Source organism: Ursus arctos, chromosome X (assembly GCF_023065955.2).
Source record: "Ursus arctos isolate Adak ecotype North America chromosome X, UrsArc2.0, whole genome shotgun sequence".
Taxonomy (NCBI): domain Eukaryota; kingdom Metazoa; phylum Chordata; class Mammalia; order Carnivora; family Ursidae; genus Ursus; species Ursus arctos.
The window spans coordinates 43,139,950-43,212,038 of record NC_079873.1 but is presented as its reverse complement, the minus strand read 5'-3'; the positions used below and the strand labels follow the sequence as shown (position 1 = coordinate 43,212,038).

General features: G+C 42.7%; 1 protein-coding gene, 1 non-coding gene and 2 pseudogenes across 3 annotated transcripts; 3 read left to right on the top strand and 1 right to left on the bottom strand.

The window, feature by feature from the left end:
- Positions 1-2,389: 2,389 nt before the first annotated feature.
- On the top strand, positions 2,390-3,777 carry LOC113248822 (elongation factor 1-alpha 1-like; annotated as a pseudogene).
- Positions 3,778-25,250: 21,473 nt separating this feature from the next.
- LOC113248820 (melanoma-associated antigen D4) lies at positions 25,251-32,880 on the top strand. Of its 2 annotated transcripts, none has more exons than XM_026490437.4 (13): positions 25,251-25,393; positions 26,378-26,588; positions 26,865-27,698; positions 28,096-28,299; positions 28,404-28,467; positions 28,714-28,793; positions 29,183-29,274; positions 29,910-29,989; positions 30,074-30,116; positions 30,546-30,608; positions 31,574-31,688; positions 32,027-32,457; positions 32,649-32,880. In XM_026490437.4, the coding sequence occupies exons 2-13, from the start codon at positions 26,379-26,381 to the stop codon at positions 32,656-32,658; spliced, it is 2,226 nt and encodes a 741-aa protein (XP_026346222.1). In that variant the 5' UTR covers positions 25,251-25,393; position 26,378; the 3' UTR covers positions 32,659-32,880. The 2 variants fall into 2 exon arrangements, with proteins under 2 accessions (XP_026346222.1, XP_026346223.1); XM_026490438.3 differs by having other exon boundaries at positions 25,253-25,393; positions 26,348-26,588.
- On the top strand, positions 31,196-31,325 carry LOC113248829 (small nucleolar RNA SNORA11). The gene has a single exon (XR_003313628.1). It is a non-coding gene; the product is annotated as a small nucleolar RNA SNORA11 (small nucleolar RNA).
- An 18-nt stretch (positions 32,881-32,898) lies between the features above and the next one.
- LOC113248828 (60S ribosomal protein L26-like) lies at positions 32,899-41,712 on the bottom strand (annotated as a pseudogene).
- Between the last annotated feature and the right edge of the window lie 30,377 nt (positions 41,713-72,089).

The following is a 72,089-nucleotide window of genomic DNA, read 5'->3' as shown; positions in this document are numbered from 1 at the left end:
AGAAAAATTCCTTGAGAGAAACAACTTACCAAATCTGACAGAAGAAATAGAAAAATATGATTGATCTTAAAATTATTGTTAAAAATGTAGGGTATTAAAAACCATTCCACAAAGAAAAATTCGAGCATAGATAGCTCAATCAATGAATCCTTCCAAACACTTGGAAAAGAAATGGCACCAATTTTATGGCTGCATAATACTCCACTGTGTGTGTGTGTGTTTGTGTATGTTGCTTCCACATGTTGACTATTGTAAATAATGTTACAGCAAACCATGTTGACTCTCATAAATAATGTTGCAATAAACATAGGGGTGCATATATATTGCAAATTAGTGGGTTTTTTTCTTTGGGTAATATCCAGTAGTGGATCATACGGTATTTCTGCTTTAAATTTTTTGAGGGAACTTGAGACTGTTATCCACAGTGGCTGTGACAATTTACACTCCCACCAACAGCCCATGAGCATTCCGTTTCCTCCACATCCTCACCAACACTTGTTATTTCTTGCAGTTTGGATTTTAGCCATTCTGACAGGTGTGAGGTGGTATCTTGTGGTTTTGATTTGCATTTCCTGATGATTAGTGATGTTGAGCATCACTGTGTTCTACAGTACCTTAACACTATGTTAAAACTAATGTAGCACTGAGTGTTAACTATACTCAAAAAGAGAGAGAGAGAGAGAGAGAGAGAGAAGTGGCACCAATTATAAATAAAGTCTTTGATAGAGTAGAAAAGTACCCTCTCAAACTACTTTAACTCTCTAGCAAATATCTTGACCCAAGTTGGGACACAGACCTTACAAAAAGGAGAATTACAAAATATCAACAAATAGAATCCCGCAATATATTTAAAAGATAGTCCCCGGTGATTAAGACACAATTAAGCAAGGGAAGGGTGACTTAATACTGGAAAATCTATCAGTGTAATTCCACACATTAATAAAAGAGAGTTAAGTTATATTGACGATCTCAAAGGATAAAGAACAAAATAATTTTACAAAACTAATTATTTATTGAAAAATTCTTAGAAAATTAGTGAACAGAGAAACAGTCCTGAACCTGATAAATACTATCCATAAAACATGTAGTAAATGTCAACACTGGTGAATTATTTAATGCATTCTACCTGGAATTGACAAAGGGACAATTAGACAAGAAAAATGATACGGATTGGAAAAGATGAAATAGAAATGTTATTATTCACACATAAGTGTTACTAAACACACAGAAAATCCAAAAGAATTTACAAATTAGTAGAATTAATAAGTGAATCTAGCAAGGTTGCAGGATGCAAGAGTGATATATAACAACAAATTATTTTTCTGCAAACAAAAACAAACAAACAAAAGGAAAGGACACAGTAAAGGCAACATCACTTACAATAACATGCAAAGTAAAATATCTAGGAATCAATTCAAGGAAAGAAATGCAAGACACAAAACATTATTTAGAGAAATTAAAGGAAATCTAAATAAATACCATGCTCCCGGATTGGAAATCTCAATGATGTAAGATGTAAATACTGCCCAAATTGCTCCATAGCGACAATGTAATACAAATTTTAAAACACAGCAGGTTTTTCAGGGAAAGACTGAGAGCTTTCCCCCTACGGTCAGGAACAAGACAAGGATGTCCATCTCACCATTGTTACTTATAGTACTGGAAGTCCTAGCAATCAGAGCACAAAAAGAAATAAAAGACATCCAAATCAACAAAAAGAAATAAAAGGCATCCAAATCAGCAAGGAAGAAGTCAAACTTTCACTATTTGCAGACAACATGATACCCTATGTAGAAAACCCAAAAGACTCCACCAAAAAATTACTAGAACTGATATACAAATTCACAATGTCAAGGATATTAAATCAATGTACAGAAATCTGTTGTGTTTCTATACACCAATAATGAAACAGCAGAAAGATAAATCAAGGAATTGATCCCATGTACAATTGCGGCAAAAAAAAAAAAAAACATAAGATGCCTAGGCATAAACCTAAGCAAAGAGGTAAAAGATCTGTACTCTGAAAACTGTGGGACTCTTATGAAAGAAATTGAAAGGACACAAAGAAATGGAAAAATGTTCCATGCTCACGGATTGGAAGAACAAACGTTGTTAAAATGTCTATGCTACCTAAGGCAATCTACACATTCAAAGCAACCCCTATCAAAATACCACCAGCATTTTTCACAGAGCTCGAACAAACAATCCTAAAATTTGTATGGAACCACAAAAGACCCCGAAGAGGCAAAGCAATCTTGAAAAAGAGAAGCAAAGCGGCAGGCATCAAAATGCCTGACTTCAAGCTATATTAAAAAGCTGTAGCTTTTTTGCAACGTGTTTGCCGCCAGAACACAGATGTTGTGAAAATCACCACTAAACCTAAACCAAAATGGGAAAGGAAAAGACTCACATCAACATCGTCATTGTGGGACATGTAGATTTGGGCAAGTCTACCACTACTGGTCATCTGACCTACAAATGTGGTGAGATTGACCAAAGAACTATTGAAAAATTGGAGAAGGAGGCTGCTGAGATGGGAAAGGGCCCCTTCAAGTATGCCTGGGTCTTGGGTAAACCGAAAGCTGAATGTGAATGTGGTATCACCATCGATATCTCCCTGTGGAAATTCGTGACCATCATTGATGACCCAGGGCACAGAGACGTTATCAAAAATGTGATCACAGGCACATCTCGGGCTGACTGTGCTGTCCTGATTGCTGCTGCTGGTGTTGGTGAATTTGAAGCAGGTATCTCCAAGAATGGGCAGACCCATGAGCATGCCTTTCTGGCTTACACACTGGGTGTAAAACAACTAATTGTTCGTGTTAACAAAATGGATTCCGCTGAGCCACCCTACAGTGGAAGAGATACAAGGAAATTGTTAAGGAAGTCGGCACCTACATTAAGAAAATTGGCTACAACCCCGACACAGTAGCATTTGTGCCACTTGCTGGTTGGAATGGTGACAAGTGCTAACATGCCTCGGTTCGAGGATGGAAATTCACCCATAAAGATGGGAACGCCAGTGGAACCACACTGCTTGAAGCTCTGGATTGCATTCTGCCACCAACTCGTCCTACTGACAAGCCCTTGCGTCTGCCCCTCCAGGATGTCTACAAGATTGGTGGTATTGGTGCTGTCTCTGTGGGCTGAGTGGAGACTGGTGTTCTTAAACCTGGCATGGTGGTCACCTTTGCTCCAGTCAATGTTACAACCAAGGTAAAGTCTGCTGAAATGCACCATGAAGCTTTGAGTGAGGCTCTTGCTGGGGACAATGTGGGCTTCAGTGTCAGGAACATATCTGTCAAAGATGTTCGTCATGGCAATGTGGCTGGTGACAGCAAAAATGACCCACTGATGGAAGCAGCTGGCTTCAGGGCTCGGGTGATTATCCCGAACCATCCAGGCCAAATCAGTGCTGGATATGCACCTGTGCTGGATTGTCACACAGCTCACATTGCTTGCAAGTTTGCTGAGCTGAGGGAGAAGATAGATCGTCGTTCTGGAAAAAAGCTGGGAGATGGTCCCAGGTTCTTGAAATCTGGTGATCTTGTCATCGTTGATATGGTTCCTGGCAAGCCTATGTGTGTTGAGAGCTTCTCTGACTATCCTCCTCTGGGCCGTTCTGCTGTTCGTGACATGAGACAGACGGTTGCTGTGGGTGTCATCAAAGCAGTGGACGAGAAGGCAGCTGGAGCTGGCAAGGTCATCAAGTCTGCCCAGAAAGCTCAGAAGGCTAAATGAATATCGTCCCCAATACCTGCCACCCCAGTCTTAATCAGCGGTGGAAGAACAGTCTCAGAACTGTTTGTGTCAATTGGCCGTTTAACTTTAATAGTAAGAGGCTGGCTAATGATAACAATGCATCGTAAAACCTTCAGGAGGAAAGGAAAATGTTTTGTGCACCATTTGTTTTTTCGTGTGTGTGCAGTTTTAAGTTATTAGTTTTTAAAATCAGTACTTTTTAATGGAAACAACTTGACCAAAAATCTGTCACAGAATTTTGAGCCCCATTAAAACATAAGCTTAACGAGGAAAAAAAAGGCTGTAGTCATCAAGACAGTATGGTACTGACACAAAAATAGGCACACAGATCAGTGGAATGGAATAGAACACCCAGAAATGGACCCACAACTGTATGGTCAACTAATATCTGACAAAGCAGGAAAGCATATCCAAGGAAAACAAAGACAGTCTCGTCCACAAATGGTGTTGGGAAAACTGGGCAGCAACATGCAGAAGAATGAAACGGATCCCTTTCTTTACTCCATATGCAAAAATAACTTCAAAATGGAGTAAAGACCTAAATATGAGACAGGAAACTATCAAAATCCTAGAGGAGAACATAGGCAGTAACCTCTTAAGCATCAGCCGTAGCAGCTTCTTATTAGATATGTCTACTGAGGCAAGGAAAACAAAAGGTAAAACAAGCCATTGGAACTACATCAAAATAAAAACTTTTGCACACCGAAGGAAACAATCAACAAAGCTAAAAGGCAACCTGGGGTGCCTGGGTGGCTCAGCCGGTTAAGCATCTGACTCTTGATTTCAGCTCAGATCATGATCTCAGGGTCTTGAGATTGAGCCCCACATCAGGCTCCACACTCAGTGAGGAGTCTGCTCAAGATTTTCTCTCTCCTTCTGCCCCTCACCCCGCTCTCTCTCTCTCTCTCTCTGTGAAATAATCTTAAAAAAAAAACCCTGAAAGACAACCTATTGAATGGAGAAGATATTTCCAAATGATATATCTGATAAAGGGTTAATATAAAAAATCTATAAAGAACTTATCAAACTCCAACCCCCCAAAATAAATAATGTGGTTAAGAGATGTGCAGAAGATATGAACAGACATTTCTCCAAAGAAGACATCCAGATGGCCAACAGACACATGAAAAGATGCTCAACATCACCGATCACCAGGGAAATGTCAATCAAAACTACAATGAGATATCACCTCACACCTCACATCTGTCAGAATCACTGAAATCAACAACACAAAAAACAACAGGTGTTGGTGAGGATGTGGAGAAAGTGGAACCCTCTTGCACTGTTGGTGGGAATGCAAACTTGTGCGGCCACTGTGGAAGACAGTGGAGGTTCTTCAGAAAGTTAAAAAATAGAACTACCCTGTGATCCAGCAATCACACTACTGGGTGTTTACTCAAATAATACAAAAACACTAATTCAAAGGGATATATGCACCCCTATGTTTATAGCAGCATTATTTACAATAGCCAAATTGTGGAAGCAGCACAAGTATCTATCGATAGATTAATGGATAAAGAAGATGTGGTATATATACACAATGGAATATTATTCAGCCATAAAAAAGAAAGAAATCTTGCCATTTGCAATGGCATGGATGGAGCTGGAGAGTATAATGCTAAGTGAAATAAGTCATTCAGAGATAGACAAATACCATATGATTTCACTCATATGTGGAATTTAAGAAACGACAACAACAAAAGAGTAAAGGAAAGAGAGAGGGAGAGAGAGAAGCCAAGAAACAGATTCTTTTTTTTTTTAAGATTTTATTTATTTATTCGACAGGATAGAGACAGCCAGCGAGAGAGGGAACACAAGCAGGGGGAGTGGGAGAGGAAGAAGCAGGCTCATAGCAGAGGAGCCTGATGTGGGGCTCGATCCCATAACGCCGGGATCACTCCCTGAGCCGAAGGCAGACGCTTAACCGCTGTGCCACCCAGGTGCCCCAAGAAACAGATTCTTAACTACAGAGAACAAACTGATGGTTACCAGAAAGGAGGTGGTGGGGTGGGATGGGTGAAATAGGTGATGGAGATTAAGGAGTGCACTTGCTGTGATGAGCACTGGGTAATGTATGGAATTGTTGAATCACTATGTTGTACACCTGAAACTAATATAACACTATATATTAACTATACTGGAATTAAAATTTAATTTAATTTAATTACATTTAAGAAAACACAGCAAGATTTTTGGAAATTGACAAGTTCATTCTAAAATGTATATGGAAATGTAAATGGAGAGAAAGAGACAATTATTCTTGAAGAAGAAAAGCAGACCTGAAGAACTCTATTCTAAGAAGAGTTAGTAGAAAGTTATAATGAAGACATTGTATTATTGGTGCAAGGATAAACAGACAGATGGAATAGACTAAGGAGTCCAGAAACACGCATGCACATACGTGGTGACTGATGATGCAAATGCCTTTGCAGTTAGGTGGGGAAAAGATGGTCTTTTTAATAACTCGTGCAGTATCAACTGTATATCTCTACAGGGGAAAAAAAAAAGAATATTCTCCCATCTTCACAAAATGTGAAACAATCCATTGGAGATGTGTTTCACATCTAAAAAAGAAATGTAAAATAATAAAACTTTTAGAATAAAATACAGGCAGGCAGCTGGTGTGGCTTGCTGAAGCCAGCATGGGCAATAAGGACCTTGTTCTCTAAATATTGAGGTTCTGGGTTCTGATTGTTGATCACAGCTTTTCATGGCTGAGGTTCTGGCAGCTTCTCAGGAAGTTAAACACAGAACTACCATGTGACCTATCAATTCCACTTGTAGGTATATATCCAGAAAATTTGAGAGCAAGGACTCAAACAGAAATTTGTATACCCATGTTCATAGCAGCATTATTGACAGTAGCCAGCAGGTGTAAACAGCCATGTGTCCATCAACTGATGAATGGGTAAACAAAATGTGGTATACGCATGCAATGGAATATTATTCAGATACTAAAAAATGAAATTTTGACATATGCCTCAACATGGACGGACCTTGAAAACATTATGCGAACTAAAATAAGCCAGACACAGTAAAACAAATACTCTATTTGTGTTTCTACCATATAATGAATTCCACTTACATGAGTTACCTAGAATAGGCAAATTCGTACAGGCAAAAAGTAGAATAGAGATTGCTAGGGGCCGGTGGGAGGAAGAAATGGGGAGTTATTCTTTAATAGGTACAGAGTTTATGTTGGGGATGATGACAAACTTTTTAGGTACAGTTAGTGGTGATGGTGATAGGTACATTGTGAATGTATTTAATACCATGAATTCTGCACTTATGAATGGTTAAAATGATAACTATTATGTTGTATACATTTTACCACACAACATTTTTTTAATGTCATGATCATTTTGGAGATTTCTTTGTTACTATTTAATAAAGCTGAGTGTAGGCAATGTCCTATGACCTAGCTGTTCAGCTCCTAGGTAACTACACAAATTCACATATATAAGTACAATTTTCACTAAAGTATGTACAATATTGTTCATATAACAAAATACATACTATCCCGGACAAAAAACTACTCAAATGTTTATAACAAGTAAAATTAATGAATGAATTATACACATTCACGTGCTAGAATACAACGTAACAATTAAATGATTGGAATAACTACCAGACCCAAGAACATGGATAAAACACAGGAAAATTATGTTGAGTGAAAAGAAACTAAATACAAAAGACTCTATACCATATGATTCCGTTTACACAAATTTAAAGTCAGAGATGAGGATTGTGGTTACTTTGCGGATGAGGGATGGAGGTAACTGGCAAGGGGCCCAAGAGGGCCTTGTAGGGAGCTACATGATATTCTACATTTCAAATTGAGTGGGGATTTAGTAGGCGTGGTGTGTTCACTTTGTGAAATTTCATGGAGCAACACAATTATGGTTTGTATAATTTTTGTAATTTATACTTTAATAAATAAGTATATTTGAAAAAAAAGGGAGATGGGGGGGTTTGTTGTGGTAGAAAGTGCAAGGGAACTATCCTCTTTGTATGTTGTCTTTCAAGGCAGGGATTTTCCTGAGCCCAACAAAATTTAAATGAGCCATGAAAATAATAAAGGTCTCAAATACATAATGTTACTGAGAATCTGTTTTATTAACTTTGGAGGAATCTTCCAGAAACATATATCTCAAAACCAAGATTCATGTCTTTCTTGTTCCCTTTCTCTTTATTTTAGCATACCGATAAAACAGAATTTAGTATATTTTTGTCTTGAATGGCATGTGTGGTATAAGCCAATTTTTGTGACATTCATTTCTTTCAAGTTATCCCTCTTTCTTGCTTTCCACCTACCAACCTAACCTTTTATTTCATAGGTGAATGATAAGGTATCTGAAGTGATTTTGAGCCAGTGTTAGAACTAGATAATTTTGGATGTTAAAATTGGTATAATTTATTGTTTTGCATTTATTTTTCCTCATAGTCCTTGATTTCTTTTATTGACAATCAACTTATTATAATAAAAACATGAAATCACAGTCCTATATTTTTAAATTTATATATACCTCACCCTCTTACATTGTGTAAATGTAGCCACATGTTGTTAATTAAACCATGTGTTCGATTTATACCCACCACTGAAAACTTTAAAATCCTCAGCATCTGTATGCTAGATTTTGTTGCTTTTTTTCCAGTTAGTTAACATACATTGTAATATTAGTTTCAAGGGTAATTTTCTGTGTGTGAATTCACATTTGTTTTTCTCAATAGACCCACATATTTTTGGTTTCCAGAATTCTTCTTCCTTGACCTTGGAGTAATCTTCCAGAAACTAATATCTCTTCGGGTAAAGAAATCATTAACCAATGATTCACCTCTTTCTTGTTACCTGCCCTTTATTTTATCACAGTCTAATAAAATAAAACCTAATACTTTTTATTTGAATAGCAGGTGTGTTAGAAGCTGATCGTTATAAAAATCATTTCTGTAAATTTATCTACCTTTCTTGCTATCCACCTGCTAACCTATATCAGTTAATCTCACAAGTGAAAACATAGATGTTTGTATGCAATGATTTTGAACCAGTAATTCTGAACATTGCAATTTGATATAATTTATTGTATCCACCTTCATATTTTCTTGTAGTGCTTGATTTTTTAAAATAATCGACATGTTATAATAAATGTGTAAAATAAATATCCTGTTTTTTAATTTACATACCTCACCGTGTTATATTGTATAAATAGAGTTGTATGCTGTCAACCAAAGCAAGTGACTGATTTCCACCATGATTAAAAGTTTTAAAATCATCAGCAATTACATGGTAGATTTTTTTTAATGATTTTATCTATTTTAGTTGACAGAGATAGAGACAGCCAGCGAGAGAGGGAACACAAGCAAGGGGAGTGGGAGAGGAAGAACCAGGCTCCTGGTGGATCAGGGAGCCCGACGTGGGGCTCGATCCCAGGACCCTGGGATCACGCCCTGGGTTGAAGGCAGACGCTTAACGACTGAGCCACCCAGGCGCCCCTACATGCTAGATTTTATTATTTCTTCATTTTCTAATGAAAATTCACTTTTGTGAATTCATATTTGTTTTCTTCAACAGGCCCACATTTTAACAGTTTCCAGAACTGATAACGTTTGAGGTTGTAACAGCAAAACCAGCTTTTACACGTGACCTCCTTGTTCTACGACCAAATCAGTTTCTATCCATGGTTCTAGCTCACAGGGAATGGGGTCAGGCTTCTCTTTCCACTCCTCAGTCCAGGGAAAGGCCCTGATCTCAAGCCCTTTCCTCTCTCCTCCCTCAGAGGGAAGACTCATGTGATGGGCCAGATTCTGGAGCACTGAGCGCAGTACCACTGCACACTGCAAGGTGACACCCACGCAGGTAGGACACACCTGTGTTCTCTCTTACAATACTAAGTGGTAAGCTGAGCCAGTGCCTGCCTGTGAAGGCTGGATGCTGCCACATCACTCTCTCTTCCTTTCTTCTCACTGGAGATTTGGGGCTGAGTCCTCATCCTTGCACATTAGGGGTCAATGGTGGTAAGATGCAGAAGGAGTCAAAGGAATTCTGCTTCATTCTTGAGCCCACGCCTGTGCTTCAACCCAACTGGACCGGAAGGCTCTAAATGGAGGGGTACGGGGAACTGTATTTCAGTAAACAAAATTCCAAGCCCTTGTGTCTGTGCCTCATTTAGAGAAAGCCCCGGGAGAGGGCAGAGTGGCAGTGTCAGGTAGGAGGAAGATGTTGTTTTGTCCTCTGGACAAATACTACTCCCATACTGTCAGATTCTTACTGATAACTCCACACTTTCACCTGCCTCTCATCCTACTGCAGATGGGAAACACACATACCCAAATGTCATAACCCACAATGGAATGTCATGTGTACCCTTTCGAATAGACATGGCCTCAGCTGTTGCTGTAATCTCATCCAGAGACCAGCACTTGGTGTTTGCAGGCATGGTTGGCAGACTCAACCCATGAGAAGATAAGGTTAAGGCCCCCTGAATTTTCAGTAGTTCCCCCACACCTGCTTTTCCACCAGGGGCTCGTGCACTAATGTCTGGTACCATGAAATCAGTGTTCTTAATCTTAAACTGGTCCCACGTAAGCAGGTTGTCCTCATTTAGGCCTCATTTTATCTCTCAGCACTTTGTCCCTGACATTCAGACTGTCCAAACTGGCAACACATCCCATGGTTGAATTACTGGCTTCTGATATTTTTCAGATAAATTGGCCACTTCAGGTCATATTTAGTAACTACTCCCACATATGTAAATAATTATCCATTTTTTTGCACACAATGTTATTTTATGTACCTCACATTTTACAGTTATCTGCAACTGGACAACACATATCCCTACTGCCTTTCTGAGAAATGCCCTTTGACTACCATTAAGTTGTATATTTTTAATACTTTGCACATTTCTTAATGTACCTAGCCAATAATGGCCCTCCTCACTGCCTCCCCCCCAAAAGAAGGATCTGATGATAAAAGGGATCCAAGAATAACTTTTTCTTGATGACCACTCTCTGAATAAGCCTCACGAGTATGTTAGTTAATCTGCTTCTCGGTTAGGCCTGTGTTAGCTGCCCCAGGGCTGCCGTTTACCATTGGAAAGCCAATGCTTCACTCTCATAAGCTCTCATCATGTTTGCTTTCCTTGTCCTCCCCCAATAAAATCCACTGTGAGGACACACACACACACACACACACACACACACACACACACCCCGCATGCACCATTACTCAAAAGTACCCAAAATGGGATCATTGTAAATTTTTACCTCCCCCATGTCTCAGGAGATGGGAGGGGAAGATCTAATGGCAAAACTAAGATCAGGATGTTAGGGTAGTTTCATATTGGCGTGTAAATGCTACAATGTGGCCGTTTGTTTTCATTGAGTCTCCTTAGTCTAACACCAGCTGCAAAAACGTGCTTGGGATCAAGTGATCATGTTTACAAACCTTTTCACGGCTTTGGGATGTTAAATTCTCTATTCCAGTTTAGAAGTTCGACATAATGAATTCCCGATACCAGCAGCAGGGTAACTTCCATCTGGAATTCCTTGTGTTGTCCCCGAGAGGATTCAATTCCTTCCCAGTGCCCCACGACGGGGAATTCTCCATGACATATTTCATGAAAGACTTGATAAAATATTTCCTTTTTTTTCTTTCTACAGATATAATGCATACATCAGTCGATTACCTTCACAGAATGTGCTTCCCACGTAGCCACCTGAATGCAGCTGGCTTCAGAATGAGGAGTGTGTTCTTGTTCGTGTTTCTTCCCTGTAGCCTTATCACTGGTGAGATGCCAGCTACCAGCTTTTCACCAAAAGCAATGAGTGAGGCAGGACCTTTGTTGTCTTGGTTTTCACAAACAGCTCTAATTTTTTCATGGCCAATGTTGAGAGATGATAGTGATAGAAAGAAAAAGGGCAACTTCTGGAATTCATTATTTTGATCACCACCCAGTAAGGTGTGTCACTGGGGAGAGGTGCGCCTTAACTTTCTTCCTGTCCCTGGCTTTCTGCTTGTCATCCTGCAGTCCTACTTCCTGTCCCTCTCCCCCTACCTCTCCCTTGTCTCCCGTGAGTCCTCCCTCTCTCTTTGCCGCTACTTCTCTCTCCCTCCTTCCTAAGTCTTTTCAGTCCTCCAACTGGTTTTTCTGCTTACACTCTCCTTCTCCCTTCCATCCTTTCCCCCATAGTCCATATCTGGGTACCTTTCATCCCTTTGCTCTCCCTCCCATATCCCTGTCTGTTTCCCCACTGTCAGGGCCACATGGAGCCACACCTGCAGGAAGACCGTGAAAATATACATTCATATACCAATCCCTCTACCGATTCTTCCATCCTTTCCATTCAGTTTTCCAATTCATTCATTTATTCATTTATTTCTCCCACAGACATAGTCGAGAGTCTGTTATGTAACAGGCATTGGAATAGGCCCTCAGGACATACAGTGGAGAACAAAACACACAATGGCAACTTTCGCCATGGGACTTGGGCCAGAATGGGGAGACAGATGTTTCAGAAAGGATCTCTCTAACAAATATATACTTTTATGACAAATACTGAAATGGAGGAAGTTTTCAGGGTAGTAAGAGAAAGGAAAAGAGGATGAGTAATTTAAATTGGGGATAAAGCGGTTGGTGGCCAGAAAAGGCCTTCATGAAAAAGTGATATATAAGTTGAGACCTCAAAAATAAGCATGAGGTAGACAGATGAACAGGAGAGGAAAATGGGTTACCGCTTCAAGGGTCCCCAGGAGCAGCACTCTAAAGTTCCTAGGGCAGTCACAAGAATGATTCTCACAGGCCTAAGAGAAGGTCAGAATAGTTCAAGCAAAGGGACAGTGGGGATACTTTAGGGTCAGAGTTTGACAAAATCTTATTTCCAGCTCATATCACTATTCTCGTGATTCTTTCAGGCCAGGCCCCTCACTTGTCATTCATTTATTTGATACTCTTTGTTTGCATCTTCCACTCCCACTCTATGCCTCTGACAGAGACAAGCAATTCTAATGTGTTTAAATGTATTGTTTTCTTTATGCAACTGAAAAATGCATGCAGTGAGACATGCATTCTTGGTGTACATGGTATTTGATATTTATATTTTATAAATTTGTAAAATTTGTGATATATATCCTCATCCTCTTTTTTTTTCCACAGCTGTATTGAGTTAAAACAGACACACTGCAGACCCAACAGTAAAGTGCACACTCTGCGCACGCCTGGGTGGCTCAGTCAGTTGAGCGCCCGACTCTCGGTTTTGGCGCAGGTGGCGATCTCATGGATCAGGGTATTGAGCCCCGCGTTGGGCTCCGCACTCAGCAGGGGGTCTGCTTGAAGATTCTCTCTCTGTACCCCTTCCCTTTCTCTGGGGTACACATTCCCTCCCTCCCTCTCTCTGTAAAATAAATATAAAAAGTAAAGTGCACCATCTGATGAATTTTGATATATGTACTTGTGAACCAATCATCATAGTCAAGATAATGAATATATATCTATGTATCTATGTATCTATATCTATATCTCTCAACAACAAAAACTATCCTTGTGTGCCTTTGAAATCCATCCTGCTCTCCTCATGCCCTCATCACCAGGCAACCATTGAACTGATCTCTTTCACTATAGATTAGTGTTCCTTTTCTAGTATTAATAAGTGTAATTATACCACCTGTGTTCTTTTTGGGGGATGGGGGTTGTTCTGGCTTCTTTCAAGTACTATATTTTCAGATTTATTCATGTTGCTGTATGCATCAATAGTTCATTCCTTTTTAACAGTTTATGACATTGTATGGATATACCACAATTAGATCATGCCCCTGTTAATGGACACTTGGTTTGTCTCCACGGTTTTGTCTATTACAAATAAAATTGCAAGGAACATTCATAAATACACTTTTTGTAGAAATACGTTTTCCTTTTTTCTGTGTACACCTTGGAGTGGAATGGCTGGGTTGTATGAGACATGTATATTTAACCAGATAACTATTTTCCAAAGCGTTTGCATCATTTTACATTTCCACCATCAGTGTATGAGTATTCTTGTTGCTCCATATCATTGCTACCATTTGTTATGGTCAGCCATTTTATTTTAGTCATGTTAGGGGGTCCACACAGGTTTTAATTGTGGTTTCAGTCTGCATTTCCCTAATAATAAATGATGGTGAGCATATTTTCATGCGTCTCCTTGCCATCTGTATTACTTCTTTATTGAGGTTGTCTGTTGAAATATTTTGTCCATGTTTTTAGTTTTTTTAGTTGGGTATTTATTTTCCTATGATTGAACTGTAAGAGTTCTTTGTGTACTTGAAAATTGTCCTGTGTTGGATATATTTTTTCTCTATGCCCTTCATCCCAGCCTGCGACTTTCCCTTTCATTTTCAAAACAGTGACACTTGACGACCAATTTTTTTTTTTAAATTTTGGTGAGGTCAAATTTACTAATTTTTTTTCTTGTATAGTTTGTGTTTTAGCCATCCTATTTTGAAAAACTTTACCCAAATCAAGCACACTAGGATGGTCATAATTTCCTATGTTTCCTAGTAGAAATTTTAGAATTTCAACTCACATTTAGGTTTTCCATCCATTTCAAGTTTGTTTTTGCCTATGGTGTCAAGTAAGAGTAGAGGTCCTTTTCTTTCTTTCTTTCTCTTTCTTTCTTTCTTTCTTTCTTTCTTTCTTTCTTTCTTTTTCTCTCTCTCTCTCATTCCTTCTTTCTTTCTTTCTTTTCCTCCTTTTTTTTTTCGCATATGCCTATTTCATATTCCCCCCACTGAATATCCTTGGCACCTTTTTGAAAAAGCATTTGACTATATACTTATGTGTATTTGTATCTGGAATCACTATCATGCTCCATTGTTCTATCGTTGATCTTTATGTCAACAGCAAACTCTCTTGATTATATTGTAGCTTTGTAATAACTGTTGAGTTCTTTTTTAAGTTTTTATTTAAATTCCAGTTAGGCAAATACAGGGCAGTATTTGTTGCAGGTGTAAAATATAAGGATTCAACACTTCCATACAACTCCCAGTGCTCATCACAGCAAGCGCACTCCCTAATGCAGATCACTTAAAAAAAATTGAAATCTGATAGCATAAAATTTTTTTATTATGTTATGTTAATCACCATACAGTACTTTATAGTTTTTGATGTAGTGTTCCATGATTCATTGTTTGTGTTTAACACCCACAGCTCGTTGCAATACGTGCCCTCTTTAACACCCATCACTGGGCTCACCCATACCCCCACCCTCTTCCACTCTGAAGCTCTCAGTTTGTTTCCCCGAGTCCATTGTCTCTCATGGTTCATCTGCCCCTCTGATTCCCCCCCCTTCATTTTTCCCTTCCTTCTCCTAACATCCTCCATATTATTCCTTATGTTCCACATATGAGTGAAACCACATGATAATTGTCTTTCTCTGCTTGACTTATTTCACTTAGCATAATCCCCTCCAGTTCCATCCGTGTCGATGCAAATGGTGGGTATTCATCCATTCTGATGGCTGAGTAATATTCCATTCTATATGTGGACCACATCTTCTTTATCCATTCATCTGTCGAAGGGCATCTCGGCTCCTTCAACAGTTTGGCTACTGTGCACATTGCTGCTATGAAAATTGGGGTGCAAGTGCCCCTTCTTTTCACTACCTCTGTATCTTTGGGGTAAATACCCACTAGTGCAATTGCTGGATCATAGGGTAGCTCTATTTGTAACTTCTTGAGGAACCTCCACACTGTTTTCCAAAGTGGCTGTACCAACTTGCATTCCCACCAACAGTGTAAAAGGGTTCCCCTTTCTCCACATCCTCTCCAACATTTGTTGTTTCCTGCCTTGTTAATTTTTGCAATTCTAAGAGGCCTAAGGTGGTATCTCAATGTGATTTTGATTTGAATTTCCCTGATGGCTAATGATGTTGTACATTTTTTCATGTGTCTGTTAGCCATTCATATGTCTTCTTTGGAGAAGTGTCTGTTAATGTGTTCTGCTCATTTTTTGACCAGATTATTTGTTTTTTGGGGTGTTGAGTTTGAGAAGTTCTTTATAGACCTTGGATACCAGCCCTTTATCTGTAATGTCATTTGCAAATATCTTCTCCCATTCCGTGGGTTGCCTCTTTGTTTTGTTGACTGTTTTCCTTGCTGTGCAGAAGAAGCTTTTTATCTAGATGAAGTCCCAAAAGTTCATTTTTGCCTTTGTTTCCCTTGCCTTTTGGATGTGTGTTGAAAGAAGTTGCTGTGGCCAATGTTGAAAAGGCTATTGCTTATGTTCTTCTCTAGGATTTTGATGGATTCCTGTCTCACACCGAGGTCTTTCATCCATTTAGACTTTATCTTTGTCTATGGTGTAAGAGAATGGCCCAGTTTCATTCTTCTGTACATAGCTGTTCAATTTTCCCAGCACCGTTGATTGAAGAGACTGTCTTTTTACCACTGGATATTTTTTCCTGCTTTGTCGAAGCTTAGTTGACCATAGGGTTGAGGGTCCATATCTGGGCTCTCTATTCTGTTCCATTGATCTATATGTCTGTTTTTGTGCCAGTACCACGCTGTCTTGGTGACAACACCTTTGTAATATAGTTTGAAATCAGGCAACGTGATGCCTCCACCTTTGTTGTTGTTGCTGTTTTTCAACATTTCCTTGGTGATTTGGGGTCTTTTCTGGTTCCATACAAATTTTAGGATTATTTGTTACAGCTCTTTTTTTTTAAAGATTTTATTTATTTATTTGACAGAGAGAGAGAGAGACAGCCAACGAGAGAGGGAACACAAGCAGGGGGAGTGAGAGAGGAAGAGGCAGGCTCCCAGCGGAGCAGGGAGCCCAATGCGGGGCTTGATCCCAGAACCCTGGGATCACGCCCTGAGCCGAAGGCAGATGCTCAATGACTGAGGCACAAGGCGCCCCTGTTCCAGCTCTTTGAAAAATGGCATTGGTATTTTGACCGGGATGTCATTGAATGTATAGACTGCTCTGGGCAGCACAGACATTTTAACAACATTTATTCCTCCAATCTATGGGCATGGAATGTTTTTCCATCTTTTCATGTCTTCTTCAGTTTCTTTCATCAGTGTTCTGAAGTTTCTAGAGTATAGATCCTTTACCTCTTTGGTTAGAATTTTTGGGTCAGAATGTTTGGGTCAACCAGGAAATTAAAGAAGAAATTAAGCAATTCATGGAAACCATTGAGAATGAAAACACAGCAGTTCAAAACCTATGGGATACTGCAAACGCGGTCCTAAGGGCAAAATACATAGCCATCCAAGCCTCACTCAAAAGAATAGAAAAATCCCAAATACACATGTAAACTTTACACCCTAAGGAACTGAAGAAAGAACAACAAATGAAACCTAAACCAAGCAGGAGGAGAGAAATAATAAAGATTAGAGCAGAGATCAATGAATTAGAAACCAGAAATACAGTAGAGCAGATCAACGAAACTAGAAGCTGGTTCTTTGAAAGAATTAATAAGATCGATAAACCACTGGCTGGACTTATGCAAAAGAAAAGAGAAAGGACCCAAATTAATAAAATTATGAATGAAAGGGGAGAGATCACGACTAACACCAAGGAAATAGAAACAATTATTAGAAATTTTTACCAGCAACTATATGCCAATGAATTAAGCAACCTGGAAGAAATGGATGCCTTCCTGGAAACGTATAAACTACCAAGACTGAAACAGGATGAAATTGGCAATCTGGATAGAGCAATAACCAGTAACGAAATTGAAGCAGTGATCAAAAACCTCCCAAGAAAGGAGAGTCCAGGGCCTGATGGATTCCCAGGGGAATTCCACCAAACATTCAAAGAGGAACTAATACCTATTCTCCCGAAGCTGTTTCAAAAAATAGAAACAGAAGGAAAACTTCCAAGCTCGTTCTATGAGGCCAGCATTACCTTGATCCCCAAACCAGGCAAAGACCCCATCAAAAAGGAGAATTACAGACCAATATCCCTGATGAATGTGGATGCCAAAATCCTCAACAAGATCCTAGCCACTAGGATCCAACAGTACATTGAAGGGATTATCCATCACGACCAGGTGGGATTTATTCCTGGGATGCAAGGGCAGTTCAATAATCGCAATTCAATCAGTGTGATAGAACATGTTAATAAAAGAAGAGACAAGAACCATATGATCCTCTCAATTGATGCAAAAAAGGCACTTGACAAAATACAGCATCCTTTCCTGATTAAAACTCTTCAGAGTGTAGGGAAAGAGGGAGCATTCCTCAATTTCATAAAAACCATCTATGAAAAGCCCACAGCGAATATCATTCTCAATGGGGAAAGCTGAGAGCTTTTCCTTCAAGGTCAGGAACACGACAGGGATGCCCCCTCTAGCCACTGCTGTTCAACATAGTGCTAAGAAGTCCTAGCCTCAGCAATCAGACAACAAAAAGAAGTAAATGGTATTCAAATTGGCAAAGAAGTTAAACTCTCTCTCTCTCTTCACAGATGACATGATTCTTTACGTGGAGAACCCAAAAGACCCCACCCCCAAATTACTAGAACTCATACAACAATTCAGTAATGTGGCAGGATACAAAACCAATGCACAGAAATCAGTTGCCTTTCTATACACGAACAACGGAGCTACAGAAAGAGAAATTGGGGAATCGATTCCATTTATAATAGCACCAAAAACCATATGATAGTACACATCTTTCAAATTACTTTTTCTTTTCCAAAAATTGTTTTAGCTATTCTAGATGTTCTTCATTTCCTTATAAATTTTAGAATCCGTTTTTCAATTCCAACCAAAACCCTGATGGGATTCTTATCGAGATTGTGCTGAGTCTATTGATGAATTTGCCGAGAATTAACTCTGTAACAATATCTGGTCTTTGATGTCATGAACATAGTATATCTCTGCATTTACTTGGGTCTTCTTTAACGGTTTTCAGCACTATTTTAATGTTTTCAGGTAATATGTTGCACATGTTTTGCCAGATTTACACCTAAACCATTCATAGTTTTAGGCTATTGTAAATGGTATTTTTGCTGTTGCAAGTGGTATTTTAAGTTTTGTTTTCTTGATTACTTATTTTTGTTGTACAAAATTCCATTGACTACAATAAAGTTATTGATAATATGCACTTACAAACTTTTAATGAAGGATCCTTGATGACAATGCTCTCATTCCTGAAATTGGTAGCTCGTGTCTTCTCTCTTTTGCTCCCCTAATCATTCTAGATAAAGGCTTGTCAGTTGTATTGATACTTTTTTTTTTTTTTAAGATTCATGGAACACTATGTCAAAAACTAATGAAGTACTGTATGGTGACTAACATAACATAATAAAAAGATAAAGACTTTATTTATTTACTTGAGAGAGAGAGAGAGAAGGAGCAGGGGGAGCAGAGGGAGTGGGAGAAACAGACTCCCTGCTGAGCAGGGAGCCCAACGCCAATCTGGGGCTCTATCCCGGGACTCCCAGGATCATGACCTGAGCCAAAGGCAGATGCTTAATTGACTGAGCTACCCAGGCACCCCAGTTGTATTGATATTCTTAAAGGTCAGACTTAAAAACTTTTATTTTTCTCTATTGTCTAGGTCAGTGACTTCTGTACTTTCCCTTATTTCCTTGCTTCTGCTATTTTGGTCTTCATTGTTTCTGCATTTTTGTTTCTAAGTACTGAAGTTAAGGCCATTGGCTTGAATTCCTGTTTTTAAATATAAAAACAGGATCTATAAATTTGTTTCCAAGGACTGCTTTAGATACAGCCTACTAATTTTAATACGCTGTACTTTAATTTTCATTCAGTTCAAATTACTTCCTAAATTTCTTTCAATTTCCTCTTTCACCCATCTGTTATTGAAGAATGTATTACATACTTTCCAAGTATTTTTGAAATATTACAGACACATTTGTGTTATCTACTTCTAATTTAATCTCACTGTCCTCTAGGGAAATCCTTTGGGTGATGCTAATCCTATCAAACTTAGTAAGACTTTTTTGTGGCCCGGAATATATTGTCTATCTTGGTCAATTTTATCATGTACATACGAAAATAGCATGTGTTCTTTGTCGTTGGGGAGAGTGTTTTAAGATGTTAATGAGGGGGCGCCTGGGTGGCTCAGTCGTTAAGCGTCTGCCTTCAGCTCAGGGTGTGATCCTGGAGTTCTGGGATCGAGCCCCATGTCAGGCTCTTCCGCTGGGAGCCTGCTTCTTTCTCTCCCACTCCTCCTGCTTGTGTTCCCTCTCTCACTGGCTGTCTCTCTCTCTGTCAAATGAATAAATAAAATCTTTAAAAAAATTTTTGAAAAAAGATGTTAATGAGATTAATTTGGGTGATAGTGTTTTTCCAGTCTATACACTTACTGAATTTTTTTTTTTTTGCCCGTTTGTTCAATGATGAGGAGGAAAGACTTAAAATCTCTGACCCTAATTGTGAATTTTTCTCCCTTTTGCATATTTCCAAATTCTGTTTATAGGTGTATAAACATTTAGAATTTTTACATCCACTTGATGAATTGGCCGTTTAGGCGATTATCAATATAAAGGATCCTCTTATATACGATCCTCTCTATCCCTGGTAATATATTTTGTTCTGAAATCTGCTTTGTCTGATATTAATATGTCCACTACTGCTTTGTTTTAATTACTGTTAGCATGATATATCTTTTCCCATCCTTTTACTTTTAACCTCTATGTACCTTTATATTTAAAGTGGAATTCATGTACACAGCATATAGCTGGATCTTATTTTTTAAATCCATGTCATATGTCATCAGGGAAATGCAAACTAAAACAGTGAGATGCCCCTACACATCTATGAAAATGGCCCAAATCCAGAACAGTGGCAATACCAAATGCTGGGGGTGATGTGGAGCAACAGGAACTCTCCTTCATTGCTGGTGGGAATGCAAAATAGTACAACCACTTTGGAAGACAGTTTGACAGTTTCTTACAACACTAAATCTACTCTGACCATACAATCCAGCTATATGGATCATTCCTTGGTATTTACCCAAATGAGCTGAAAATGTATGTCCACACAAAAATCTCATGTTGTGTTTATAGCAGCTTCATTCATAATTACAAAAACTGAGAAACAACCAAGATGTCCTTCAGTAAGTGAATGAATAAATAAACTGTGGCACATCCAGACAATGGAATAGTATTCAGCATGAAAAAGAAATGAGCTATATTTGTCCAAACCTATAGAATGCACAAAACCAGCAATAAACACTGATGTAAATTGTGGGCTTTGGGTGATAATGATGTGTCGATATAGATTTCATTGATTGTAAGAAGTATACCAGTCTGGTGCAGGATGTTGGTAGTGGGGCAGGCTGTGTCTGTTTTGGGCAAGAGGTTTATGGGATGGCTCTGTACTTTCTGCTCAATTGTGCTATTAACCTTAAAGTGCTCTAAAAAAAATAAAGTTTATTTAAGAAAAAGGACTCCAAATTGTCAATCTCTACATTTTAATTGGTGAATTAGACTAATTTTATTTAATACCGTTATCGATAAGGTTGGATTTAGAGTTATCATGCTACCTGTTTTCTACTTGCTCATCTGTTGTCTTATTTTTTCCCCCTTTTTGGGCCTTATTTTAAATTAAGCGAGGGTGCGCCTGGGTGAGTCAGTCGGTTAAGCGCCTGACTCTTGATTTCTGCTCAGGTCATGATCTCGGGGTCATGAGATCCAGCCCTGTGTGGGGCTCCATGCTGGGTGTGGAGTCTGCTTAAGAGTCTCTCTCTCCCTCCCTCTCTCTCTCTCTCTCTGCACCTCCCCCTTCCCACACATGCTCTCTCTCTCTCTCAAAATGAATGAATGAATGAATAACAAAGCGAGCATTTCGTGATACCATTTATCTCCCGTGTAGCTTTATAGCCATAATCTTTTGGATAGGTACATTTGGGTTTATATTTGACGCTTCTTTAACTTGCAACAGTCTACCGTCAAGTAATATTGTACTACTTCACATGTAGAATAAGAATCTTACAACAGTATACTTATATTCCCCCCAGTCCCTACGCTATTATTGTCCAAGAAATTAATAATTCTACATCATTTATGCTCCACAATGCATTGTTATGAATTTCTGTTTACACTCTTAATTAATTCATAAGGAATTTTTTATAAATAAGAAATATTCTATTACTATCATCATATTTAGCAACTCCAGTATTGATTATTCATTTCTATAGAACATATTTACATTTACTGCCATTTTTCTTGTACCTGAAAGGCATCCTTTAATATTTCTTGTAGTGCATACCTAATGATGATGAATTATTTCAACTCTGGTAAGTACAAAAAAACTTTTAATTCAACTTGACTTTTTAAAAAAGATTTTATTTGTTTGTTTGAGAGAGAGTGAGGGCACAAGAGCATGAGCAGGGGGAGGGGCAGAGGGAGAAGCAGACCCCCCGCTGAGCAGGGAGCCCAATGTGGGGCTTGATCCCAGGACCCTGGGATCATGACCTGAGCTGAAGGCAGAAGCTTAACCGACTGAGCCACCCAGGCACCCCTCCCCAACTTCACTTTTAAAAGATATCTATTGAGTACAAAATTCTGAGTTGATAGTTATTCATTATTTCACTATTATAAAGATGGTATGCCACTTTCTTATAACTTGCATTGTTTCTGATGAGAAGTTTTCTGTAATTCTTACCTCTGGTCCTGAATGATTCTATGTTTTTTCTGGTTTCCCACTTCCTTAGGGGTGAGGGGGAGCAGATTGGAAGAATGTCATGAATACACACCATGCAATATCTGCGCGTAGTCACTTCAGTAGAACTTCGATGCATGCATAGCAAAGTCGACACATCTTAAAACCATATGGCTCAGTGAAAAAAAAATCAGATTTAAGAAAAATTTTATACCATCATGCCTCTAGCCATGATGGATTTACAGGAACCCGATTTGCTCTCCCACCTAAATATCTGTAAACCAAAACAATTATAAAGCCTTACCTCATGGCACCACAGGCAACACAGGACAGTGGTCCCTGAGAGAAGGGAAACTAACATGGGGAGCCCTCAGATCGCCCAACTCCGCCACCTTCTTGCCTGGATAGAGTTTACAGGCTACAGCACGGGGAGATTGAACACAAACAGAGCCCAGTGGAGAACCTGAGTGAAGGAGACAGAGTTGAGAATTCGAGAGGCCAACATGACTAGAATTTGCTGGAAGCAAGGGAGGGGAGAGACACACAGAGAGGTAGTTCCAGAGAGATGCGGAGGTTTCCCATCAGGGTGCAGTGTATGAGCGAGGGGGAGCGGTGGTAGCAGACTTCCATTTTCTGCAGTGTGTAGTTGTGTAGATAATGGTGCCACTTACTGAGATGGTGAAGATGGGAGTTTTAAAAACAAGAGAGACGGGAGTGTGAGCGTGTGGGTGGAATAGGTTCACTAAGTGACTGGTTCTAGACAGACTCACTATGAAGAGCCCTCGAGACATCCAAGCGGAGATGTCATGTAGGAGAATGAATATATGGCTTTGGATCTCAAAGGTGAAGTTCATTCTAGGGCTGTAGATTTTGGAGTTATTAGCATATTAGCATAAATAGTTATATAGCAGAGAGAGAGAGAGAGGCTGATATAAAAACGAATGTAATAAAAGCCCACATCATAAGAAAAAAGATGTAGCTATGTATGGTGATGGATGTTAACTAGACTTACTGTGGTGATCACCTTGCAATATACAAAAATTTTGAATCATTATGTTGTACACCTGAAACTAACATAAGGTTATATGTCAATTGTATCTCAATTTTAAAAAGGAGAAAGAAAGAAAAAAAATTTTAAATAATAAAGCGAACAAACAAAAAGAATGTAAGAGTCCACTACGTTTTTTCGTAAAAAGCACAGGTTCAATTTGAGATGGGAACATAGTGTTTTCTATTAGTACTGAGCAGTTTGTCAAGGCTTTCACTTCTAGGGTCTGGTCACCTCCCACAGAAACGTGTTACACAGGAAGGGCTGAAGAGACACAGGCTGCTGACAGTGGGTTGCTATGCAACAGCTGAGGAAAGCCATCCAACCAGCCAGAATTGATATTGGTCACTGGAGAGTAAAAGCTGTGGTCCTAGCAATAGCTTCCATTCATGCACAGGAGCCCCGGGGAGGCTGACATTAAAAACAAATATAAAAGTCCACATGGATTTTGTAAAAAGCCCAGGTTCGATTTGAGTTGGACACAGCATCTTCTCCCTCCAAAGCAGTTCCTCCAGTTATTCTGGAAGCATAGCAGCATGTGTTGGGGTGGGTAAGTGCTTCCTGTGCTTCCCATTTTGCATATTGAGAACCCCGGCTCAGAGATGTCCAGTGACCTGAGCAGGCTCACACAGCTAGCAACACACTGGCCCAGCACTCCATCCCTGGAATTCTGAAGACCAGCCCAGCTTCTTTCCACAAGACCACAGCTGCCCCAGGCCCCTGCCCTGGAAGGAACCCCGGGCAAACATTTACTCTGAATCGGGGCTTGCCATGGTTCAGACACACAAGTGCCTGATTGTCCTGGCTGCTCTAGCAGGCACCGGGAAGGCTTCAGGGGCAGCGTGTTTGTGCCACTCACAGCGAAGAGGCCTGACGGTTGGGGCAGGGAGTGAACCCCAAGGAGCAATTCCCACACCTGGATGGACCCACCTAGAGTACGTGAGGGGTGGAGACTTGCGGGGGGTGTCTCTGCCTGTGTCCTGGATGCAGAGCTTGAGCTTGGGTCTCAGAGAGCACAAACTTTGCTTGTTTGAGACAGGTGTTGGCAGGGCAGGAGAGGTTTGTGTGTGGCGGGGGCGGGGGGGGGCGGCGGCAGTGGATCTGTCGCTCAAACTGGAGAGGGGAGCCTGTCTCGGTCCCCAGGCCAGCACTACTGGGACATGGGGTTTGGAGTCAGGAAGATTCAGGCCCACATTATTTCATTTTCTGTTGACTGGTTCTGTGGCCTTGTCTGTTCATGCGGTGTGTCTGCGCTTCAGCTTTCTGATCTGTAAAATGGGGATGCTGACATCCACCTCCCAGGGCTGCTGTGAGAGGAAGACCAGCCCCAGCACAGATAGCGCTGTGATGCCCAAGCTGCATAAAGAGTAGCTGGGGAAGCAGATGTTCCCAGTGTGTCTGGGGGCCATAGAGATGGGTAGTGCTGGGGACCACAAAGGTAAGTGGCATCCTCTGGCCATTTCCATTCCCCTTGTTACAGTTAGAGACCCAGCTAGAGACCTCTGCGTTTGTGACCTGCGGGTCATGTTGGGGAAGCCCGGCAGAGTGTGTTCCCCAGACCACACTGGAGGAGCTTGGGGGGAACGGGGAGGGCAGGGAAGAGAAGCATTGTGCAGAAGTGCAGGGATCGAGGGTAGATGATTGGGTGGTCCAAGTGCACCACACAGGCTGTGAGTGCGCGCGCCTCCGGTCAGAGGAGGGGGTGAGAGGTATCTAGCGGGAAGGAGAAAAAGCCCCCCACCCCGCCCACCCACTCGCGGAATCGCATGCGCACTGGGGACCTGGTGGAGAGGGCTTTTGTTGGGAAAGCGGGCGGGCTGGAGGGGTCCGCGCATGCGCAGGCTGCCCAGCCGCGGGGGGTGCGCGGAGAAAAGGGGCGGGGTGGTCGGAGCTGCTGTGCTGGCAGCAGTAGGCGAGGGCGCGGCTGCGGGGTTCCTGGTGCTGAGGACGGACGCCATTGGAGCCCCAGGGAAGGTAAGGATCCAGCCTCAGACCGGACCGGGAGAGGGCGAGTGGAACCCGGCACGCTGCGCCCTCCCCACCCCCACACCCGGATCTGAACAAAGCCCGGGCGCTCAGAACCCGAGCCCTATTAGACCCACGGTCTGGGTAGGACCCCCCACCCCACCCCGCCGCCTTCTCCCGCCAGCAGGCTCAGGGCTCTCTGAGCCCAGCCCTGCTTACACCGGAGCCCACGATCCGAACCCCTGTAGCCGACCCGTGTGCTCCCTGCTGAGCTTCCTTAGAGAGGAGGCCCTACCCCCACCCCAACCACTCCTAGATCACTCCCAACCAGCTGACCCCGTTGCTCCCTTCCTGGAGTTGCAATCCTGGGATTTGAGACCTCCAGCGCTCCAATCCATGCCTCCCCTAGTCCGAGTCCCTACCCCCCACCGCCCCCACCCCTAGAGCTCCTCCTGTATGAGCCCAGCCCAGACCTGAATCAGCTGAATGCCCCCGCCCGGACCTAGCCAGAGGGTCTCTGGATTCAGTTTCCCATAAGCTTTCCAGGGGCCCCTGTTGTCTGAGCCCTCTCATGTCATCTGCTCGCCTTTCATCATTAAATCAAAGCCCTTTGTTTCTCCCTCTCTCAATGCACATCCCCTGTGGGACTCTTCAGACCCAAGCCCGCCAGTCCACCCCCTATTCAAATCTAGCCGCTGGGCTGGAGAGCCTGCCCATCCTAAACTCCCCTTTAGGTGCGGGGTCTCCTCCGACCACCTCTCTATCCCTCTCCTAGAGCTCTGTCTCTGACAGAATCTAACCCAACAGATACCCCCTACCCCCCCCCACGGCGCCCCCCCCCGCCCCCTCCACCGCCATGTACTGCCTAGTAACCTGATGATTGCCGACCCCCCCCACCTCCTGAGAGATTCCACCTGCCACTGGATCCCGGCCTCTCCCCCTGATCCTCGCCCTCCCTCCCAGGCTGAGCTCTCTTTTCCTTGGGACCCCCAGCATGGCTGAGGGAAGCTACCGCATGGAATCGGAAACCTACAACGTTGAAGACATGGATGAGGGTAGTGATGAAGTCGGGGAGGAGGACATGGTTGAAGGAAACGACTATGAAGAATTCGGTGCTTTTGGAGGCTATGGCACCCTCACCAGCTTTGACATCCGTATCCTCAGAGCCTTTGGGAGCTTGGGTCCAGGCCTTCGCATCTTATCGGTGAGGCCCCTTGTGGACCACCTGCTGGCCCTGGGCCTTCTCCCCCGTGAAGCTGCTGTGGAGAGGGGGGGGAGCGGTGGGTGAAAGGGAGGGCTGAGTGGGGAAGGACTGCCCAGCTTCCCCAGGCTTCCCTCTCCTACTCAGAGAAAGGGGGCTTGGGAAGGTCTGGGGGGGGGTGGGAGCTGGCTGCAGGGGGGAGGCTGGCCAGCACAGGGAAGCATGATGGGAGCATGTAGAGCTGTCTGCCTTCCCCTACCCTTCTCTCTGGCCTTACAGAACGAGCCTTGGGAACTGGAAAACCCTATGCTGGCTAGGACTCTGATGGAGGCATTTCAGCTGGATCCAGAAACACTTGCCAATGAGGCTGCTGCCCGTGCTGCCAACGTAGCCCGCGCGGCCGCCTCCAACCGTGCTGCTAGGGCCGCCGCCGCTGCTGCCCGTGCCACCTACAATCAGGTGGTCACTAACCGCCCGGTGGCCACAGACCAGGCTTCAGGAGAAGATACCCAGCCCATGACCTATGCGGCCCAGGCTCCAGCAGCCACCCCTGAGACAACCCGTGCTGCTCCGCACATCTCCCAGATGCTAGTCAACAGTGAGATGGCCGCCCCGGGGGCTCCAGCTACGTCCCCACAGCCCCAGACAGCCTCCCAGGCCCAGGAGGCCGCTACCGAGGGCCCTAGTACTGCCTGTGCTTTTGCTCAGGCTCCATGTGCTAGCGAGATGGAGGCCACCCGGCCCAAGACAGCCTTCCTGGGTCAGAACGATGTCTTTGATTTCACCCAGCCGGCAGGTGTCAGTGGCATGGCCTTCCCACGCCCCAAGAGACCCGCCCCACCCCAAGAGGCTGCCCCAGAGGGCCCCAGTGCTGCCTCCTCGGGGGTGGCCCAGGCAGCACCTGCCAGGGAGGGGGCAGCCACCCGGCCCAAGACGACCAAGTCCGGAAAGGCTCTCGCCAAGACTCGGTGGGTGGAGCCTCAGAATGTTGTGGCAGCAGCTGCCACCAAGGCCAAGATGGCCCCAAGCATCCCTGAGCCCGAGGGTGCAGCTGCCACCGCTCAGCACAGTGCTGAGCCCTGGGTCAGGATGGGAGGCAAGAGGACCAAGAAGGTGAGACCTCCTTGCTCCCTCCAACCCCCCCTTGCTCCCCTCCTTTCTCTGCTCAGTCCTCTTCTCTGCCCCCTCCTCCCCCTCCCTCCTCCCCCTCCTCTCCTCGCCTCTCCCCTCCCCTCCTCCCCCCTTCCCCCCTCCCCTCCCTTCTTTCAGCTTGTGCATGTTTGTCCAACACAAATGCAATAGCATGCTTTGGCTGCACGAAGTTTCTGTCCTCAGGCCTGGAGGGAGAAGAGGTTGGCTCGGTGCCGGGCGCGTAGTAAGCACTCAGCACACGTCATCTGCTGTTTGTACTACTTGATTTCCAAGTACCTGCTCTGGTTAAGATGTGTGCTGGGCCCTTTTGCACGGCGAGCCTGGTAGCCCTGGGTCTCTCCTCTCTCTCACTCTATAGTCCAAGCACCTGGATGACGAATATGAGAGCAGCGAGGAGGAGAGAGAGCCTCCTGCGGTCCCACCGACCTGGAGAGCATCGCAGCCCCCATTGACGGTGCGGGCTCAGATGGCTCCCCGGCCCCCAATGGCCCTGAGGTCCCAGGTACCCTCAAGACATGTACTGTGCTTGCCACCCCGCAACGTGACCCTTCTGCAAGAGAGGGTGAGAAACCTGCCTTTCCCCCATCTCCCTCCTCTCCTCTCCTGTGGGCCAGTTCTTGGAGGTCACCCGTGCCTTGGTCTCCCTGTGTGCTCCTCCTTCTCCAGGCGAATAAGTTGGTGAAATATCTGATGATTAAGGACTACAAGAAGATCCCCATCAAGCGCTCAGGTGGGCAGCCTGGGCCCCCTCCCCGAGCTCTGCCCTTCCATCATCCCGTCCCCATCCCTACCCTAAGGGGCCTGGCATCAGATGTCTCTATGCAGCATGCCCCACTGATCACTCCATTTGCACAGTACGGGGGTGTGGGGGGGGTCCCAACGGTGCTCCCCTCAACAGGGCTGACCGAGGGGCTGCTGCAGCTCTTTGGCCCCAGCTCAGTCCAGGTGCTCTCTCCACCTCTCTCGCCTCCTGCAGACATGATGAAGGATGTCATCCGAGAATACGACGAACATTTCCCTGAGATCATCGAACGAGCAACATACACTCTGGAAAAGGTGGGCGAGTGCCCGGGCAGCTCACTGTGGTACAAGAGCTGCAGAGAAGCCTTGCACCCTGCAGCCCCTTGAGGCCCCCTTTCAGTACCACCTGCTCTGGGAAGGCTTCCCTCGCTTCTCCTCTTGAGAGCATCCACTGCATACTTCCTTCCCCGGAGGGTTCCTGTCCCTCAGATTCCTTCAGCGTCCCTTGTCTCCTGAAATGGGTCCTACTGCTTTGGCCAGTGCCAGAGCTCCCGCAGGGCAGTCCCTCTGCAGCGTCTCTTCTTGAGCCTTCTCCATAACTTCGGCGTCCCTGCTGAGGGAAAGTTCTAACGGGGAACTGAGGGTCTGCCTGCAGGACAGGCAGTGTGGGTTTCTGCTCTCATGTTGTTTCTTCCGCCACGTAGAAGTTTGGGATCCACCTGAAGGAAATTGACAAGGAAGAACACCTGTATATTCTGGTGTGCACACGGGACTCCTCAGCTCGCCTCCTGGGAAAGTAAGAAAGGGCAGGAGGGTTGTGGCCTTCCTCACTGGTGCCTCCCCCTCCCCTTCGTCTCAGAGAAACGGGAAGACAGGGCTTTGGTGCCTGGCACAGCTCCCACCCACAGTTAGTGGTGCCCAGTGATTAGGGGGTGAAAGGGGAAGTGGCCTGGGGTGAAGCCTTGCTGCTCTCAGGGCTCCACCCCCTCCCCAGCTGCCACCTACCCACCCCATCTTCCTAGGAAAGTAGGCTCCTTGTTGCCTGCCTCTTCCTGCTACGTGCCTGGCCTGGGCTTGGCAGAGTGGTCGTGGGGGAAGGAAGCTTCCCGTCCAGTGTAACTCCTGATGCTCAAAGGGCAGGGAAGGTCTGGACATGCCTCCAGACACACTGTTACCAAGTGATTGCTCCCCGCCTGACCCCATCCTGGACGGAACTTTGGGAGGGAGTGTTTGCATCCACATTTGGGGCGTGAAGCGATTCAGTCTCAGACAGGGGAATGAATGAATGGTCTGGATGAGAGAGCAAGCCGTGTGTAGAGTGGGAAGAACTGCGTGGTAGCCCAGCCATCTGGGAAGAGCTAGTTGGGTGAGCCAGCCCTCATCCCTCGGGCAAATGGCTGCTGGACAGGATCCTTCTTTCTACACCTTTAGGACCAAGGACACTCCCAGGCTGAGCCTCCTCTTGGTGATTCTGGGAGTCATTTTCATGAATGGCAACCGTGCCAGCGAGGGTGAGTGGCTGGACCCCCAGCTGGGGGGTTGCCCACAGTCTCAGCATCGTGTGCTGAATTGTTGTGACTCTTCTCCCCTCACAGCTGTCCTCTGGGAGGCACTACGCAAGATGGGACTGCGCCCTGGGTATGACGGGGCTCTTGGCTCCCGCTCCTCAGTGTTGTCTTTGGGCACCAGTGGCCCCGGGATTGGATTAGCCTGGGGGCCTAGTGCAGGGGAGTGGACGTCTTGGCCTGGGAAAGTGCAGAGGGTCTCACCACGGTGCACGGGGAAATGGTCTTGAACCCTCAGCCCCTCTTTGCTCCATATCCCCTCTCTGTCCCCAGATGAGATCCAAGAGAACCCATCAGAATTAGGGGTTCCAGTCACACCCTTGCCGAGGGCAACCCTGACATGTGGTCCTGTGGCCCCTGCTGCCACCCCAGGCCTCCATGGGGATCCCCCCACTCCCGCCCCGCACAGGCTGGGAAGCTCTCCATCCTGCTAGGGACTGCTCCTGCCCGCACCCGGGTACTGCCACTGTCTGTAGTTATGGATTCCTTTCCTGGCCCTCAGGGTGAGGCACCCATTCCTCGGAGATCTGAGGAAGCTCATTACGGAGGACTTTGTGAAGCAGAAGTAAGTAGTGGCCAAGTTAACTTCGTCTCACACTCGTGCATTCCTCGTGGGCTGATCTGGCTGAGCAAGCCATTCCCCGTGCCAGATCTTAGCACCAGAGGGCTAGGTGTCTCTGGTGCGAGGGTGGGTGGGGTATGTGAGTGTTGGCGGCGAGTAGAATTCCAGTGCAGCCCCGGGGAAAGGGAGTCGAAGTTGACAGAGAACACGTGCAGGGTGTCTTAGAACCACCGTGACATTTGGTACCTGCCTCGTAGGCTGCAGGAGAATTCCTCTGCTTTACATCCCAAGAACCTGGGGCTCAGAGAGTGGAAGTCTGAGTATGGCCCCGGCTGGTAAGGGGCCCGTTTGGTCCTGGAGCCCGGCCCTCCTAACTTTCTGGTTAGGCCCACCCTGTGCTCGGTCCTTGGAGAACACATGTGTGCGTCACACAGGCACACTACCAGGCGTCCGCGTGTACACAGACAGACATGCGCGCACTCGCAGAGTGGGGAGTACGCTCGGAGTGTGCCGCTTTTCTCCCCTTTACCGTCCTCTTCTATGGTGGGCTGTCCCAGGGTTCCGCCAGGCCATGGACGGGTGCCTGCGATGGAGTGTGCGCATAGCGGGGGGCCTGAAGAAATGGCTCCTGTGTTTGCAACACACCCAACAGGAACCTGGGTTCATTGTGACAAGGGGCATGAATCTTGCGGCCTTCCGATGAACAGATACCCGACACGTGTCCCACCGCGCACCTCCACGTGGCTTCTGGGCAGGACCAGCGGCCCGAGGCTTTGTAGGCCTCAGTCCAGGAGGCAGAAACCCTGGGAGTGAGCGTGGGAGTGAGGCATGGGCTGGAGGGCCGGGACAGCCCCCCCGCAGGAGCTGAGCGGCAGTCTCTGGGCTGGGGAGGGGCTACCTGGGAGCCCTTGGTGCAACGACAGGTCTGCCTGGCTGGAAGCAAACGTTTCTCTTCCTCTTGCACTGAGGTACCTGGAATACAAGAAGATCCCCAATAGCAGCCCACCCGAGTATGAATTCCTCTGGGGCCTGCGAGCCCGCCACGAGACCAGCAAGATGCGGGTGCTGAGATTCATCGCCCAGGTAACAGAGAGCCTCTGTTTGGGGCCAGGCGGTGGGTTGTGGATTTGGTACTTGCCCTACCTTCTCTGTTTCTTGGCTACAGCCTCCTCCTCAGGCTGTTGGTCCAGTGAGGATCCGGACAGTTTCCTAAGTTGGGAACGTACCCAAGTTCACAGGTGTAGTAAGTGTGAGGGATGGGGTGAGGTGCCAGGGAGGCACGGAGTCACAGGAGAGTCGGATTCCAGTGCTCTTGACTTTTATTATGACCGTGCACAGCCCACGGGAGGGTATGTGGCAGGAAGCAGGTGCTCAGCGAACGTGGGGTAGCTGTGTGGATGGTGTCTGTGACTCTACTGCAGAATCAGAACCGAGACCCCCGGGAATGGAAGGCTCATTTCCTGGAGGCTGTGGATGATGCTTTCAAGACGATGGATGTGGATATGGCTGAGGAACATGCCAGGGCCCAGATGAGAGCCCAGATGAACATCGGGGATGAAGCTCTGATTGGACGCTGGAGCTGGGATGACATACAGGTGGAGCTCCTGACCTGGGATGAGGATGGAGATTTTGGCGACGCCTGGGCCAGGATTCCCTTCGCTTTCTGGGCCAGATACCATCAGTACATTCTGAATAGCAACCGTGCCAACCGGAGGGCCACTTGGAGAGCTGGCGTCAGCAGTGGCACCAATGGTGGGGCCAGCACCAGCATTCTAGATGGGCCCAGCACCAGCTCCACCATCCGGACCAGAAATGCTGCCAGAACGAGTGCCAACTTCTTCTCCTGGATCCAGTAAGATTTTCAGGGGATACGTGAAACTCAGAAGGAGGGGGTGGGAAGGGGCTGTGAAAAGTCAAGTCGGGGACAGGCCTGGGTGCAGTGGGGGGGCAAAGACTGTGAGAGACCCTTGTGTTTTTCGTGTCCCTCCCCCCACCTCGTGTCTATTGACAGTTCTGTTTCTGCTTTTGTGTCTTGTGTTACAGACAACGCTGATGAACCGCGGCAGTCCCTCGCCAAGCCAGAGTGCCTCCTCGGATCCCTCCTTCACACGGCACTCTAGGCAGCTTCTACCTGCCCATCCAAGATGGCATGCAAGATGAAGCTCTCTTTGCCCTTCCTGCTTTTGTTGTGTGCTTTTGTTGTGCGCTTTTGTTGTGCGCTTTTGTCGTGTTTTCATGTTTTTGGTATCAGTGTTACAGTAAAGTTGCAAAATTACTTGGGCCGTTTCCTCCTTTATTTGCGCACGTACCTGTGCACGTGGTGCTCCGAGTGCCACATGGTTGCGGGCTCTGACATAGACACTCCCCGCCTCTGCCTGGAAGGCAGCAGGTGTGGGTAGGGTGCTGGGAAGATGTGGAGAGGTACCAGCTGAGTGTCTAGACCATGAGTTTCAAGAGGCTCCAGTCCACATAGTGACCTGATTTCCTACATGGGACAACCCCAGTTAGACACCAATAGTGGGGGAGGTGGCAGGAAAAGGGATGGAGTAGAAGGCTGTGGGTTGGTGCCACCGTCCCTCTCACCAAGGAACGGGGTCCACAGACATCCACCAAGACCCACCTCCTCCACCCCATCTTTGGAGGCGCCATCTTGGAACCCTTCCCTCATCCTCCACACACAACTTCAGCACCTCACCGCTCCCTCAGATGGAGCCTTAAGGACAATGAGCTAGGCCTCGGCGACATTCTCACCCCTCCAGCAGGTTGAAGGAGGAGCCATTATTGCCCACAGAGTGGGTCCAATGAAAACAGACCTCGACAGCCTGTAACCCTGACCCGAGGCCTGTTGGTGGGCTCCGGAGCTCTTCTTCACTGGAAACAGGGCCCTCCCAGTGAAGCCAAGGCCGGGCCTGTGTCCTGGTGTCTTCAAGGCCTGGGTGATTCCCACAGGAGTGGGGCTGGGACTGCAATTCTTCCAGCGGACGACAGTGAGAGCAGAGACGCCTGGGAAGGGCTCAGTGGCAGGCTGGGACAGTGTCCGGAGTGCTCTCGGGTCCCTCAGTGATGCCCACAGTTGGGAGGATGAGGTCCAAGGTTGAGAAGAAGGAGTGAATCGTGTAAGGGCCTCTGCACGCCTTTGCCTCTTCCCCGAGAAGAGGTCCCCTTCTCTCCCCCAGACTTGGCTCCTGACCCAGATCCAGGCACACAATATCACAGGCCCGGTGGAGAATGAAAAACTTGGGTCCCCTTGCCCAAAAATGATTAAGAATTCCAAGAGAGTGATGGCTTAGTCTCGAACTAGGTGTGCAGCCCCTCCGAGCACAGGGTCCTGTGGAGCTGCATAGGTCACACCACCAGGCAGCTAGCTATGTAAGGTTTCCTCCCCCAAAGTCAAGCTTCAGGTGGGTTTCTGCCTTACCGGCCACTGCTGTGGTTTCTGCCTGCCCAGCTGCTGGATCCCTGCTTGGCCACATGGACACCGTGATTCCGACAGAATTTGAGTCCCCTTCACTTTGGCTTTACTGACACACGGTCTGGGATGTGAGCGGGATGAAGGATGCCTGGGATCCCAGTCCTGGGGTGATGAATGATCCGAGACTTTTCTGGTACTCTCACCCTGGGAATCTGCTGTGCACACAGCCAGCACATGCCTTTTCATGGATGAGGGTGCAGGCACTCACTCAAAGCCACAGGCAGGAGTTGGAGCACCGTGTGCAGAGGTCACCTGGAAAGGAGCAGAAAGCAGCTCTCAGAGACAGACAGGGTGCTGGTGAGGGTGTCCCCTCCCCAGGCCTGTGGGCTTGCAGCACTCCCCTCTTCCATCCTCCTTTCCCCTGGCTGGCCTCTCCAGGTTGGGGGAAGGGGGAGGGGCTTCCCAGGAGCTGCATACTGCACAAGGTAGTTGAGAGTAGGGTGGGCAGGGAGGAAGAAAGCAGTGAGGTGGCCTCTGGGACAGGGAGGAGGGAGCGCCCAGGGGACTGCTGTCAGGCTGACTGTCAGGCTGGTCACCTGGGAGGCTTCCCACCTGCTCACTCACAGGGCAAATGTGACACCATAGCATAGGTCCCTTCCTGGGACCCCAACCCAAGACCTTTCAAGGCTAAATGCGTGCTCTGTCCATTGTAGCCGGCTACCACCACCTTGGAGGGGCTCACAGTGTCGTGGGAGCGACACCCCCATCTCTCACCACTCTCTCCCACCCAGGCTGCCCTTACCACTTCCCATCTCCCTTCACTGGGCCAGATCCAACCCCCCCAGGGCTTCTCTGACCCCAGGTTCATCCTGGGCTTTTAAGGCTCCCACCATCCTCCCAGCCTCCTGAGACATCAGGTTTGGCGATATCCTAGGCGTCCATCCTGCTCCTCCCCCTCGTCTTTGTCATCATCATTGTCAGGCCCTGGGGCCCGGTGCTGTGGGTGCAAGATCTCACTCCATCCTCGTTGATACTCTGCAGGGGTCACTGTTCCCCCATGGCACACATGACAAAATGGACTCAGAGAAGGGAAGTGACTTGCCTGAGGTCCCTGACCTAGCTCTGCCACCACCTGGACAAGTGACCTTGGCCCAGCCTTTTCTCTCCCTGGCCCTCAGAGATCCCACCTCTCACAGCACAGGATTGGGCTAGACAGATGTACTCTGAGGGTGCCCCAGCTCTGAGGTCCTGTGGGTCTGCTTTCCCAGTCACATCATCTCTCTGGGCCTCAAGTGTCCTCACTGAGTAATAGGGGTAAAAGCATGGACCCAGTACTGCCTGGCCCAGCTCCCAGGGCAGCCGGGAGCACCTGGTGTGGCCTGCGCATGAAAGAAGGTAGGAAGTGGGTAAAGCAGTGTGAGAATGACAGGTGCATGCCCTCCTCCCCCAATCTATGCATGTCTGAGGTGGGGGTCCTCCAGAAAGCACCTGAGCTTGACACCCCTCCCTGACCCTCTGAGCCCCGTGACCTCGGGCAAGTCAGTTCACCTCTCAGAGCCTCCATTTCCTCATCTGCGCAGGTAGGGTTACTTACAGCGCTTGCCTCACGGTCTCAAGGACAATACCGAGCGATAGAGATTGGAAGTTATCAGGAATCTAGTAGCACAAGAACCCTCACCCCAAACCCCATCCCCTTTTCCAGAGAGGAGACTGAGGACCAGGCAGACAGAAATGACTTGACCAGTGTCAAGTTCTCAAGTTCCCCGGGTTTGAATTTGGGATGACTCCATATTACACGTGCCCTTTATTTGGAAACAAGCATCGTAGAAATGATACAAACCTGCAGGACATCGTACACTTCAAATATGACTCTGAACACTCTTCTCACAGCCTCACAGTTTCCCAAGATGCCAACGCTTCAGCATCCATGTCAGAAATGGGCTGTCACACCTGAAGGTGACACAACGGTTCCTTGCCAGGCTTCCTGACTTAGTCTATGGTTCAGCCAACACATGCCATTTTATTTGGCAGTAATTGACATATCTATGGGTTGCAAAGCTCCAGAAATACAAAGCAGTGTACACACCCAATGACCACAGGAAAGAAGAAAATTACAAAGACGGTGGGGCTAGAGTTGAAGAGGATGTGGAACCAAGCAACTCCCCTGTACCGTCCATGGAAGTCTGAATTTGTACACGGCCTTTGAAAAACATTAGAGAATTACAGCATGTTGCTACCTCATGCTGCCTCGGGGGAGGGGATGTCAGAGACAAGGTCCGGGTGAAAGTGAGCCTTCTGAAAGCAGAGAGGGAAGAAATAGAAAGATGGAGCTCTACTACCACTAGCCCATTCATTGCCTTTAGCCAGGAATCTGAGATACCTGAGAGCTGGATAAACATGTGCCTTGTGGGGGAGCAGCACCTGCAAATGATGCTTTAGCCTGTCACTGAAGCTGTCTAGAAAACTTTGGGGTCCTAGCAACTGGAACGGGGACACCATGGAGGAAGGGCCCCTATGATCAGGCCACCCTCGCAAATCTCCTGCTCTTGCTTTCTCCCCCCTCAATCTGAAAAAAGGGCACAAGGCACAAGGTTGGAATGCAGTGGGGTCAAAGGTTAAGGCCAAAAATCAATGCAGAAGGACGTTTCCCAGGAGATGGAGTCCAAATTCTTGTTCTGAAGCACGCTTTGTTCATCTGTGTGGTGGCGGGGGGGGGGGGGGCAGGGAGAGAGGCTGGCTAGAGCCTTCTGCTTGGTGCTCACAAGTACCTATGAATGATGATAAGGTGCTGAAAGTTTTCATTACCACAGGTCTCTGTTTTGCCTTTTAGCAACCTGAGGTCCTCCAAATCAACCTAACAACGGGTTCTCTTTATCAGCTTTACCGAGGTTTAATTCACAAACAAAATCATGCCCATTTAATGGATAGTTCCATGGACTTTGACAAATGCTACCTACCATCCTTGTCACTCCTACCTCAATCAAGTAAAAGAACAGTTCCACCGTCTAATAGTGTTCCCTTGCACCCCTTCCCAGTGAATTCCTACCATCCACATCCAGCCTTAGGCCACCACTGACCTTCTTTCTATAACACTATGGATTAGAATTCTCTTTCTTAGAGTCTGTTATACATGTAAACATGCAGTACGTAATCTTTCATGTCAGCCTTCTTTTCCCCTGCTTCAATGCTTTGGATATTCATTCATGGGGTGGCAGGAATCAGTCGATTAAATCAAAACGGCGGGGCACCTGGGAGGCTCAGTTAGGTAAGCATGAGTCTTTAGCTCAGGTCATGATCTCAGGGTCTTGGGATAGACCCCAGGTCAGTGCTCCGTGCTTAGCAGGGCATCTCCCTTTCCCTCTCCCTCTGCCTCTACCCGGCCCCCCGCCCCGCACTCGCCCTCTCTCTAGCTCTCACTCTCTATCTCAAGTCAGTAAATAAGATCTTTTGGAGGAGATTATGCTAAGTGAAGTAAGTCAAGCAGAGAAAGACAATTATCATATGGTTTCACTCATTTATGGAACATAAGAAATAGGAAGATTGGTAGGAGAAGGAAGGGAAGAATGAAGGGGGGGTAAACAGAAGGGGGAATGAACCATGGGAGACTATGGACTCTGGGGAACAAACTGAGGGCTTCAGAGGGGAGGGGGGTGGGGGATTGGGATAGGCCGGTGATGGTTATTAAGGAGGGCACATATTGCGTGGTGCACTGGGTGTTATATGCAAGTAATGAATCATGGCACATTGCATCAAACGCTGGGGATGTACTGTATGGTGACTAATATAACAAAATAAATATTGTTTAAAAAATACGAAAATAAAATACAAAAACAAAATACAAAAAAAAAAAGGTAAGCAAATAATATAAATCAAAATGGCCCCTATTCACAGACAACTTGATTGTCTCTGTTAAAATACAGTTACACAAAAATATCCTAGAACTCATAAGTGAATTAATCTAGAGTGCAGGGTAGATGATTAAAACACCAAAATCAACCATATTTCAATACACTACCGAAGAAGTGTTGGAAAAGAGGTTTACCACTCAAAAAAGAAAGTCAATTCTTAGATGTTAATCTAACAAATGATGCAGGGTATTTATATGCTAAAAACAGCAAAAACGCTGAAAAAAAAACCAAAAGAAGACCTAAGTAAATGGAGGAACAGACCATGGTCATAGATTAGAATATTTAACATAGTAAAGATGTCAATTCATCTGAAATTGATCTCTGGACTTACTGTAATTCCAATAAAAATCCCAGCAGCAGGATGCATTCTAGACATAGACAAGCTGATCCTAAAGCTTACATGGATACTAAAAACAAACACACAAACAAAAAAGATAGCCAGAATAAGTATGAAAAAAAAAAGAATAAATGTGGAGGAATCACATTACCTACGTTTAGAACTTTTCAACAAATGTGTGGAAAAAACTGGATGTCCATCTAAAAGAAAAGGATTTCACATCTTATACTATAACTCACTAAAAATAAATCTTAGATATAAATCAAGAATATGAAACTGTAAAACTTTTAAAAGGAAACAACAAAATCTTCAACCTGGTTTTTAGAAAGATGTTCGAGGTAGAAGAACAACTCCACCCTGCCACCACCACCACCCACCCCCCTGCCCCACCCTGTTTTTGTTTTTGTTTTTCTGTGAAAGATGCTATTGAGGGTTTGAGGAGAAAAATCTCAGGCTGGGAGAATGTATTTACAATTACCTAAACAACAGAGGGCTTGTATCCAGAGTAGATGAGAAACTGTCAAAACCCAACAGTAAGAAAAGCATGGAGAAAATATTTGAACAGATACATCAATAAAAAGGATATACAGGTGGCAATTGAGCACATAAACAGATAAGCACACTCACTGGCTGGGATAGGGACTAAAACTATGGTGAGATACTGGTAATCCTATATTAAAATTGCCGAAATTACAAAAAGAAAGCAAGTAAAAACAACACAAACACGTGACAATATCAGATGATGTTGAGGATGGGTAGCAACTGGATTCACCACATGTTGCTGGAGGGAATGCAAGGTGGTATAACCACTCTGGAAAACAATGTTATTGCTTTTTATGAAGTTAAACATAGGCTTAGCCGTAGGACATAGCAATCTGACTCTGAAGTATTTCTCCTAGAGAAATTTCAACTTGAGTTCATACAAAAACCTGTAAGTGAATGTTTGTAGCAGCTCTGTTCATGTCACCCCAAACTTGAAACAACTCAAATACCCTGCAACAAAGTGTATTCTTTCCATACAATTAAATACTATTCAGTGGTCTAAAGGAATGAAGTATCGATACAGTCAACGACTTGGATGAAACACAAAAGCATTGTGTTTAGTGATAGAAGCCAGGCTCAGAAGGTTACATTTAATTGATTTTTTAAAAGAATTTATTTATTTATTTATTTATTTATTTATTTATTTATTTGAGAGAGAGACTGAGAGACAGAGAGAGAGCACGAGCAGGTTAGAGGGAGACGGAGAAGCAGACTCCCCCCTGAGCAGGGAGCCCGACACAGTGCTCTATCCCAGGACCCTGAGATCATGACCTGAGCCGAAGGCAGATGCGCAACTGACTGAGCCGCCCAGGTGTCCCAGAAGGTTACATTTTTAATGATTCCATTTACATGACTTTTTTGAGATGACAAAACTATTCTAAAAGAGAGCAAGTTGGTGGTGCCCTGGTTAGGTGTAGAGAGAGAGTGTGACTATGAAGGGATAGCACAGGGACTTCTTGGAGGTTATGGAAGTGTTCTGAATCATATTGTGATGGTGGCTACAAGAATCTACACATATGTTTGGGCACCTGGGTGGCTCAGTCAGTTAAGGGTCTGCCTTGGGCTCAGGTCATGATCCCAGGGTCTTGGGATTGACTCCTGTATCAAGCTCCCTGCTCAGTGGGGAGTCTGCTTTGCCTTCTACCCTTCCTCCCTACTTATGATCTCCTTCTTGCTCCCTCTCTCTCTCAAATAAATAAATAAATAAATAAATAAAATTAAAAAAAAAAAAAGGAATCTATACATGTGTTCAAATCCCTGGAACTGGAGGTCCAGAAAAGTCTATGTCACTGAATTTAAAAACACAATTAAAGAAATAATGGCAAAATCGTTTTCTTCAACCAAAAATTATTAGAATTGAACAGTAGTATACTCCACTACAGAAAATATTGATACATATTTTTAGCATTAAGGAAAACCATACCAAATGTCAACCCAGATGAACACAAATGAATGAATAGCTATAGAAATCGTAAATGTAGGGAGGGTTAATTATTTTACTTTTCAAAAACTTTCTTTAAAAGTTAACTGAGTGTTGGGGCACCTGGGTGGCTCAGTTGGTTAAGTGTGCAACTCTCGATTTTGGCCCAGGTCATGATGATCTCAGGCTCCTGAGATTGAGCCCTGCATCAGGCGCCATGCTCCGCAGGGAGTCTGCTTGAGATTCTCTCTCTCCCTCTCCTTCCCCTCCCCCCCCCCCCGCCCAGTCCCCTACTCGGGTGTGCTAGTTCTCTCTGTGTGTCAAATAAATAAATAAATAAGTAAATCTTTAAAAAAAAGTTAACTGAATGTTTATAAAACCAATAACAATGCATTGTGGGGGAATACAAGGTATGTATAAAGAAAGTCTAGGGAAACAAAAGCAAACAGATGAGAGTGTAGAAATAAAAGCATACTATATAAGTTTTCACTTTGTACATGAAGAAAAATTTTATCATTGAAGGTGAAATGCCTAATTTTAACTATGTATAATATAATCCTTACAGGAACCACTTACATATAAAACAAAAGGAATAAGTATTAAACCAAGATGTGGATTAAAATTGGAATACTGAAAAATACTTCAAAAAAAGAAAAGGAAACGATAAATACTTCAGTTATACATGAGGTGGTGAGAGAATTGGGTTAAAGAAAGAATGAAAAGACAAAGGAAAGAAGGAAATAAAAGAAGGAAGAAAGGAAGGAAGGAAGCTAGAAAGAAGGAAAGAAAAAGAGAAATAAAGTTACTCAAAATAAGAGGATGAAGTTAAAACCAATCATACCTATACTTAAGCTAATTGTATATGTTCTAAACTTTCCTAATAAAAGGCAGTGATTGCTAGGCAGGAGAGCTACAAGACACCACAAGATGCCATTGAATAGAAACTGTATGGTGACTACCATAATATAATAAAAAAAAGTCTTATTATAAAAAAAAGAAACTCACTTTTTTTCACTTTGTTTTTATTTACAGTCTTATATAAGATTACTTTATTTCTGTATCTTGTCAATGTTTCTTCTTCATATTTGCAACTTTCCTTTCCTACTTGGCGAGATTTGGTTTTACTTTGAAGGATCATTTTGTGTTTTTTTGTCTAGTTTTAGTCTAGTGATAGCCACCTCGCTAGGGCGAATGCCCACATGGACAGTCATGCCATTCGCCTTCTCACGCTATACTCATTCAATGTAGACAACGTATTTCTTCCTGTAAACCTGGACTACTTTGCCAATTTGCTGGCCTTCGTCGTGTCCTGGCACAACCTGTACCTTATCATCCTTTCAGGTGGGCATGGATTGAAGGTTGTACTTCTGTCTCAGCTCTTTAGAAAGACAGGAAGACATAATCTTCCTGTGAATGTGGGAAGGTACCCTGAAATGCCTTTTCTGGTTCTCGGTCTGGTCAGAAGTTACGAAGGCATTGAACTTCATGATGGCTGCTGGCACTTCAGTGATGGCTGCAAAAGGGAAGAGTGAAACTCACGTTAATATGGAGACAGAGATAGGTTAAATGTAAAAGGGTTGAAAAAGAGATGCCATGTGAACATAAATTATAAGAAAAAAGGTTCTAATAATGGCTAAGTTAAATTTTAGGACCAGGATTATTACTTTTTTTTTTCCTGAGAACAATTTCATTTTTTAAATTATGTTGTGCTAGTCACCATACAGTACATCATTAGTTTTTGATGCAGTGTTCCACGATTCATTGTATAACACCCAGTGCTCCATGCAATACATGCCCTCCTTAATACCCGTCAGCAGGCTAGCCCATCCCCCAACACCCCTCCCCTCTAAAACCCTCAGTTTGTTTCCCGGTGTCCATAGTCTCTCATGGTCCATCTCCCCTTCTGTTTCTCCCACCCTGTCATTTTTCCCTTCCTTCTCCTAATGTCCTCCCTGTTATTCCTTATGTTCCACAAATAACTGAAACCATATGATAACTGTCTTTCTCTGCTTGACTTATTTCACCTAGCATAATACCCTCCAGTTCCATCCATGTTGATGAAAATGTTGGGTAATCATCCGTTCTGATGGCTGAGTAAGATTCCATTGTATATATGGGCCACATCTTCTTTATCCATTCATCTGTCGAAGGGCATCTTGGCTCCTTCCACAGTTTGGCTATTGTGGACATTGCTGCTATGAACATTGGGGTGCAAGTGCCCCTTCTTTTCACTACCTCTGTATCTTTGGGGTAAATACCCAGTAGTGCAATTGCTGGGTCATAGGGTAGCTCTATTTGTAACATCCTGAGGAACCGCCACACTGTTTTCCAAAGAGGCTGTACCAACTTGCATTCCCACCAACAGTGTAAGAGGATTCCTCTTTCTCCACATCCTCGCCAACATTTTTTGGTTCCTGCCTTGTCCATTTTTGCCATTCTAACTGGTCTAAGGTGGTATCTCAATGTGGTTTGGATTTGAATTTCCCTGATGGCTAATGATGTTGAACATTCTTTCATATGTCTGTTAGCCATTCGTATGTCTTCATTGGAGAAGTGTCTGTTCATGTCTTCGGCCCATTTTTTGACTTGAGTATTTGTTTTTTGGGTGTTGAGTTTGAGTTCTTTATAGATCTTGGATACCAGCCCTTTATCTGTAGTGTCATTTGCAAATATCTTCTCCCATTCCGTGGGTTGCCTCTTCATTTTCTTGACTGTTTCCTTTGCTGTGCAGAAGCTTTTTATCTTGATGAAGTCCCAAAAGTTCGTTTTCGCATTTGTTTCCCTTGCCTTTGGAGACATGTCATGAAAGATGGTGCTGTGGCCGATGTCAAAGGAGTTACTACCTATGTTCTCTTCTGTGATTTTGATGGATTCCTGTCTCACACCGAGGTCTTTCATCCATTTAGAGTTTATCTTTGTGTATGGTGTAAGAGAATGGTCCAGTTTCATTCTTCTGTATATAGCTGTCCAATTTTCACCGCACCTTTATTGAAGAGACTGTCTTTATTCCATTGGATGTTTTTTCCTGCTTTGTCAAAGATTAGTTGACCATAGAGTTGAAAGTCCATTTCTGAAGTCTCTTTTCTTTTTTTTTTTTTTAATGATTTTTTATTATATTATGTTAGTCACCATACAGTACATCCCCGGTCTCCGATGTAAGGCTCGATGATTCATTAGTTGTGTATAACACCCAGTGCACCATGCAATACGTGCCCTCCTTACTAGTCTCTTTTCTGTTCCATTGACCTATGTGTCTGTTTTTGTGCCTGTCCCATGCTGTCTTGGTGATCACAGCTTTGTAATGTAGCTTGAAATCAGGCAACGTGACCAGAAGTATTACTAATGATACACAGGGATATTTAATAACAATAAAAGCACCAATTAATCAGGAAGGCCTAACAATCATCAGAGGCCCTGGAAAATAGAACGTTAAACTTCATAAAGTGAAAACTGATAGAACTTAAAAGACATACAGACAAATCTGTTTAATGGTTGGAAATTTCAAAAATTCTCTCAGATATTGATATAACAAATAGATAGGTTGATAATTATAAAGAAGACTTTAACAACACTCTCAGCTAACTCGACTTAATTATAGTACATTCCACCCAATACCAGTAGAATACACACTTGCTTTAACAGCACATGGAACATGCACCAAGCAAGAGCCTATCGTGGATTATAAAATAATACTTCATCAAAGAAGAGGGACCAAAATCCATGTAAAGGTTGTTCTCCGGGAACAATGGAATTGAACAAGAAATCTATAACAAGAAGATTTCTAGAGAATCCACAAAACTTTGAAATTAACCAACGGACTTCAAAATAACACACGGCCAAAGACGAGGCACTTAGGGCAATTTGAAAGGCATTTGAACTGAAGAGAAACGTAATCACATCCTGTCGACTTCTGTGTGATTCAGCTAATGCACTACTGAGAGAGAAAATTGTAGCTTTCTGCATTTATATTAGGAAAGAAGAAAGGTTTATCATCAATAAAATACAAAACTAAGATGCTACAAAAACATATAAAAATAAACTGAGAGGAAGTAGAAAGAAGGAAGCAAAAAGGCTACCAGAAGCTGACGTTCATATGTAGAATTTAAGAAATTGAAAGATGAACACAGGGGAAGGGAAGGAAAAATAAAACAAGCAGAAACAGAGAGGGAGGCAAACCATAAGAGACTCTTAACTCTAGGAAAGGAACTGAGAGTTGCTGGAGGAGGGGGGGCGTTGGGGTAACTGGGTGATGGGCATTAAGGAGGGCACTTGATGTAATGATCCCTGAGTGTTATATGCTACTGATGAATCACTGAATTCTACCCTTGAACCTAATAATATACCATAGGTTAACTAAATTGAATTTAAATCAAAATAAATTTAAGGGTATCAATGAAATAGAAAACAAAACAACCGAGAGAATGGAATGAAACCAGTAGCTGGTTTATTGAAAAGATTAATACAATTGATACAACTCTGTGTAGACTAATCAAGAAAAAACAGTTAAGACGCTAATGACCGGTATCAGGAATAATAGAGGGGACATGACTTTAGAGTGCAGAACCACTAAAGCGATCATAAGGGAAAACTATGAACAACTTCATTACCAAAAAATTGACAACATAGATAAAATGGACAAATTCTCTCAAAGATGCAATCTCTTAAAGCTCATACCAGAAAATACAGAATGCTTGAATACCCTTATATCTCTTAAAGAAATAGAATCTGTGCCTAAAAACCTTCTCACAAAGGAAACTCCAGGTACAGTTGGCCCCACTGGTGTGTTCTACAAAATAGTTCAGGAAGAAATAGCGCCAAATTTATACGATTCGGTCAGAAAAATGAAGAAGGAACACTTCACGATTCATTCTGTGAAGCTAGAAGTGTCCTTGTGGGGAGGTTCAACATTCGCAAATCTATCAGTGTGATAGATTATATCAACAAGAAAAAAGCCAAGAATCATATGATCCTCTCAGTAGATGCAGAAAAAGCATTTGACAAAATACAGCATCCTTTCCTGATTAAACCCCTTCAGCGTGTAGGGATAGAGGGTACATTCCTCAATCTCATAAAAACCATCTATGCAAAGCCTACAGCAAATATCATTCTCAGTGGGGAAAAGCTGGAAGCCTTTCCCTTAAATCAGGAACACGACAAGGATGCCCACTCTTGCCATTATTATTCAACATAGTACTAGAAGTCCTCGCAACAGCAATCAGACAACAAAAAGGGATAAAAGGTATCCAAATCGGCAAAGAAGAAGTCAAACTGTCTCTCTTCGCAGATGACATGATACTCTATATGGAAAACCCAAAAGACTCCACCCCCAAACTACTAGAAGCTATAGAGCAATTCAGTAATGTGGTGGGATACAAAATCAATGCTCAGAAATCAGCTGCATTCCTATACATAAACAATGAGACTGAAGGAAGAGATATTAGGGAATCCATTCCATTTACAATAGCACCAAAAATCATACGTTATCTTGGAATTAACTTAACCAGAGACGTAAAGGATCTATATTCTAGAAACTACAAATCACTCTTGAAAGACATTGAAGAAGACACAAAAAGATGGAAAAATATTCCGTGCTCATGGATCAGAAGAATTAACATAGTTAAAATGTCCATGGTACCCAGAGCAATCTACACTTTCAATGCTATCCCGGTCAAAATACCAATGACATTTTTCAAAGAACTGGAACAAACAGCCCTTAAATTTGTGTGGAACCAGAAAGGCCCCGAATCACCAAGGAATTGTTGAAAATGAAAAACAAAGCTGGGGGCATCACAATGCCAGATTTCAAGTTGTACTACAGAGCTGTGACCACAAAGACAGCATAGTACTGGCACAAAAACAGACACATAGACCAATGGAGCGGAATAGAGAACCCAGAAATGGACCCTCGGCTCCTTGGACAACTAATCTTTGACAAAGCAGGAAAAAACATCCAGTGGAAAAAAGACAGTCTCTTCAGTAACTGGTGCTGGGAAAATTGGACAGCTACATGCAAAAGAATGAAACTTGACCACTGTCCCACACCATACACAAAGATAAACTCTAAATGGATGAAAGACCTCGATGTGAGACAGGAATCCATCAAAGTCCTAGAGGAGAACATAGGCAGCAACCTGTTTGACATCGGCCACAGCAACTTTTTCATGACACATCTCCAAGGGCAAGAGAAACAGAAGAAAAAATGAACTTGTGGGACGTCATCAAAATAAAAAGCTTCTGCAAAAGCAAGGAAGCAGTCAAAAAAAACTAAGAGGCAGCCCACGGAATATGAGAAGATATTTGCAAACGACACTACGGATAATAGACTGGTATCCAAAATCTACAAACGACTTCTCAAACTCAATACACAAGAAACAAATAAACAAATCAAAACATGGGCAGAAGATATGAATAGACACTTTTCCAATGAAGACATACAAATGGCTAACAGGGGCGCCTGGGTAGCGCAGTCATTAAGCGTCTGCCTTTGGCTCATGGCGTGATCCCAGCGTTCCGGGATCGAGTCCCACATCGGGCTCCTCCGCTGGGAGTCTGCTTCTTCCTCTCCCACTCCTCCTGCTGTGTTCCCTCTCTCGCTGGCTGTCTCTCTGTCACATAAATAAATAAAATCTTTAAAAAAAAAAAAAACAAATGGCTAACAGACACATGAAAAAATGTTCAAAATCATTAGCCATCAGGGAAATTCAAATCAAAACCACACTGAGATACCACCTTACGCCAGTTAGAATGGCAAAAATGGACAAGGCAAGAAACAACAATTGTTGGAGAGGATGTGGAGAAAGGGGATCCCTCCTACATTGTTGGTGGGAATGCAAATTGGTACAGCCGCTCTGCAAAACAGTGTGGAGGTCCCTTAAAAAGTTAAAAATTGAGCTACCCTATGATCCAGCCATTGCACTACTGGGTATTTATCCCAAAGATACAGACGTAGTGAAGAGAAGGGCCATAGACACCCCAATGTTCATAGCAGCATTGTCCACAATAGCTAAATCGTGGAAGGAGCCGAGATGCCCTTCAACAGATGACTGGATTAAGAAGATGTGGCCCATATATACAATGGAATATTACTCAGCTATCAAAAAGAACGATTTCTCAACATTTGCAGCAACATGGACGGGACTGGAGGAGATAATGCTAAGTGAAATAAGTCAAGCAGAGAAAGACAATTATCATATGATTTCTCTCATCTATGGAACATAAGAACTAGGAAGATCGGTAGGAGAAGAAAGGGATAAAGAAAGGGGGGTAATCAGAAAGGGGAATGAAGCATGAGAGACTATGGACTATGAGAAACAAACTGAGGGCTTCAGAGGGGAGGAGGGTGGGAGAATGGGATAGGCTGGTGATGGGTAGTAAGGAGGGCACGTATTGTATGGTGCACTGGGTGTTATACGCAACTAATGAATCATGGAACTTTACATCAAAAACCAGGGATGTACTGTGTGGTGACTTACATAATATAATAAAAATATTATTATAAATTAAAGTAAATAAATGAGTGAATGAATGAATGAATGAATGAATTAAAAGAAGTGTCCTTGTGCCAAAACCAGACAAGGGCATTACAAGAAAATATAACTGCGAATCAATATCCCTCGAAAACATAGACACAAAAAATGTTAGCACACGTTAGTAAATTGAAACCAGCCATATATGAAAGCAATTCTTTATGACAAAATGAGGTGTCTCTTAAAATGTAGGTTCTCTCAAACATAGCGTTATTAATGGATGTGTAATCTAGTAAGAGAACCGTAGCATCATCTAAATGGATGCAGGTCATAGACAGAATAATGGCATCCCCATATATTCATGCATTAACCCCTGAAAACTGTGAATTTGTTGCTTTCCATGGCAGAAGGTGCTTTGCAGATGTGATTAAGTTGAGCATCTCGAGGTGTGGAGAGGTGTGGAGATTATCCTGGATGACCTGGGTGGACCAATGAATTACAAAGGTCCTTAGAAAGGGGGAGCAGGAACCTGACAGTGAAGGGAAGGAGATGTGAAAACAGAGGCAGGGGTCAGAGAGGAGAGTGATTGGAAGGTGTTATGCTGCTGGCCTTGAATATAGAGAAAGGGGCAGGAGCCCAGGAATAGAGGTGGCCTTTAGAGGATAGAAAAGGCAAGGAACGGGGCGCCTGGGTGGCACAGCGGTTAAGCGTCTGCCTTCGGCTCAGGGCGTGATCCCGGAGTTCTGGGATCGAGCCCCACATCAGGCTCCTCCGCTATGAGCCTGCTTCTTCCTCTCCCACTCCCCCTGCTTGTGTTCCCTCTCTCGCTGGCTGTCTCTATCTCTGTCGAATAAATAAATAAAATCTTTAAAAAAAAAAAAAAAAAAAGAAAAGGCAAGGAACAATTTCTCCCCTAGGGGTCTCAGACGAACATAACACCGTAGACACATAGATACAGGCCATTGGCCTTGTAAGACCCGTTTTAGACTTCTGACCTCCAGAGCTGTAAGATAACACACTCGTGTTGTTTTAAGCCATAAAGTATGTGGTCATTTATGATAGCTGCAATATGTGATTCATATAATTCAGAAAAGGCATTCAACGAAGTTTAACACCTATTCAGATTAAAAATTATCTGGAAACCAGGAATGGAAAAAACTTCCTCAACCTGATAAAGGTCATCTAAAACATACTTCACTGTTTTTTTGGGGGGGGTTGTTTGTTTGTTTTAAAGATTTTAATTATTTGTGAGAGACAGAGAGAGAGAGAGAGAGAGAGAGCAGGGAGGAGAAGCAGAGGGAGAAGCAGACTCCCCGCTGAGCCTGAGCCAGGAGCCCAATCCCAGGACCTGGAGATCAAGACCTGAGCCGAAAGCAGATGCTTAGCCATCTGAGCCACCCCAGTACCCCTAAAAGATACTTCATTGTTAAAAACTGAAAGCTTCCCCTCTAAGATCTCTCACTCTTCCTAATCAGCACCAATTGGCAGTCTGACTTAGTGCATTAAGGCAGGATTTGAAAATCAATTTAAAAAGGCATACAAGGTGGAAAGAAAGAAGTAGAATTGACTTCGTTCATGGGTGATATGATCATATACATAGAAAGTCCTAAAAGAACACTCGTTTGAAAAATATTTAGAAACTGCTTGTGAGATAAGCAAGGTTGCAGAACCTGAGGTCAATAAACAAAAATGGATTATAGTTATCTATTCTAAAAATAAACAATTGGAATTAAAAAATATCATTTACAATACATGCAGAACATGAACTTCTTAGGGTGACTATAACAAAATACATGTGAAGCTGCAAAACGTAACACAGTCAGCATTGCTGAGAGAAATTTGAAACGATCTCAATGAATGAAGAGATAGATGATGTGTATAGATTTTAAGACTCAATATTGCCAAGATGTAAATTCTCCCCACATTGACCTATTGATTCATAGCAATTCAAATGACTAAAAAGCAGCAAGGTGATTATACAACTTTTGCTGCCATACAAAGGATTCAAATAGCCAAAGCAATCGAGAAAGAGAAGCATATATTTGGATTTCTCATGCTGCCTAACTTCGTAAGTTACTATAAAGCTACAATCATCAAGATAGTGTGGTACTGGCATAAATATGGGCATATAAATAAATGGAAAACAAATAGGAAGTCCAGGAATAGATGTACACATGTATGGGCAATTGATTTTCAACAATGGAGCTCACGTGATCCAATGAGGGAAAACTGGCTTTCAATAAATAATTTAAGAAACATTTAATATGTATGTGGAAAACAACGGAATTTCACATTACCTCAAATCACATGCAAATATAACCCAAAATGGATAATAAGCGTATAAAACTTGTTATGATAACAGGAGAAAAACCTCTGTTAACTGGAGTTAAATCAGACTTCTTACAACACAAAAAGCATGAACAAAAAAAGAAAACAGTGGTAAACTGCCTTTATAAAAAAATTCAAAAGGCAAATTAAAACTTGCCCTTTGGAAGATCTTGTTAAGAAAATAAAATCCGATAGTGCAATTGCTGGGTCGTAGGGTTGCACTACTGGGTATTTACCACAAAGGTACAGATGTAGTGAAAAGAAGGAGCACATGCACCCCAACGTTCATAGCAGCAATGTCCACAATAGCCAAACTGTGCAAGGAGCCGAGATGCCCTTCAACAGATGAATGGATAAAGAAGATGTGGCCCCTATGTACAACGGAATATTACTCAGCCATCAGAAAGGATGAATAGCTACCATTTACATCAACATGGATGGAACTGGAGGGTATTATGCTAGGTGAAATAAGTCAAGCAGAGAAAGACAATTATCATATGGTTTCACTCATATGTGGAACATTAAGGAATAGTGCATAAGGACAATAGGGGTGGGGGCGAACTGAATGGGAAGAAATCAGAGAGGGAGACAAACCATATGAGACTCTTGACTCTGGGAAACAAACTGAGGGTTGCAGAAAGGGAGATGGACAGAGGGATGGGATAACTGGGTGATGGCCATTGAGGAGGGCACGTGATGTGATGAGCACTGGGTGTTACACTGAATGGATGAATCATTGAACATGATATCAAAAACCAATGATGTTCTATACCTTGGCTCATTGAATTTAAATTAAAAAAGAAAAGAAAAGAAAATCTGGTCCCAGAGAGGGAAAACACTTACATAATACAGAACATTCTTGTATATCCGTATATATAAAAATCTCTTTCAAGTCAATCAAGGGTACACATAACTTGTTCTAAACATAGGCAAAATACTTGCACAGACATTTCCCTAAAGACGATACATGTAAGGTAATTAAACACATGTAAAATTGTTTAAAATTACTAGTCAACAAGAAAAGGAAACTTAAAACCGAAAGGAGATAGCATACCACAACTACTAGAAGGGCTACATCCAAATGGCTGACAATGATGACAAGGCCTGGTAAGGTATGGTTTTCATCCATGTTAGTGTAAAGTCTAGGCACTTTTCAAAAGGTTTGGCAGTTTCTTACTAAGTTAAGCATGCAAGTACCACGTAGTCCAGTCATTTCACCCCTAGGCATTCAATTCAGAAAAAGAAAAGCATATGTCCACACCAACCCCATATGTGAATGTTTGTAGCAGCTTTATTCGTAATGACCCCCAACCAAAAACATCCCAAATGTCCATCAGTTGGTGAATGGACAGCAAACTGTGGAATATCCATACAAAGTATCAAAAGGGAACAAACCGCCAACATACGCAGTGCTTGGGTGTATCAAAAGTATTACATGGAAGACTGGAAACTGTACTGCATGCTCTCTGATTCATTTGGCATATAATTCTTGAGAAGTTAAAACTCAAAGGAGTCAGGGGAGCTTGGTGGTTGCCCAGGGCTGGAGGCGGAGCAAGGAGAATGACTTGGAAGGCACAGGAGGGAACTCTAGAGCACTGGAAATGTTCTCTATCTTGACATTGGTGGTAGTTATACACATGTTTCAGTTTGTCAAAAATCGCCAAGCTGTACACTTATGTAGGTATAGTTTATTGAACGTAACGTGTGTCTCAACAGAACAAAAAATAAATAGCTGTTTTACATATAGAAAGTATCTGAAAGCAAGAATTGTATTGGATACATTTTCAAAAGGTAACACATGGTGAAGAAAGATTGGTGCATTAGATGATGGATCAAATAAAAATATCCAGAATAAAATATATAGAGAAAAGATGATGGAATATACAGAATGGGTAGGAAGAGAATCAGTGCATGCAGAGGCTAACACAGGTGTAACATATTTTAACTGGAGTTAAGTGATGAGACAACAGAGAAAAATGCCTAGGCAATATTTGAACAGATAAGGGAATGGTGTTTCCAAAGCTGATGAATGACAGCTTGCTCAAGACTCAAGGAGAACTAAGAGTCGCAAGCAAGATAATTCTAAAGTAAACATCTGTTAAACTTACATTGTCAAAACAAAACAAACAAACAAACAAAAGCAAAGAAAGAGAACATCATGAGAGCAACCAGGGTAAATAAAGGCATGGGCTTCAGAACAGGACAATGGGAGTGACAATTCACTTTCAACATAAACAAGGAAGTCCAGAAGTCTGCAGGATGATATATTCAAAGTGATGAAGGAATATAACTGCCAACTTAGGGCTCTATAACCTGGAAAAATACCCTTCAAGATGAAGGGGAAATAAAGGGGAAATAAAGACATTTTCAGACAAACAAAACAATGAATGTTTCATATTCCTATTATATGATCCAGACATCATGCTTCTTGGTAGTTACCGCAGTGAGTTGAAAACATTTGTCCACTCTGAAACCTGCACACAAAAATTTATAGCAGCTTTATTCATAATTGTTAAAACATGAATGCAATCATTTACAGCATGGTGACTACAGTACATAACAACGTATTATATAATTGAAATTTGCTGAGAGAGTACATACCAAGTGTTCTCACCACTAAAAAGAAAAAAAAGTAAATATGCTACTTAGTTTGGTGATGGTAGTCATTCCACTGCATTTATTAAAACATTACATTATATCACCTAAATATATGCAATTACTACTTGTCAACCATAGCTCAGTAAAGCTGAAACAGAAGACGACCTGCAAGAGTTAAGTGGATAAACTGTGGCACACCCATATAATGTCCATGTTCAGGGATAAGAACAAAAGAGCTACCGGGTTGCAAAAAGACATTCAGGAACCTAAAAGCGCATTGCAGCATGGAAGAAGAAAAGTCTACCTATTGTATGATGCCAACTACCACATATGATATGTCAGAAAAGGCAAGACTATGGAAACCCTAAAAAGATCAATGCTTGCCAGGATCTGGGGGGAGTGAAGGAAGGAAGGATAAATGGAGCAAAAGGGAGTCTGAGGACAGTGAAAGTATTCTCTATGTTACAGTAATGATAGATCCGTCATTATACATTTGTCATAATACAACACAAAGAGGGAACCGGGATGTAAACTATGGATTTTAACAATCATGAATCAATATTGATTGATTCATCACTTGTAACGGATGGACCACAGTAATAGAAGATAGCGGAAACCAAGAGCAGACTGCAGGTGGTGGGGAGAAGGAGTGTGCAGGAAGCCTCTGCTTTCCAAACAATTCTGTTCTAAGCACAAAACTGAGGTAAACATTAAAATCTATTAATTTAAATTAGAAAAGGGATGTTTCACCTGCACATCTGCTCTAAAGGAAGTACTTAACGTGTACTCTCTAAACAGAAAAAGAACCACCCCTGATCAAACTTAAAGAAAAGGAAGTAAGGAAGAGTGACGTATAGGATAAATGTGTGGGTATATTTAAATGATACTGGTTTTATAAAATGATACTCAAAATAATAATGTCTTTTGAGGTTAAAACCATGTGTGTTTGTGTGTGTCTAACTACGAGTGATGAAATTGGCAGCCATAATATTAAAGTAAGGAGAGGGTAAATGTGCACTAAGTGTTCTAAGGTAGTTACATTTTCTGTGATGACATAAAGGATCAATTTATATTAGACTTTGACAAGTTAAAATGCATGTAGTGGGGCGCCTGGGTGGCACAGCGGTTAAGCGTCTGCCTTCGGCTCAGGGCGTGATCCCGGCGTTATGGGATCGAGCCCCACATCAGGCTCCTCCGCTATGAGCCTGCTTCTTCCTCTCTCACTCCCCCTGCTTGTGTTCCCTCTCTCGCTGGCTGTCTCTATCTCTGTCGAATAAATGAATAAAATCTTTAAAAATAAAAAATAAAATAAAATAAATAAAATGCATGTAGTAGTCTCCATATAACCACTAAAAGAACAATGAAAAGGTGAATGTCTATCAAGGTGATAGAGGTGGAAAATAGACAAATTTTAAAACTAATCCAAAAGAAGGCAAAACCTAAGAGATAAAAGAGCACAAACAAGCGGGAGAAATAGAAAATAGTAAGGTGGTAGATATAAACCTGAATGTGTCGATAATCCCTTTAAAGGTGAATACTCCAATTAAAAGACAAAGGTTAACAGTCTGGAGGCAGAAGGATGAGGAGGAGGGAAAGGAGCAGGATGAGGGAGGGGTAAGGAGGAGAAGAAGACGGAAATCAACCACATGCTGCTTACAAGGATGTACTTCAGCTATAACTATACGGAAAATTTCAACATTGCAAATTAGAAAAACATACACCTTAAAATATTAATAAAGACAAGCTGGTGTACCTCTATTTACATCAGAAACTTTGACCTTTTAGGCAAAGAAGCATTACAATAGGTAAAGATGGATACTTAATAATCACAACAGTTCCAACTCACCAGGGAAATAAAAGTTATGAGCCTGTTTGCACTCAATAACATGGTCTCAAAATATAATGCAAACCTTGACAGAGCTGCTAGGACATATATGTGAATCCCTAATCACAGTGGGAGGTTTTCAAACACTTTTCTCAGTGACTGACAGAACATTTTGATAAAAATTGCCAAGTTATAAAATTTTGAAAAATACAATGAAGAAACTTGGCTATATATATATATATATATACACACACACACACACACACACACACACACATATATATATATATAGTTTTGTAATTTTAATTCCAGTGTAGTTAACATGCACTCTTATATTAGTTTCAGGTGTACAATATAGTGATTCCACAATTCTGTACATTACTCAGTGCTCATCATGATAAGTGTGCTCTTAATCCCCGTCACCTATTTTTACCATCCTCTCATTGATCTCCTCTCTGGTAACCATCAGTCTGTTCTCTATAGTTAAGAGTCTCTTTCTTGGTTTCTCTCTTCCTCTCTCTCTCTCTCTTGCTCACTCGCTCGCTTTTTCCTTTGCTCTTTTGTTTCCTTTGCTCCTTTGCTGCTTCCATAATTTGGCAATTGTGAGTAATGCTGCAATAAACATAGCTTTATAACACCTATAACTGTGGGTTAAGGATCCCTTTGAATTAGTGTTCTTGTATGTTTGGTGTAAACATCCAGTCGTCTGATTGCTGGATCATATGGTAGTTCTACCCTTAACTTTGTGAGGAACCTCCATACTGTTTTCTAGAATGGCTGCCCCAGTTTGCGTTCCCACCAACAGTGCAAGAAGGTTCCCCTTTCTCCACGTCCTCACCAACACCTGTTGTTTCCTGTGTTGTTTAGCCATTCTGACAGGTGTGAGGTGATATTTCATTGTAGTTTTGATGGGCATTTCCCTGATGGTAAGGGATGTTGAGTATCTTTTCACGTGTCTGTTGGCATCTGGATGTCTTCTTTGGAGAAATGTCTGTTCATGTCTTCTGACCATTTTTAAATTGGATTTTTAAATTTGGTTTTCAGGTGTTGATTTGTAGAAGTTCTTTATAGAGCTTGGCTATTAACCCCTCATTGGCTAGATCATTTGCAAATATTTTCTCCTGTTCAGTAGGTTGCCTTTTAGTTTTGTTGATTGTTTCCTTTGCTGTGCAGAACCTTTTTATTTGGATGTAGTCCTGATAGTTTATTTTTGCTTTTGTTTTCCTTGCCTCAGGAGACATGTCTAGAAAAATGTTGCTCTGACTAATGTCACAGGCATTACTGCCTGTGCTCTCTTGCAGCATTTTTATGGTTTCAGGTCTCTCATTTAGGCCTTTAATCCATTTTGAGTTTACTTTTGTGTATGGGCTAAGAAAGCAGTCCAGTTTCATTCTTTTGCATGTAGCTGTCCAGTTTTCCCAACACCATTTGTTGAACAGACTGTCTTTTCCCCCATTGTATACTCTCACCATGTTTGTCATACTTTACTTGACCATACAACCGTGGGTTAATTTCTGCACTTTCCATTGTGTTCCACTGATCTGTGTCTCTTATTTTTGTACCAGTACCATACTGTTTTGATTACTACTGCACTGTAATAGAACTTGAATTCAGAGTAGTTTTCAGAAGTACAGGTCTTTCACCTTTTTGGTTCTTTATTCCTGGGTATTTTATTCCTTTGGTGCAACTGTAAATGGGATGGTTTTCTCAACTTCTCTTTCTGCTGCTTTGTTATTAGCGTATAGAAACACAACAGATTTCTGTACATTGATTTTGTATCCTGGGACTTTACTGAATTTGTTCATTAGTTCTAGCAGTTTTTTGGTGGAGCCTTTCAGGTTTTCCATATATCATATCATGTCATCTGCAAATGTGAAAGTTTTACTTCTTCCTTATGGATTTGGATGCCTTGTCTTTCTTTTTGTTGTCTGATTGCTGTGGCTAGGACTTCCGGTACCGGGTTGGATAAAAGTGGTGAGAGTGGACATCTTCATCTTGTTCCTGACGTTAGGGGAAAGTCTTTCAGTATTTCCCATTGAGTGTGATGTTGACTGTAGGTTTGTCCTATAAGCCCTTTATTATGTTGAGGTATGTTCCCTCTAACCTTACTTTGTTGAGGGATTTTATCATGAATGGATTTGTATTTTGTCAAATGCTTTCTCTGCATCTGTTGAAAGGATCATATGGTTTTTAAACTTTTCTCTTATTGATTTGATGTATCATGTTGATTAATTTGCAAATATTGGACTGTTTTTGCATCCTGGGAATATATCCCACTTGATCGTGGTGATTGATTTTTTTAATGTATTGTGAGATTTGGTGTGCTAATATTTTGCTGAGGATTTTTGCATCTATGTTAATCAGAGACACCCATTCTCTCTTGTTGTGGTGTCTTTGTTTGGTCTTGGCATGGGGGTAATGCTAGCCTCGTTGAATGAATACATTTCTATCAGTGCACTCAACAATGGCAGGATACATAGTCTTTTCACGTGCTATTGATATTTCCCCAAACTGACCACATGTTGACCATAAAGCGGGTCTCAGCAAATTTTGAGGCAGTGAAATAATAATGACTAGATTCCCTGACTACAAGCCATGAAGTTTTAAATTCATAACCAGTGATAACGAGAAAATCCCCCATGGACTTTTAAATTAAGAAATATCCTTCCTTAGAGGATATTTAACCCAGAGCTCAAAGAAGAAAAGGTTGATGAAATTTAAAATACATATATTTTACCTGAATATTAATGAAAACTTGTGAGATAATGCTTTAATGTGTATACTACAAAAAAAGAAAGGCAATAAAAATAGATAACCTGCGCATCTATTTCACAAATTTAATAGAACAGCAGATTAAACTCGAAGACAGCAGAAGAAATGAAATAAGGACAACGGCATTAATAAGTTAAAGATAAAACAAAATAGCCACAGTTGGTTCTTCAGAAGGACAACACAATTGATCATCATCCTTGTGGGCCTGAAAGAAAAAGAGAGATGTTATCTAAAAACCAATGCCTGGAACAAGTGAGGAGACATAGCTATGGACAATGAAGATATTAAAAGATCATTAGTCGAAATCACCTGCAGCTGTATGTAAATAAATTTGAAGGTTTAGATGTAATGTACAAATTTCAAGAAAAGACAGATGACACAAAAACAACAAATTATCCTCAAAATACCAAATATGTGAAATTTGATGAAAACAACAACAACAACAACAATAACAACAAATGTCCATATTCTGATGACCCCACCAATTAATTCTACAAAACTTTTATGAAGGAATAATGTCAATTTTACCAACTTGGCAGGAAATAGAAACAAGAGGAGTCACTTCTGATCTCATTCTATGAAGCCTTAATGTTATAAGAACATTATAAGAGATGAAGTGTACAAGCCAATCTTTCACACAAGCATAGAAGGAAAAATCATGAATAAAACACTAGGAAAACAAATCCAGTTATATGTGTTAAAAGGATAATATATCACAAGAAAGTCAGGACTATCCTAGAAATGGAGTGGTTTAGCACTTGAAAAATAAATGTATTTCACGGAATTAATGTATGAAGGAGAAAAACTTGTTATATTCCCTATAGATGCAGAAGAACGTACTTCATGAATTTGATTTTTAAAAACTAAACATCCAACAATGTGGAGAAAAGGGAAGCCTTGTGCACTGTTGGTGGGAATGTAAACTGGTACAGGAGCTATGGAAAACAATGTGGAGGTTCCTCAAAAAGTTAAAAATGGAGCCACCATATGATCCAGCAGTTCTGCTTCTGAGTTTATATCTGAAGGAAACAAAATCACCATCTCAAAGAGGTATCTGCATCCCCATGTTCATTTCAGTACTATGCACAATAGCCAAAACTTGGAAACAACCTAAGTGTCCATGGACAGATGAGTGGATATAAAAGGTTTTATAGTGGGATATTATTCGGTCATAGCAATGAGGGAAATCCTGCCATTTGTGACAACATGGAAGGACCTTGAGGGCATTATGCTAAGTGAAATAAATCACACAGGCAAAGACAAATACTGTATGATCTCACTTACATGTGGCATCTAAAACAAAACCAAACACAGAAGCAGACAGTAGATGGTGCTTGCCAAGTTCTGGGGGGTGGGGGATGTGGGGAGATGTTGGTCAAAGGATGCACACTCTCAGTTATAAGATGAAAAAGTTCTGGAGCTCCAATATTCAGCACGGTGATTATAGTTAACAATACTGTTACATATATTTGAAAGTTGCTAAGAGGAAAAAAAAAAAGATCTTACATTTTCTCACCAAAACACTGTAATTATGTGCTGTGAAGGAGTTGTTAACTAACTTTATTGTAGTAATCATTTCACATATGTGTGTGTATCAAATCATCATGTTATTTAAATTTACACAATGCTATATGTCAATTATATGCCAATAACGTCGGAACTTTATTTTAAATAAAAATATGATAAAACCTCTAAGCAAACTAGGAATAATAGAGAACTCTGTTAAACCACTCAGAATATCTTTGAAAAGTCTACAGAAACAGGGGCACCTGGGTGGCTCATTCGGTTAAGCATCCTACTCTTGGTTTTGGCTCAGGTCATGACCTCATGGGTTGTGAGATCAAGCCCCGCCTTGGGCTCCAGGCTCAGAGGGGAGTCTGCTTGAAAATTCTCTCCCTCTGCCCCTCCCCCCATTCGTGAGTGTGCGATCCCTCTCTGTCTCTGTCTCTCTCTCTCTCAAGGAAATATATAAATCTTTTTTTAAAAAATTAAAAAAAAAATAAAAGCCCACCCAAACCATTGCACTTAATCATGAAATATTGAAAGCCACCCCCCCCCCTCCGAGATCACAAAAAAGAGTAGGTTATCCACTGTCACTACAAACAATGCCATAAGGGAAGAAAAAGTAACAAAGATAATCTAGCCAGTATAGCCCTAAATGCATACACATGTGAATCGAAGGACATGTATATGAATGTTCTCCACAGTAACATTTTTAATACTTCAGGACCAGAAACTACTGAAGTGTCCATCAGAAATAGAATGTACAAAATTTGCAGTATATCTACACAAATCGAAATATTATTCAGTAATGAATATACATGAACTCAGCTAACAAACAACAAAAAAAGAAGAGGTATAAGTGAAAAACATAATGTTGCCGAAAGAAAGCTAGATTATAAGACTATGTGCTATAATGACTGCATTTATCATGTGCCATGAAATTCACAAGCACGCACAATTACAGTGTTAAAAGTCAAAATACTGGCTAGACTTGCTGAGGTGGCTCATAGCAGTGACTAGGTAAAGGCATAAGGGTGATTTTGGTTTGCTGGCAATGCCAGATCTCTTGACCTGGATTGTAGTTTCTCAGATATTTGTGATATAATAATTTGCTGAGTGGTACATTCGTGTTTCATGCAATTCCCTTTTGGTGCTGTACTGCACTGAAAAGTTACAGAAAGATGTTTAATAAGTAGAGTTCCAGGAGTGTACATAAAGAACTGGTTCTTTGGTGATTTGTATAGTCTCTGACCACCATGCCATGAAGCTATAAATTAATAACCAAAATCATTAGAGAAATCCCTCACATGTTTGTAAAGAAATATCTTCCTGCACACCCAGGGCTCTAAGAAGAAATCACGGTGAAATTAGAAAATATTTTGAACTGACTAAGATGAAAACTCCAGAAACTTCTGCCTGCTGTAATTATTAAATCTCTCCTCTTGTGATGCTCTTGTGATTTCTCAGGGAAGGAGCTCCGGCATCTATGGGAAGAGGCAAGATGCCAGCGGTTTGTACAAGTTGGGAATGTGGCTAGGAATTAAACTGTTATGTAGATTTTTTACTTAAATCCCTATATTGGGTTTGGATGCTTGCCTTCACCTGAGGCTGAGATCCCAAAGTCCATTAATCATCCATTTATCCCCTCCAGGGAGTAAGTGTTTGCTCAAACTCCCAAGGGTTTGGGGAAAGCAATTTGCACAGCCAGAGGTTGCTGAGAGGGGTTCTGGGTGTCTAAATGTGTCTTTAGAGCAATCATGTAATTTACAACCCCCACCAGTAGCCCTAACTTGCAGGGGAACACGCCACTGCCAATCTCACAAACAGTTTGAAGGTCTGGTGAGGGAGGTTAAAGACCATTGCTTTGGAGGTTTCCTCCCTGGTGGGTTAGGATTGAATGCTTGTAAATTGGTTAATTCAGACATCACTCATCTGTCTGCTTTCCACCTTCTCATACTATATAGTCACTGTCTCCTCACCCATCCTTCTCGTCCTTGTGGGGTTAGGCGTCTAACGAAAAGGATCTAGCCGGGAGAGCAGAAGGAGGACTAGATGGAAGAACAAAGAATGAGAAAGAGAATGGATGATGGATATGAACAAAGGTGCCTCTAGGGCACTTGGAAACAGGAGCAAGCGTCCAGCGAAGTGATGAAACAGCTCCTCATCCTGTTTTGGTGCATGCTAGATCCCAATGAGGGGGCATCCAGTCGGACTTCATGTTCACACCTTGGGTAGTGGAGGGCAGGATACCTAGGTCCCATCATGAGAGTCCCATCATACTGTAAATGATGGAAGAGGATAGTTGCCCCCAACATTAAGGGGAAGACACTTAGTTACCTAAGGAGGCAATAAGAGAATGCTGGGTGGCAGAACGCCAAATGCCAGTGACATTCCTTCCACCGAACCCACCATGCAAATTAGTTCCACTATTGTTCATGGTCGTAGCTCCTCGTCATTTAATTCCATAACACTTATCAAAATTGGCAAATGTAACAATGATGCCTGTGATTCATTTTATGATGCACTGACCTACTAGGCTGAAAGCTCAATATGCATGGCCATATTAGGCCAATCATAATTGGATGAATTAATTCTTAGTCACTCTGTAAGTGGCTGGGTGGGGGCAGGGGAGGGATGGTGCAAGGAAGAACAAAGTATAGAGAGAAGGAGGAAGGAAGGGGGGCAGAACAACGGAGGACCCAAATGAAAACCCAAGGAGGGAGAGAAGAGGCAAGGGATAGAGGATGACAGAAGGAGGAGAAACTGAAAGACAATGCAGGTAGGAGAGAGGGAGGAGAAGGGAAAGGTAAGAGGGTGCTGATGTATATTGAAGTGGTCATAACACTGCCTCACCCACAAGAATCCTGTGGGCCTGAAGCATGATGCAGAGAATGGTGTGTGTGTGTGTGTGTGTGTGTGTGTGTGTGTGTCCGTGCGTGCGCATGCGCGCACCTGTGTGTTTTCTTTGTAATAGTAATTGCAGGGTACGACCTACCTGTGGAAATTATGAATTCTTCCAATATGAGTGCTTTGCTCAAATCTCTTCCCCTGAGGGCCTTTATGTCAGGACCACCTCTGCTTTTCTCCCACAGTCCAATGCATTACTCAGCTTCAGTTCCCATGGTAACCAAGCTGTTTCCTGTCACGTCTAGGGACTAAGAATGAGACAAAGAGAAAGGCAGAGAAATGTGTCTTCCTCGGAGGTACATAAGCCCCTATTCAGGGATTTAAAAGTGCAGTCTATTTAGTTCCATCTTTCCCTGCGCCCATGCCTGGTGGAGGAGAACAGAAATTGCAGAGTCCCAATATGAACTCAGAAATTCTACCTCTCCATAATGCACCCACATGGTTGGGAGACCTAGGCTTCCTTGCCCCTTAGCCGCCGCCCTACCAATAATTTGTTTTACCTCCAAACCATGCCTGTGAAGTCCAGGATTCCTGCCCCACAACTTACTTCTCCTCATCCTACCCTGTAGCCTCTATCACGTTATGGGGGGACGGGGGGTTCCAGTAGCCCCATTTTCTGACATGAACCTCAGTTCCCACCAGATTTCAGAAGTACTGCTTCCAGAAAAGATCCATGATCCACAGTAGGGGAGTCACTCAGTAAAGACAACTTCCTCCTCTCTTCTTTGGCCTGGGAGACCTGTACCCAGACCATGAGACCTGTTAATAAGGCTCCTACTTCCTGCCCCACTGCCCCTGTTCTACCAGGGCCTTGGAGAGACTCAGAGGAGGGAGGTCTCTGCCAGTCTCCCGATTTTGGAATATAGCAAAAGCACCGAAACGCCTCTTCCTTTTCCCCTTCTCCGGAGTAGCCAACTTCTTCCTTTGCATTATCTCCCCATTTCAGAGGCTGGGCGAGCATGGTGCCAGGCAGGCACGAGACTTCCCGGGGCACCAGTTTGTGAGGAGAGACAGCACAAAACTTGAAGGAATGTCCCATCTGCCCCTCCCTTCCTTCCCAGTATTTTAGGTATCTCTGGAAGTCCATTTGTCCAGCCTCACTCTCTTTTCCTGGGTCCCGGCTGTCCACCATTTCCCATGTCCTGGAATCCCTCAGTCAAAAAAAAAAAAAAATCTGAGGAATCTCATCTCCACTCCTATTGAATAACGCACACTGGGGACAAAACCCAAAGCCTTGCCCCTTCCACTGACCTCAGGGTCTTTTTGAGACACCCAGTTTATGTTTATAAAGGGAGTTTGCTTCATATCCACTGCCACTATCCACCTGCCAGCCACTCCTCTATGTCTCAAACCCCTCTCAGGGGATTCCAGATCTGCTTGGATGCTGGTCTCTGTCTGGATGTCCAGCAGGAGATTCCCTTGGAGTAGGACCAAAGTGGAACAGTAGTTCAAGGAAAGCAATGCTTTTCTTGATGCCCTTCTCCTGAAATCACCCCCCCCCCCCGCCAAACACCACTCTAGACTTTTTCGGAGCAGCAGATTTTAATGACAGGTGAAAAGTAACTAGAGGAACTAGAGACAATTATAATATGGAACAAAACTACTAGGAAATGGTGGCTAAATATCAATGTTCTTAGAGCCCACAGAAAATCGCCCATCTCCTGCTTCCCCCACAAAACGTTATGCCTTCTGGGGAGAATCCACTCTGAGTGGATCCCTGTTCCTAGCTTTTCTTCTCTGTCTTAAGGACTGCCCTTTTGTCTCCTTGAGGAAGAGAAAGTCCCCTCCATTCTCTCCTTCATTGTAGGGATTTCTTTCTTTCTTAACAGTGGGATCTTTCCACGTCTCCAACCCCCTGACTCTGAACATACAAACACACAAAGACACTCACACACACACGTCCCAGAAATAGCAGTGGCACACAGTAACCCCGAACCAATACGCTTCTCAACATTTAAATGAGTCGTTCTACATTAACCTCCAGTACTCAGTCTGGATCTCATAGACTTCAAACCTCATTCCCTGATCTTCTGGCCAATACTGGTTTGCTAATACCTTCATTCTCAGTTTGGCCATACACACAAGGGTGTAAGTATCAGCATGTCTTTAAGTAAGAGTATGAAGCCTGGGGCAGGTGGGTCATAATTTTAACAAAGCCAGAATCTCCAGTTGATCTCATCTTTATTCTGACCCTTGAGAAGATCTAACCCCCTGCAGGTAATCAGTTTCTCTTGCATCCTCATGTTCTTTTGCTCTAGTGGTTATTCCCATCAGCGTACAATCATGCTCCACTATACTCCAATTTAAACAAATACCTTCCCTTGATTACATTTCCTTACCCATTATCGTTGCACATATCTGCTGCCCTTTACAGCAAAGCCCTTATGATAAGTTGTATAAATGGGCTGTCTCCACTCTCTCCCCTCTCCCTCCAACACGTCTTGCACCCCCTTTTGCCCTCTAAACTTGTTTTTTTCATGTTCTTTAACAACCAGCATGATGGCACATCAAAGTATCATTCCTCCGCTTCTGTTTAACTTCTTCGTAGCATTAAACATGCTGCCTACTTCCTCTTCTTTGATATCTTTTGAATTTCATGAAACCACTCTCTTCTGGTTTTCTCCCTTCCTGCGTGGATCCTACCCTTTGACTTAGTTATGGGCTCCTCTTCCTCTAAATATCTTTGTACAGGTTGACATGTTTTAGGTTGGTGCTTCGTATTCTCTTTTCTTCCTTTTGTACGTTTTCTAAGAAATTTTTAATCGACTTACATACCTTAAATATATACAGCTATTTTGTATGTCAATCACAACTCACTAATGCGGCTTAAAAATGAGACAGAACATATTCTTTCCCTTTATGACTGTAAATACCACATCTGCCAACCTCTGTATGAATCAGTGTGTGATTAGAACAATAGAAAAAGGCTCAGGTTTGTTCAATCCAAAACAAATCTTCTTGAGAAGAAATCACGAGGGAATTTATAAAATATTTTGAATGGAATAGAAGTTAAATTTGTGGGGCACATCTTAAATTGATCATCTTCCGCCTTAAGAAACTAAAAAAAGAACAGAAAATCAAACCCGAAGTAAATAGAAGAGTGAAATGCCTAAAATAACAGTGGAGATCATCAAAACAAAAACAAAGAACTACAGAAAGTCAACAAATTCAAAAAGTCGTTCTTTAAAAATATTAATCAATTTATATAACCTGAGACATACAGATCAAGAAAAAGAGAGAAAGGCTCAAAATCATAAGAAATGCAAAAGTGACATTACTCTACGCCCTATAGAAATTTAAAAGAAAGTTAAATATACCACAAAAACTGGATAACAACAATTTGGAACAGTTAGATGGAAAGGGCAAAACTCCTTAAAACAATACAAACTTAACCAAACCGATACATGGAAAAATAGAATATGTAAATGGTCCCATATAGAACTCATAATCAAAGCTTTCCAAATAGCACACTCCATCCCAGTCAGTTTCACCAGTACATTCTCTTAAGCACTTAAGGAGGAAATCGTGCCAATTCTACACAAATACTTCCAGAAAATTGATTAGAAGTGAAAATGTCCCAGGTCGTTTTATGAGGCCCGTGTGAACTAGGTAAAATGTTAAGTGGCTTGAACATTTACAAATCGAGTAATGTAATGTATCTCAACAGAATAAAAACAAAAATAATATGGCATTCTCAATAGATAAAAAAGATGCTTTTGGCATACTTTAATACACATACATGATAAAAACTCTCAGAAAATTGGAAAGAGAAGGAAACTTCCTCAACTGCAAAGGACAGCAGTGAAAAACCTATGTGTAACATTATACTCAATCATAAAAGGCTAAGTGTTTACCCCATAGGATCAGGAACACCTCTTTTATTTAATACCGTACTGGAGGTCCACATCAGCGCTATAAGACAAGGAAATGAAAGAAAAATTAGCAGATGAATGGATTAAGAAGCTGTGGTCCATATATACAATGGAATATTACTCAGCTATCAGAAAGAATGCGTTCTCAACATTTGCTGCAACACGGACGGCACTGGAGGAGATAATGCTAAGTGAAATAAGTCAAGCAGAGAAAGACAATTATCATATGATTTCTCTCATCTATGGAACATAAGAACTAGGATGATCGGTAGGGGAAGAAAGGGATAAAGAAAGGGGGGGTAATCAGAAGGGGGAATGAAGCATGAGAGACTATGGACTATGAGAAACAAACTGAGGGCTTCAGAGGGGAGGGGGTGGGGGAATGGGATAGGCTTGTGATGGGTAGTAAGGAGGGCACGTATTGCATGGTGCACTGGGTGTTATACGCAACTAATGAATCATCGAACTTTACATCAGAAACCAGGGATGTACTGTATGGTGACTAACATAATATAATTTTAAAAAATTAAAATAAAAAAATTATAAATATTGGCAAGGAAGAAGTGAAAATGTGATTATCTACAGAATACATGATTTTGTTCGTAGAAAGCATGTTCAATCTACAAAAAAAATCCTCCCTACAGCAAGCATGTTTAACAAGGTTGCAGGAGGGTATTAAGGAGGGCAGTTGTTATGACGAGCACTGGGTATTGTATGTAAGTGATGAATCACTGAATTATAGTCCAGAAACCAATATTTCACTGTATGTTAACTAACAAAGTTTAAATTTAAAAAATAGGGTTGCGGGATAGAAGGTCAATTAAAAAAAGCAGCTGTCTCTTATACTAATAATAACCAGTTGGAAATGCAGTTCAGGAGGGCACATGATGGGATGAATGCTCGGTGGTACACGCACCTAATGAATCGTGGAACAGTACATCAAAAACTAATGATGTACTATACGTTGCCTAATTGAATTTAAATTTAAAAAAATTAAAAAATAATGCAGTTTATTTTTTTATGTTTACCAGTTTATTAAAGGGCATGATAAAGGATACAGATGAACAGCCAGATAAAAGCTACGTAGGAGGAAGAGTTCTGGGAGGGTCCCGACCACAGAAGCTTCTGTTCCCGTGGAGTTCGGATGCATCACTCTCCCCGTGTGGAAGTGTTCGCAATCTTGGACGTTCTCCAAACACCCTACTTTTGGGATTTTATGGAGGCTTTATCACTTAGGCATGATTGATCATTAACTCCAAAAAATAATGCAGTCAATACAGTATCAAATAACTCCAAATATCTAAGAATAAATGTAGCAAAAGTGTACAATATTCCCACACCAAAACTACAAAATATCACAAAGAGAATGTTTGGAAGACCTAAGTAAAAGACTAAAGCAGAAAGACTAAAAAAACAAAAGGTTTTAATCCCAGTGTAGTTAACATCCAGTGTTCTATTAGTTTCAGGTGCACATATAGTGATTCAACAATTCCATATATGCACAGTGCTCATCAAGGTAAGTGTGTTCTTAATCCCCTTCACCTATTTTACCCATCCACCCAACCACCTCCCCTCTGGTAACTCTCTGTTCTCTAGAGTTAAGAGTCTGTGCTTCGGTTTGTCTCTTTTTTAAAACACTCAGTTTTTATATAATTTCTCCCTAAACTGATCTACAGGTTCATTTTGACCCCTATGAAAATTGCAGCAAACTTTTTAAAGTAATTTACAAATTGACTAAAAAATGTAGAAAAACAAAATATCTGGAATCACCAACACATTCCTGAAAAAGACCGGGTATGTTACCCTACCTCAGGACTTGCTATAAAGTTACAGTAATCAACAAATTATACAACAGTGAAGACTTTTGGATGGACTCTTTGCCTGGTTTGGGGATCAAGATAATGCTGGCCTCATAGAACGAGCTTGGAAGTTTTCCTTCTGTTTCTATTTTTTGAAACAGCTTCGGGAGAATAGGTATTAGTTCCTCTTTGAATGTTTGGTGGAATTCCCCTGGGAATCCATCAGGCCCTGGACTCTCCTTTCTTGGGAGGTTTTTGATCACTGCTTCAATTTCGTTACTGGTTATTGCTCTATCCAGATTGCCAATTTCATCCTGTTTCAGTCTTGGTAGTTTATACGTTTCCAGGAAGGCATCCATTTCTTCCAGGTTGCTTAATTTATTGGCATATCGTTGCTGGTAAAAATTTCTAATAATTGTTTCCATTTCCTTGGTGCTAGTCGTGATCTCTCCCCTTTCATTCATATTTTTATTAATTTGGGTCCTTTCTCTTTTCTTTTGCGTAAGTCCGGCCAGTGGTTTATCGATCTTATTAGTTCTTTCAAAGAACCAGCTTCTAGTTTCATTGATCTGCTCTACTGTATTTCTGGTTTCTAATTCATTGATCTCTGCTCTAATCTTTATTATTTCTCTTCTCCTGCTTGGTTTAGGCTTTATTTGTTGTTCTTTCTCCAGTTCCTTAGGGTGTAAGGTTAGCTTTTGTATTCAGGATTTTTCTATTTTTTGGGGTGAGGCTTGATGGCTATGTATTTCCCCCTTAGGACCGCCTTTGCAGTATCCCATCGGTTTTGGACCAATGTGTTTTTGTTCTCAATGGTTTCCATGAATTGTTTAAGTTCTTCTATAATTTCCTGGTTGACCCAAACATTCTTTAGCATGATGGTCCTTAGCTTCCAAGTGTTTGAATTACTTCCAAATGTTTTCTTGTGATTGAGTTCCAGTTTCAAAGCATTGTGGTCTGAAAATACACAGGGAATAATCTCAATCTTTTGGTATTGGTTGAAACCTGATTTGTGACCCAGTATGTGGTCTATTCTGGACAAAGTTCCATGTGCGTTTGAGAAGAATGAGTATTCTGTTGTTTTAGTGTAGAAAGTCTGTATGTATCTATGAGGTCCATCTGTTCCAGTGTGTCGTTGAAAGCTCTTCTTCCTTTGTTGATCTTCTGCTTAGATGATCTGTCTATTGCTGAGAGTGGAGTGTTGAGGTCTTCTACTATTTTTTCTAAGATTTTATTTATTTATTTGACAGAGAGAGAGAGAGACAGCCAGCGAGAGAGGGAACACAAGCAGGGGGAGTGGGAGAGGAAGAAGCAGGCTCCCAGCGGAGCAGGGAGCCCGATGCGGGGCTCGATCCCAGGACCCTGGGATCACGCCCTGAGCCGAAGGCAGACGCTTAACGACTGAGACACCCAGGCACCCCAAGGTTTCCTACTATTAAAGTATTATTATCAATACGATTCTTTATTTTGGTTAACAGTTAGCTTATGTAGTTGGGTGCTCTCATGTTGGGGGCATAGATATTTACAATTGTTAGATCTTCTTGTTGGATAGACCCTTTAAGAATGGTATATTGTCCTTCTGTATCTCTTTAGCTTAAAATCTAATTTGTCTGAAATGAGAATTGCTACCCCAGCTTTCTTTTGAGGTCCATCGGCATGAAAAATGGTTCTCCATCCCCTCACTTTCAGTCTGGATGTATCTTTAGGTTCAAAATGAGTCTCTCGTAGACACCACATGGATGGGTCATGTCTTTTTATCCAATCTGCAACCCTGTGCCTTTTCATGGGAACATTTAGGTCATTCCCGTTGAGAGTGATTTTTGAAAGATATGATTTTAGTTCCATCATTGTTGCCTGTGAAGTCCTTGTTTCTATAGATTGTCTCTGTAAATTCCTGGTCTATATTACTCTTGGGATCTTTCTTCTTTTATAGAACCCCCCCTTAATATTTCTTGCAGGGCTGGCTTGGTGGTCACATATTCTTTCAGTTTCTGCCAGTCTTGGAAGTTCCTTGTTTCTCCATCCATTCTGAATGACAGCCTTGGTGGATGAAGTATCTTTGGCTGTGTGTTCTTCTCATTTAGTACCCCGAACATGTCTTGCCAGCACTTTCTTGCTTGCCAGGTCTCTGTGGGCAGGTCTGACGTTATTCTGATGTTCCTCCCTCTGTACATAAGAAATCTCTTCCCCCTTGCCGCTTGCAGGATTGTTTCCTTGGATCTAAGATTTGCAAATTGTACTATTGTATGTCGGGGCATTGGTCTGTTCTCCTTGATCTTGGGAGGGGTCCCTTCTGCCTCTTGGACACGAATGCTTGTTTCCTTCCCCAGACTAGGGTAGTTATCAACTACGATTTGCTCAAATACATCTTCCAGACCTCTCTCTCTCTCCACCCCCTCAGGGATCCCAATAATTCTGACACTGGAACGTTTCACGGCCTCACTAATCTCTCTCAGTCTGATCTCTTGGGCTTTAAGCTGTTTTTCCCTGGCCTCCTCGGTTTCCTTCTTTTCTGTCATCTTATCTTCTAGCTCACTAATTTGTTCTTCTGCCTCGTCTACGCTGGCAGTCAGAGCATCCAGCTTAAACTGCATCTCATTCACAGCATTTTTAAGTTTGGCCTGATTAGATCTCATTTCTGCCCTTAGAGATTCTATATTGTTGCTAATATTTTTCTCCAGCCTAGATATCGACTTCATAATTTTTACTCTGGAATCTATTTCTGACATCTTGCTTATATCCGTATCCATTAGGTCCATGGCAGAGGCCACAGTCTCTGATTCTTTTCTTTGTTGGGAGTTCCTTCTCTTAGTCATTCTGTTGGGGGGTGGTTGAGGGAATCTACAGAGTCAAAAGTATTAACCACGGCCCAAGCAAGATGCACCTATTTTGTAGGGATCTAGGGTTGTCGTCCTCTTGTTCTTCCAGCCTGTGTTCTGGGGGAGGGGCCTGCCTCGCTGTTACTCAGGCATCCTGCTTGGGCAGAGTTGCCCTGCCCCCTGTTGGGGTGGGCTCAGTGAAAACCAGTTTTTTTGGGCTTTTGTTCTCTGGCAGCTTTCCCTGATGGCTTTCCTCGTCTCTTCTGAGAGTCAGAGCACAAGTGACTGCATCCAAACCTCTTGAGACAGCTGGAGATATACTGTTCATAGAGATCCAGATATATATTCTTACAACTCAGGCTGATTTCGTGGGTGTTCAGAATGGTTTGGTAGATATCCGGCTGAATTCAGGGGACTGGTTGAAATAGGGTCCCCTAGTCCTCTGCCATCTTCCTCCTTCCCTAGGTTAAGGTTTCACTGTCCTCCAGCCAAAAGACCTCCATGAACATTAATTAAACAAGTTGCAGTGATGGGGAACACACACCATGGAGAATCAGGGGGAGTAGCAGTAAGAGGCTGTGAAAGAGAACCTACTACAGGATTTGAGCTTTGGTTGAATGATTTAGGGAGGATCTAACAGGAGGGAAGATCCAGTGTAGTTTGAATGCTTTCAGAAGGCATGGGCAATTTTCTCGTTGGTTATCTATCTCAATACACCTTATCTATAGGGAGGAGGCATTATAAGGAGGATAAGCGTATAATTGGTAGAGTAGCAGCAGTCACTCATTTTGTCCAAGAGAGTGGGTACATGGTATTTTATGTGTGGCACAGGGACCTTGCTTTTACCTGTGCTTGGACACGATTACGGAGCAGCCATGTTTTGTTTCATTTTATCATGGTCTCAGAATAACCTTGTCTGAGACTTGTAGTCAGTGAAAATGTTAATGTTTGTTAGAAGAATAACACGGCCTACCTGTGAGTGCCAGGCCATCTTCTAGATGTCAGGGACTACCCTTTATTATCTTTCTCAAGGAAAGCCTTTTTTATATATAAATAATCTTTCAGGTGAATCATTTTAAATTTACAGAAAAGTTGCAAAGATCCACAGAGAACATTGATGCCCCTTCCCCCGTGGATTAAGCCTTTTGTACCATAAAGGAAATAGGGAAGGTGTGTCTGCTGGGATTTTGGCAGGGAATACCGTTTTTCTCTCCCAACAAGCACCAAGAGGGATCTTTCCAAGGATCCTCCCAGGTCTTTCTTGTGGACATCAAGTGGGGTTCCTGGAGGAAAAGCTCACAAGGTGGTGAGAAACTCCTCAAGGGACTTCCTACTCTCTTGGTAAGCCACACTTGGCTCTTACAAATTTCTCAAAAATTTCTAAATAATCTTCTTCCTATCTTACATGGCATTCAGGCAGTGCCTGTCCCAGGTAAATAAATGTTCAGGCCTTCTTTCTACCTGCAGACCTTGTCTTTCACTAAATTTTATGTTTTCCATTAGACTTCAGTTCTCTGAGGGGTTCCAAAATAAGTCTTTAATTTGCAGTTTTCCCACCTCTTCTTGTTTTATGAGCAGAAATCATGCTCCTGCTGGCTCTGGGCATCTCTGGGGTCAAAGTGGAAGTACTCAGGAAAGTCTTTTTAACAGATGGATCTGGATCAGTTGAATATCCATTTGAAAGGTAATTTGATACTTGAGCCCCATCAGACTTCATATGCATCCTTACTTATCACTGTTCATTGTTGGGGCCTCCTGAAGACACCAATCTGTCAAGCCGCCCTATGTGTTCTTAATCGTTTTATCAGCTTTTTCTTATTTCAGCAGAGTCCTTCCGTCTGATCCTTTTTTCCAGACAGAATCACATATAACTCTAGTGGCTACTGATCTCTGCTCACCAAACAAAGACATTTTCTGCTATGAAATTTAGTTGCTTTAAACTTCTTTATATATAGCTCTTTTGTATCTTTTTAAA

Coding starts and splice junctions, on each gene's coding strand:
- LOC113248820 (XM_026490437.4), top strand. CDS start 26,379: ATGGCTGAGGGAAGCTACCGCATGGAATCGGAAACCTACAACGTTGAA. Junction 28,794..29,182: donor CAACATACACTCTGGAAAAG/GTGGGCGAGTGC, acceptor TCCGCCACGTAG/AAGTTTGGGATCCACCTGAA. Junction 29,275..29,909: donor TCAGCTCGCCTCCTGGGAAA/GTAAGAAAGGGC, acceptor CTACACCTTTAG/GACCAAGGACACTCCCAGGC.